The following is a 72,089-nucleotide window of genomic DNA, read 5'->3' on the forward strand; positions in this document are numbered from 1 at the left end:
GTAAGGACTTTCACAAGTGAATAAAAGCTGACACTATTACACATATCATATGTACATTGCATCAGAGATGTACAGAAGATGTAAGAGATTTATGTGACTGGCTTATCTGACTGTTATGCTTGACAAATGCTCACTGACTTCTCCATCACCAGCACAGCTCGTCCTTCTCTAAAATATTGGCGTGTTTTTGCTGAGTGTACCCAGTATAGAATAGATAAAAACAGGTGTCATATGTGAACCATGAAACCAGATGTGAGCAACTTGTTAACTTTTCCACAGTGTGTATGGTAGTTCAGTTATGCTTGGATTATGTCAAGAGCGCAAATACGGTTGGAGAGATACCTGTATCACAGCATCTGATCGATCTGTGCTAACCTAGAGAAAATGTCTCTATGTACATCAAACTGATGCCACCCTGACTTTATACACGAAGCATTAAAGCAATTTTGTGTTAAGTTTCTGTGTGGCAAAACTTTGTTGCTACCAAAACAAAATGGGTAAAGGGAATATTTTCTTAAATTGCATTAGATAGATTGTGAATTGTACCTGCTCTGATTGTCTTTCTAGCATGCGCTTAGCTGCAATATCGTCCTGTGTTTCAAAAACACTGAACATGAAAGTGACCCTGCGAGTAGCCTATTCACCAATAACCAGTCTCTGGCCAATTCTGTCTTCCACAATGAAGGGAGTTGTGTTGATTAAAGCACTTGCAAATACCCGCGTGCTCCTTTGTAACCCAAATCCTGATGGATACTGGAGCTAAAGTTGAGGTTTTAGAAAATGAGAGGTGCTTAATGATGATCCCCCTTCCTCAACAACTCACCCTTGCTCCACCTGTCTCTCCACCCACCACCCTATTTGCAAGCTCCCTTTCACCTCTAAGGCCATGAATGTGTTGTCACCTCCCAGCTCCATACAAATCTCACATGAAACTCTCTGTTCGAATCCTTCGAGTCTGGCTTCTGCCCTTCTCACAGACATAGTCCATGTCATGAATGACATCCTCTCTGATTGTAACAGTGGTGCATTTTCCTTCCACCACCTTTCTGTGATCATTAGATATGGTTGCCTGTCCCATCTTCCTTCAACACCTCTCCTGTGGTACCCAGGGACAAGGGACTACCCTCGCATGAATCAATTCCTACCTATCTGAATGCAACAAGTGCATCTCCAAGAATGGCTTTTCTTCTCTACCCCACATATCTGGGGTCCCCCAAAAATCTATCCTCAACCCCCCCCCCCTCTTCCGTATCTATATGCTGCCCCTCGGTGACATCATCCACAGGACTAGGGGTCAGCAGTCACATATACACTGATGATACCCAGCTCCACCTATTTACCAGTTCTTTTGATCCCTCGATTGCCTTTGTGCTGTCAGACTGCTTGTCTGGTATCAGGTTCTGAAGAAGCCACAACTTTCTCCATCTCACTATTGGGAAACATCAAAACCGTCAGCTTCGATCCCCAACAAAATCTGCACTCCCTTGCTCTACTGATTCCACCTCCCTCCTCAACCAGTCTCTCCTGTTTGACACTGAACTGAGCATTTTCAAATCCATCACCAAGACTACTTATCTCTGCAATATTGTCCGTCTCTGCCCCTACATTAGCTCCGCTGCTGCTGAAACACTAATATATGCCTTTGTCAAACTTGACTACTCTCACGCTTTCCTTGCTGGCCTCCCACCTTAAACCCTACATAAACTCCAATTTGTCCAATGCTCTGTTACACGTATCCTGTACCATTCTAGGAACATAGGAACAGGAGTGGGCCATTCATCCCCTTGGGCCCGCTTCGCTATTCAATTAGATCATGGCTGATCTGTGCCTCAACTCCATTTATCCGTCTCAGCTCCATATCCCTTGATATCCATACCGAACAAAAATCTATCGATCTCAGACTTGAAAGCTCCACTTGTGCTTGAAAGCTACTAAATCTCATGCATCTATCAGCACAATTCTCGATGACCTTCCCGTCCCCCAATGCAGTAAATTCAAATTCTTTATCCTCATTTACAAATCCTTCCATGGCCTTGCCCCACCCTATGTCTGCAATCTCCTCCAGTCCTATATCCCTCCCGAATGGCTCTTTTTTTCCTACACCCCCTGCCTTCAACCAATCATTGGTGGTGGAGCTTGCAGTCATGTCAGTCCTATGCTTTGGAATTCCCTCCCTTAACCTCTCTGCCTTTAAAAATATCAGCCACTCCTCCTAACTTCTCCCTTCCTGAACTGGCATCTGTTTTCCTTATGCTTATTTGTGAAGTGCCTTGGTACATTTCTGGGTTAAAAGCACTATGTAAGTTGTTGTTGATGATGATGATGATTAGATGCAATACAATCAACCTCAATGTTTCTGGGTTAGTCAACGTAAAACTGGCCAAAGTTGCCATCACTGATTGCTATCCAGCAGCCCCTGCTGGCAGTGCAACTGTGTGGAGGTGAGAACAGGGTCATGCTCGCTTACAATGTCTTCTGCAGTCAAATAGCCTGCTGATTCTCACTGCCAAGGCTCAAATATGAATAATAGTCATTTGGAAGAGGCACTGGGGGTCCCTTAGTGCTGGTGGAACCAGATTTCAGCAAGAAACTGTACCCCTAGGCTGTACAGAGCAAGTTAATCTTAGCCAGAACAACAGCAGAGATTTTGCTGGAGCACTCCTGGGCTAGAGAGAGCTGAAGATCAGTGATGATTCCCACTAGCGATGCCCTTACATGGCCTAATTGCTTGTCAACACTCACTGTTTGGCAACTTAATCCAGATGCAGTGGGCTGCTAGCACTGATGAAACCGCACCCCAGCATGAGTCAGTGCTTTCAGAAGAAGCCAAAAACGAGAGGGAATATATTTTTTAAATAAAACAAAGCTCTTCAATATTTAAAACGAGTCTCTCCTCCCAGGGAACACATGGAGTGGCTTGCCGATGATTCTTTCCATTCATGTATAAAAAATTCGTAAATCCCAAGCCTCATGAAAGAACAGATGGCCTTGATGCATTGGCTTATTTTTGCACCAACACACCTTTTCATTTTGTGGTTGCCCTGTTTTCTGAGCCAGGGTGAACTCTAATTAACAGCACCGAACTCAAAAGTCAAAATGTTTAAATAACGAACTATAACTAATAATGAGTGAAGGTGGCGTTGGTGCCCAAAGGGTTAAATTTGATTAACTGAAACTTTTATCTAATGGCACACACTAGCCATCAGGCCAATAACCTTGCTCTCACACCCACTCTGTTTACACAGCTTCCAACAGTTCAAAAAGCCAAAGGCGGATCACAAGCGCATCACCGAGCCAAAGAAATCTTTGACACAAGGTTATAATCAGCAACGTCTGAAGAGAAACCTTCCCGTCTGGTTTGAAACATGTTCAAACAAGATCTTTCACTTCTCAGAACGGCAGCAGAGCAGGCTTTCTTTCGAAGGTGGGTAGATGCCATTCTTGTGGGGTAATTAGGATCTAAGCAAGGATCTAACGAGCATGAAGCAGGTTGTGTGCCCAGTGGGCTTAAGCTGGGAGGGCGTGAGATCGAGAGGGACAGTGTGAGGCAGCTGTTCGCCGTCCTCTAGCTCATGGCTATGAGTTACAACCCTGCTGGAAAATTACCACCAAATAACAGATCACACAGTGTACCTCAGCCTGGCTCTGTAATTTAGTCCCCGAGAGGAAATTCTGTATTGATCAAATGTAGAAATTTAAAACAATTTACATCCAAATGTGAAGTTTGATCTGAAGGTTAAAAATCAATTGCTTCAGTCGGTATGTATTTTCGGGCCAAGATATTTAAAAGCAGTGGAATGTTGATGAACCTTTGTAAACCCTCAATTTCTCACCATTTGTTACATCATACTTCTGCTGCATCGCAACTTCAAAGGGTGAATTTGGTCCTTGCCTTCTACTTTGAGGTGTTTAAAATCCACTTAGTTAAAGAATACAGTGTTATTACTGCACACAGCCAACTCTGTGAGGTCAACATTCCACTGGTTGGAAAAGAAACAGGAGAAAAGCATCTTTTACAATCAGTTTTAGCAAATGCTGACAAAATGGCAAGAATGCATGGCATTCCGACATGCCCACTGTCAAAAGCATGTTATTCGTGGCAAGAAAAAAAGTAGAAACCAATCGTGATGAACCTGCAACGATGATCTTTTTACATTTCTGAACCAGCGAATGGAGCCACTTTAATTCCGAAAAAAATGTTGAAAAGTCCAGTAGACAATTGCAGCTAACACTTCAATGAATGGCAGCAATCTAAGGCCAGTTTCACGGAGCAGGAAGTGCTGGTGACTTCCGTTATGGTAAAGCCTGGGCGCGTGTTTGACGGGAACACTAGTCTCCAATCTTGCAATGGAAGTATCTACTGCAGCAAAAGTGAAGCCTGTCCCACCAACTTAAAACATCTGGGAAGAGGAGTGAAGTACATAGGAAAACATAACCATTACTGTAGAGAGTGAATATATTGCAGGAAGGTATTTCCAAGGCCCCAATCACCATGTATCAATCCCCATTGCTTTTATATTTAAAGGGAATAGTTGAGCAGTGTGCAACTGGTGGTAGTCCACCAGAACTGAAGGTACATTTTATTATTTGCCTTTGGCACATGGGCAACACTGGCCACATTCATTGCCCATCACCATTGTTTTACAACTGGGTGGCTTGCCAGACCACTTTGAAGGGCATTAAGAGTCAAGCACAGATTGTGTGACTGGAATCACAGATAAACCAGACCAGGTGGGGGTATCAGACTCCCTTCCATGGACGAACCAATTGGGGTTATACCTAGTTTTTTTAGACTATTCATTATTCTGGTGCTAGCTGCAAATGACCAGATTTACTAAATTGGCCAATCTGGATCCGATCCATCTCTCTCTTGAAGGTACACAGTGAATCAGCACTCACTACGTCAGCTATTCACTGGATAAATTTGCTGAGGCGTTGGGGGAAACCTGGTCAATACTTTAATTTTTTAATAAAAGGCTTTTTGTGCTCATCAAGAAGAGGCATATTTGAAATGGAAAATTAAACACTGTTCCATTTTAAACACCTAAATCAGCATTAGTGACTCCCAGGTCAGGTACAACATGGACTGGAGTCAAAGTAAAACTTTAATATGTGCCTTAACTCTGACCTTCGAAAAGCACTCCCGACTGCATTTTCATTTCCCACAACAGCCATCGATGTGATCTCTCTCAATGATATTGCCAAGTAGAGCTAAGTTTTGGGATTCCTCACCTGAGCTCCTCCACCTCCCTTTCGTCCTTTAAAAACCTCCTTAAAGCCCGTTATCTGCATCTCTCTTAATCTCTCTTTTCCTGGCTTGGCATCCATTATCCAGTCACTCATTCTGTGAAGTGCCTTGGGGTAGGCTTTTACATTAAAGGTAGTGTATGACAGGAAGTGTTGCTGTAAGTTAGGGATCATTTAATACTGTGGGGTATGCTCAATAGGAACAGGGATGGGAGAGCCCCAAATTTTTTTCCTATAGGATGGAAATTTTTATCTCATCAATCTAGGTTGGATTTTAATCTGATCCTAAATAGCTGTACCATCATGTCTACGTTAATATTTATGTTTATATTTGTGTATCAAAGATTGGAAACGGCATCAGACCCAAGCAAGATCACTCTCATCCATTGGCTGATTTCGGCCCCAAGCATCAGCCACTCCACCTCACCCCCCACCTCCATCTTCTGGGAAAGGCGAAAGTCTGGACACCTGTAATCAATTCGGAAGTCTCTACAAAAATTCCTGTCCAACCCCTCAGAGGCAATTAGGCAAGTCCCAGGAGCCCCCAGACCCATTCGTTATTAACCAGGAATGATATACATACCATTGCTTTATGAAGTTGTGTTGGGTATCCCTATAACCCCTCGATGTTCTAAATGCTCATTTGTAGCATCTCTTGTGATTAACGCATTTCATTAACATTCGTATTGCAGAAGTTAGACTCACTGGACTACAGTTCTCGGGATTCCACCCATTTCACGCACCCCCCGTCCGAGTTTCTTCTCTTTGTGCTTATCCTCACATGTATTTATTTGTTCTCAGGTTGTGAATGATGCTGATAAGGCATTTATTGCCCAGCCCTAGTTGCCCTGAGGAGGTGGTGGTGGCCGTTTTCCTTGAACCACTGCAGTCCGTGTGGTGATGTGTTCCCTCTACGAGATTAGGTAGGGAATTCCAGGATATTGACCCTGCGATGAGGAACTTATTGAGCTTGTTTTAGTCTTCATTAAAACCCAAGATTAAATGGCAAAGCAATATATTTATTAATGTATGAACATCTTTACATAGATCTACACTTAGCAGTTCCTGCTAGCTTACAAACTCCATCTTGCACGTTGCTTGACTTAGCAGAGTTGATTTCCCTGACCTTTGCCCCCAGGAAACGTTCAGTTGCTCAGGCACAAAGGTCAGGAAAAAGGGTCGGAGACTCGTTGTGCCAGGTTTCTCTGTCCCTTTGATCCAGAATTTCCTGGGCTCTCCCGGGGATGGGGAGCTTCGATTGGCCTGTACCTGTAGAAGTCGCAAGCCCATCAGAGGCATTCAAACGAGGCAGGAGGAGCACCCAGAAAACACGGCGCGGTGGCCTCCCTCTGACCCCCGCAGACTGGAAAATCCAAGTGTGTCCTGGAGGAGGCAGGCTGAAGGCTTTCACCTAGGCCTTCTTTTTGATTTTGAACTCCTGCTCCTCCAGCTGTCGGGATCTAATTGGGACCTTCTGGCCATCGATCTCCATCAGCAGCCAGAAGGTCCTGATCTCTGAGGCCCGACAGACACTTGCAGGTCTGAAAAGTGCCACACTGCACAGTGCATTTGCCTATTCAGCCATCGAGGCAGAGTTCTGCAGATGTTGGTCAGGAGGCCCACGTAATACACAACTGCTGTAAAGTACTGTTTTTACTGAACAAATTAAAGGCTTGGTGTTGCTATGGTGAAGTATTTGGAAGACATATGCCCATGTACATAAACAGAGACACCTGCAATGATGTGATCAGCATTGCTATGGTACCACTTCACTGGGAACAGCATATTGCATTACAAATTTTTTGTAATGAAAATACAAAAATGACATTTCAAAGATTTAGGTTATAGCAGCTAAAACACCTGCTGTGCTGTACATTGCCATTCACCCCGACAGACACTCTGCATTTGAGTTTTTACAGCAAGCTGTTCCTGGGTTGGACTTGTACTAAAAGCCCGCTACCCCTTTGAAATACTTAGTTAGCACCTCAATTAACTTTAATTTGGTCCCTTTTCCCAATTCCGCGGTACAGCCCATACCGCTTATGGCGGGTGTGTTGGTGCCAACGTGATTTGCCCGCGATAAATTTAATGAAGAGCTCTTTACAGAGGTGAGGCTTGACAAGCCAGCGAGAAGAGCTCGCAGGAGTTCTAGAGGCCAGGGTGGCGCGGGGAATGACTCAAGGCGGCAGGGCTGCACCTTCCGACTGCCTCCCATAGTTGTTAACAGTGCCAACAGCTGACTGAAGCTGCCTGAAGTCTCTATCAACTGCTTGCACTGGTAAATGTTAAGAACCACGGTGTTGGGGGCAGGGGAGACTTCAGACAGCTTCAATCAGCTGATACTTTTAACGTAAGATCAGGTCAACCTCCGCTACAGTGTCTTCTATTTATGTCTCTGTGGTTTTTGTTTATCATAATATCATAATAGGAACAGCACAGGAGGAGGCCATTCAGCCCATCGTGCCTGTGCCGCCTCTTTGAAAGAGCTGTCCAATCAGTCCCATTCATGGCTCGGTTTGTGTTGCAAAGTGAGATAGGAACAGGAGTAGGCCATTCAGCCCCTCGAGTCTGTTCTGCCATTCAATTAGATCACGGCTGATCTGAGATGTTGATTGGCTGCAGCCATAAAATAAGAAATCGGCTTTTAAAAAGTCGGTAAGCGCTGAACTGAACGAAACAGCCGGTGCACTTAATACGGTTTAAGGGGCACCTTTTGTAATAGACGCCTGTGGTGATGGCAAATGCTTAGTGCCATTTGCCCGATATAGGCGGCTGTCCAGGATAAGCAAGGACGGTGTAAGTGGTGGGACTGCATAGGCTTTGCCTTCGTGTACTACAACCACAGCACCAGTTCCAAGCATTGCCTCTGTGCTGCAATTGTCACGTATCAATCAGTATTTTTCACCGTTCAGTTCATTTGAAGAGAGAGCATTTGGATCGGAAATGTTTTTCAGATCACACTAGTTGCTTTTTTTTGTGTTTATAATTTTAGTCCAAGCTTACAATTTAATCATATATTGCACTACACATCCCTACAGCTCTCGGCCATTCAGCAGGTTTACATATGCTGTACATATTCTTTTTATATGTATGCACTGTCTGCACATCAAAGCATACTGTCATTACCCTGTCAAATTAGCCAGATGTTATTGTCCCAATATCCACTCTGTTATTAAATTGACCTGAAATTGACAAGAAGATCATTGGTAATGAGTTTGTACAACTTTAATGTCAAGATCTCAGGTTTGGTTTCTGGGATCACATTCCCCTTATATGCCACTGACCTCACTCAGGCAGTTGCTCACTGACTCACTGCCTGAGAGGAATTAAAACTATGTGTGCAAAGAGGCTTTCAATAGCTGTTGCTTGCACATGTGATCACAAAGCATAACTGTCCCATTCACCCATCAGCCCTGTGCTCGCTGACCTACATTGGCTCCCAGTCCACCAATATCTCCGATTTTAAAATTCACATCCTCGTGTTCAAATCCCTCCATGGCCTCACCCCTTCCCTATCTCTGTAACCTCCTCCAGCCCGACAACCCTCCGAGAACTCCGCATTCCTCCAACTCTGGCCTCTTGCACATCCCACAATCCCTTCGCCCCGCCATTGGCGGCCATGTCTTCATCCGCCTAGGCCCTAAGCTCTAGAATTCCCTCTGTAAACCTCCCCACCTCTCTCTCTTCCCCTTTTAAGAAGCTCCTTCAAACCTACCTCTTTGACTAAGCTTTTGGTCGCCTGTCCTAAGGGGCCAGAATTCCCACAGAGTGGTGAGGCAGCGCTCACCGCAACTCCTGCGAATTAAATCAACCAAAATACTTACTGCAGGCTCTGTGGCGTCGAATTACTTGATTTTGAACTTTTAAAAAAATTGTGCGCTATCAACCCAGCCTCTGAGCAGCGTGAGTTGATGCAAGAATAGAAGACACACCCACAAAATCTGTCAGGAAGAGAAGTCACGCCCACAGGTTCAAGCTGCATTGCTCAAGAGGCGAGCAGACTTCATTCATTTAAAGCTAGTATTCTGGATGTCATTGTAAATAAAAATTTAAATTTTTTTTATAGAGAGCCAAAGAAATAATTGAATTAAATTAAAGGGGCAGAAGGGAAATTTTTTTTAAAATTAATTAATTAAAAATTAATTTTTAATTTTTTTTAATGACCAAAAACTATTGAAATAAGGAGTAATATGAGACTCTGCATTTTTAAAAGTTAATTTTTAGTTGTTTGGCAGTCATTAAGACTAACCGCGCTGTTAAAACTCAGTTTAGACCTGGTATTTTTAAGCGTGCCTGTTTGGTGGCGTAATTAGTTATTTTCCAGCTGGGCAGATAAGCAAGTTGGCGCTTTTTCAGTGATTTTTCTGATTGCAGTGTGCGATGGCCCTTTAATTCGAAGCTGTCATATCACCGGCGAACCACTGGGAGCAAGTTCCAGATTTCTGCGTTTCGCTGCGCATGTGCAAACGTGGGAACTTGCTTCTTCAATTCGCCACTAAAAACAGAGAACATTGAATACAGGAGTTGGGATGTCTTGTTGAAGTTGTACAAGACATTAGTAAGGCCACACTTGGAATATTGTGTACAGTTCTGGTCACCCTATTATAGAAAGGATATTATTAAACTAGAAAGAGTGCAGAAAAGATTTACTAGGATGCTACCGGGACTTGATGGTTTGACTTTTTCGGGAGAGGTTGGATAGACTGAGACTTTTTTCCCTGGAGAGTAGGAGGTTTAGGGGTGATCTTATAGAAGTCTATAAAATAATGAGGGGCATAGATAAGGTAGATAGTCAAAATCTTTTCCCAAAGGTAGGGGAGTGTATAACGAGGGGGCATAGATTTAAGGTGAGAGGGGAGAGATACAAAAGGGTCCAGAGGGGCAATTTTTTCACTCAATGGGTGGTGAGTGTCTGGAACGAGCTGCCAGAGGCAGTAGTAGAGGCGGGCACAATTTTGTCTTTTAAAAAGCATTTGGACAGTTACATGGGTAAGATGGGTATAGAGGGATATGGGCCAAGTGCAGGCAATTGGGACTAGCTTAGTGGTATAAACTGGGCGACATGGACATGTTGGGCCGAAGGGCCTGTTTCCATGTTGTAACTTCTATGATTCTATGATTCTATGATTCTATTGAGCTCCTCCGTTATTTCGGGAGTGATTTCTGGTCCAATGTGTCCTTCTTTAACTCGGTGTCAATTTATGTTTGATAACGTTCCTGTGAAGCATCGTGGGACATTTTACTACGTTAAGGGCGTTATATAACTGCAAGTTGTGGTTGTTTTCCCCTATCCAGCTAAGACCGTGCAATACATACAGACGATCAGTAACAGCAAAGAACTCCTCATTGTGATAGGGTAGAAATTCCACTGTGCACTATTTTTAATAAAATTGCTTAAAGCATTTGCTTTTTCTGTGACTCTTGTTAACTAATTTCTCTTATTTGTTTACTTTGAACAAGGTCAGCAGTTGTGTTCAAATAGCGACCAGTGGAATTCATCGAAATGTTTCATCCAATTTTTTTTAAAAGAAGAGAGCACAAAGGAATTTTTACCTTATGGTGATGAATAGTTAAATGCTGTTACTGAATGTTTCTACACACTGTGTAGGCAGAGCCAGACAGTGTAAAGTATGTTCTGTGATAACCTGAGGAATGTCTAACTCTGTGAGTCACCACAACATCCAAAACGTGCACGGTTTATTATGTATAGGCATTAAATCCAAATACAATACCCTAAATAACCCTTTAAATTGGGTATGTGCACTTTTTCCACAAGTATATAAATTTAGGCCAATTTGGATCACTTCCACTTGACGTGTGCCTGCCCTTTAAAAACATTAGTAAGACTCGTGTCCCTCTGTTCTAGGAGGATAGTATATAAAAACAGGGAGGTATTGCTGCAGTTATATAAGGTATTGGTGAGACCGCACCTGGAATACTGCATACAGTTTTGGTCTCCATACTTAAGAAAAGACATACTTGCTCTCGAGGCAGTACAGAGAAGGTTCACTCGGTTAATCCCAGGGATGAGGGGGCGGACATATGAGGAGAGGTTGAGTAGATTGGGACTCTACTCATTGGAGTTCAGAAGAATGAGAGGCGATCTTATTGAAACATATAAGATTGTGAAGGGGCTTGATCGGGTGGATGCGGTAAGGATGTTCCCAAGGATGGGTGAAACTAGAACTAAACTAGGCATAATCTTAGAATAAGGGGCTGCTCTTTCAAAACTGAGATGAGGAGAAACTTCTTCACTCAGAGGGTAGTAGGTCTGTGGAATTTGCTGCCCCAGGAAGCTGTGGAAGCTACATCATTGAATAAATTTAAAACAGAAATCAACAGTTTCCTAGAAGTAAAGGGAATTAGGGGTTACGGGGAGCGGGCAGGAAATTGGACATGAATTTAGATTTGAGGTTAGGATCAGATCAGCCATGATCTTATTGAATGGCGGAGCAGGCTCGAGGGGCCAATTGGCCTACTCCTGCTCCTATTTCTTATGTTCTTATGTTCTGATATATTGACTGGCCTGCCATGACGGTGGGCAGCCTATGCCATCTGTGATTGTAACCATGGCACTAGATGTCAGTGTGTTGACTATACATCACTAGCATGTAGAAACTCCTTTGTGCTCCCGTCTTTTAAAGAATCGGATGAAACATTTGGAAGAATTCCTCTGGTCGCTATTTGAAGGTAATTGTTGACCTTGTTTAAAGTAAATAAATAAGACTGGTTAAGAAGATTCACGGAAAAAGCTAATGCTTTAACCGGTCTTATTAAAAATAGGGTGCAGAGGAATTTCTTCCCTATAACAATGAGGAGTTCTCTGATATCACTGAATGTCAGTGTGCTTTAAACAGAAATGTGTGAATATAACATTTGGTGGTCCAGCAGCGTACTTGTGACTCCTGGTCATCTCGAGACGAATGTGCAGTCTGTTCTTTGTGGTTTGTTGGAGGTTGAACATGTCCTGATTCTCTGGAAGTCTTGCAGTGAGCATATTAAATTTCTACTGATCAATGCAGGAGTAGCCACCTCGTCCTTCATTGTCCCGTTCACCCATCACCCTTGTGCTCGCTGACCTACATTGGCAACCTGCCCAGCAACCCCTCGATTTTTAAAAAATTCTCATCCTTTGTTTGCAAATCTCTCCATGGCCTCGCCCCCTCCCTGTCTCTGTAACCTCTGCCAGCCTTACAACCCTCCGAGAACTCTGCGATCCTCCAATCCTGGCCTCTTTCGCATCCCTGACTTTCATCACTCCACTTTTGGCAGCTGTGCCTTCAGCTGCCTAGGCTCTAAGCTCTGAAATTTTCTCCCCTAAACCTCTCCGCCTCTCTACCTCTCTTTCCACCTTTAAGACACTCCTTAAAACCTACCTCTTTACCTGTCCTACTATGTAGCTCAGTGACAAATAGTTGTTTGGTAACTCTCCTGTGAAGTGCCTTGGGACATTTTACGACGTTAAAGGCGCTATATAAATGCAAGTTGTTGTTGAGCACAGAGCTTTGTGGACAATATGGATCTGATCACTGATGTAAACCTGTGTGATTTAGTAAGGATTCCTAAATAAGCAGTTAGAAAAGTGACTTTTAGTTAATTTCTTTAAATGATATACATATTAGATATAAGGATAGATCTATGTGTGTCGATGTTCCCAAGGGCTGTGATGATGATTTAGCAGCAGAGTATGTTTTTTGCGTTTACATAGCACTCTATTGAAAAATGAAGGCATTCCAATTCCTTGCTGCTTAGTGATCAATATCAACCCAGAGTTGGAGGGAAATCTGATCTTATTCCCTGTGTATTGAATCTCCTGCAGTAGTGTCTAGTCTTGTTCTTCAGTAAATGTCCTATCTGTGGTGATCTTATAGTGAACTGACTTTCATTTCTGTTTTGAACTTCATGAAGTCTGAAGCCAAGTAAACCTGAGCAATGATCTCCAATTTTTAAATTATTTGCACTGAAATCAACTTTCTTTTACTTCACAGTTAGAATAGGGATCTTACCAAATGATGTATATTATTTAAAGAAATGACTTAAAAGTCCCTCTTCTCTCTGCTTTTTCTTTTGGGCAACCTCATTAAATCGCATAGGTTTATGTCAGTGGGCAGATCAGTTTTGTCCACGAGGCTCTGTGGTTACAGGAACATAGGAATTGCTCAACAAAAAGGACCAAGGTACATCTAGTTCGCCTTCTGCCATCCTGGTAGTCGAATGACACAATGATAATGGAGTTGTTGACCAATCTTAACAATCAATCTCTCAACTAGTCTACAACAGACCCAGACATGACACAAGGAAAATCCCAGTGGTGGAGAGCTTTGGGTATCAAAGGTACCTGTTCCTCCAAGCCTGAATCATTTACCACATGGCGTGCCTCAAATTACTCCTATGCTGTATCCCAAAATGTTATTCCTATGCTGTATCCCAAAATGTTATTTTCTGAAAGAAATCTATCTAATCTATCAACTGATTGGATTTGCCAGTCCAATGTATACAGGTACAAATGTACATATGATCTATGCGGCGTCTGTGCTGCTTACATGTGCTAGAGTTGTTGCTGTACGTTCTGTATTCTGTGTCAGCGCAGGGCATTAAAATCAGAACAGAGAGATGGAATCTTCAGTATTTTTCCATGCAGCAGAAGATAAACTGATGTGAGGAACGCATTCATTTATTTTGGTGAGGTATTCTTGTCAAAAAATGATGATTCTTGCCAATTCGACTGGAAAGTATCCCTGAGCTTCTCCATTGAAGGAATTCTTAGAAGATAGCTGCATTTATCTTCTTCAAGCAAGTCACAGCAAGTCAATTGACGTGGAAGCAAGTTGATCATGATCAGGAGAACTTTAATTACATGACAAGGCAATGCAGAGCAAGAAAGGGTCGTTCAGTCCATCAAAGATTGTTCCGTCTACAGACAAGCCCATCCCACACAATCCCCTAAAGGAGATCACCAACCATAAGTAGAGCTCCACATAGATAAAGCTGGGAAACTTCTCCCTGAACCCCGAAAGTTACTCAAGCAAAACTTTAGAATATTTACCTAGGTTTACAATCCACGTTTAGAATCCTGACCAATTGCATTCCACAGGAGATCACCCAGGCTCCTTGGAGCACAGCTGCCATCTTGTTCCATAGAATAAGTAGCTGTTCATCAGCCCCTGTTCTTATAACCTTCAACTCCGTTCTAGCCCTTCTGATCTCTGGTTTTACTTAAGATGTGCTGATTATGTGCTTATACTTTCTAGTTTTGAAATTACACTCCAAGTTAAATAACCTGCTTGCAAGTATTTTATCTATGCTTCTCATTGTTTTAAAAACTTCATTCACATCCCATCTCAATCTCCTTTTCTCCAGTGAAAGCAAGTTCCTTTTTTTAAATTTCAAAATATACTTTATTTCATAAAATTTAAGGATACACACAGTTCAATGTAAATATTACAATTCAAAACACTACAATACAGATCGCGTACAAACTACGATTCCATTTTTACAATTCAAAACACAGTACATATCTTATAACACATGGTGAACAGTACAAGGTGGGATGGCCTTACACGGTGGCCTTTCCCCATAGAGCCTTTGCGTAGGCCGCACCTTGCTTCAGTGCGTCCCACAGCACGTACTCCTGAACCTTGGAGTGTGCCAGTCGGCAACACTCGATCGTGGACAGTGAAAGCAAGTTCAGATTTTGAGTTTCTCTTCATAAGTTAGAGCCTGAAGTCTTGAGATCACCCTCGGCATCATCTATAGTGCAGCAATGCCCTTTTGGTACGGTGCCCAAAACTGCGGACATTTGTTACATTACCAAAGTGTTGTGCAGGCTTGAAATAACCTGACTTAAAATCAGATGCTTCTGAGATGCATCCCAGTACTCAGTTAAGACTTATGTCTAGGTCCAACAATGAATCCCTAATTAGCATAAAGCATGCTATTGGAATACCATTATTATGACTAATTACCTGTAAAGCAAAACATTTATTTCTAATAATTGTTTTTTAATGTTGGTGGTTATCATGCCACAACCTCAGTGTGTGCTTTCTCCCTATGCTAATCTATTAAATTTATTTATGTTATGCTTTAGTTATTTTTTAATTGTAATAATAATAAAATTTGTGCTATTGATTTACATTTAAGATAATTACCGATGTACATTCATAATTATAATTGAGATCAAGAGTTGTAAATAGTATGAATCATATTCTTGTTATCTATCCCTATAATTGTACAGTTAACTGACTAAAAGAGGGATTAAACAAAAATCTAAAGTGTGAATATCAAAGAAGAAGATTTTCATAACATAATCTGATATTATACAGTCTCACATATTAGCAACTTATCTAGAGTCAAATACAAGGTAAACCTTTGACTATATGAAGTTATTGTGCACTGCTGTTCTTATGCAAAGTATCGAAGAACAACTAATACCCTGAACTCTCTCTGTCTCACTCACAACAAGGTGGCACGAGGCAAACCTCTTAACTAATACAGAAGTTGAACTGTTTAAAATTGATATCAGACTGACTCAGTAAATTATATATGCGGCAGCCACGTAGCTACCTGTGACATCTTGCACAGAATCTAGCAGCATACTGCTTTTAAACACAAGTCAGAGCCAAACACAACTGTGTATGTTACTCTTCCACCTGACACCACATCAAGCAAGATAAATGACTAAATCCCCACTGTCACTGCCAGGCAGTACAGATAGCAGTGACTTGATTTGTTAAGACATGTTCCTACAAATTCTCTCTTTTTTTGTACTGTATTTACTTGCTAACCAGGTTGTACTAACTAGGGGCAGGGGATTGATTGTCAGCCTGCCTCTTGCTAAAAATTGAGAATTTTTGTTTTCTTAATTATTTTTGTGTAAATTTTTCATGTTCTTTTAAGTATAGAGGATATAAGGGAATGAAACTTGTCTTTTTTTCCTGTTATTTGCATTTCATGAGAGCTGGACAATTCTAGTCCAAGTTTTGAAATGACAAAAAGAAATAAGGACAATAGTAGATTCTCCTTAAATGTGAGAACAATCTATTAGGTTTAAAGAAAATAAAAAAATTGTAATATAAAGAAAAATGTTTTAAAAACCTCTAAAATAGCAGAGTGATGAGTCACTTATATTACATTTTGAATAAAGGTTTTTAAAATCTTATTTTTACGATCCGTTACTGATTATTCAAGTCGCCTGGTGTTGTATCTCTAAGAGAGATCACAGTGATGTGAAGAAAAAAAAATGGGGGCAAGATAAAGGGGTTTTTCAAAATGAGTTGGGAGAATCGGAAAATTAAACAAAATTCCCATCGTGACAGCAGGAAAAATAAAAACAAATATAAGAGTGCAGGAATGAGAAAAGAGTGATTCATATCACCTAGTTTGCTCTTTCTCTTAGCATTGGTATGGACCTACTGAGAATAGTTTCATCTCCCTCCTTCTTTGGCACTCAACCAGTGACCTAGCTGAATCAGGGATCCAGAGATTTCCTTGCTGAAATGCTTCAAGACGACCCACCCCTTCAGTGAGACTGTCCATGCCATATAAATTAGCAGTTCGAAGGATATTGTAATTACTCTTTAAGTTCTCCATTATCATCAGTATCCCTCCCTCCTGGTAAGAGAATTGAAGACTGCAATTCACATTTAATGAATCTTTTCTTTCCAAAAGACATTCTAGTATTATGTTTGACAATTTTTCTGCAGGACCAAAGTATTCCAGCTTTGCCAACACCCCTCTGGCTGTAAGCTCTCTTTCCATCTCAGCCTTTCATATTGCATGAAACCAACCACTTTTTCAACACCTTTAAAGCTAAGGATGGTTTGGACATTGACTTGCAGAAGCTGGTCCATCTTATCTCGATATACCTATTTCATTCTAATATCTCTAAAAACACTATTAGTCCTTCTTTGTAAAATGATTATCTTGGTCTTGCCATATTTAAAGGCACATCCTTGCTATCATGCCACATGTTTTTCTGTGGATCGCTGTGAGCAGCTGATGGGCTATCTGAATGCTTTTAATCAGATTTCACCAAGGTATCCAACAATAATGATTTCACAATGGTATCCAAATACCACTGATCTGATTTCACTATGGTATCCAACATTATTGAACTGATTTCACCATAGTATCTGATGCTGGGAACTGATTCCACCATGGTGTCTGAGTGCTGGAGGACTGATTTCACAAGAGGCTTTCTTATCGTGTCTATAGGTATCCTTATGGTGCTTGGTGTACAAGGTGCCGCTGCATCCTAAGTATCCGACATGGCATATTCCTCACTGAGAAATGTATTTAGCAACTTTTTTACTTTATGTACCTAAGAAGTCTTGCTTCTGTCAGAGTGCAGTCCTGAAGGTCCATTTACAATGGATCCAGAGTACTGTAATGAATAAATATAATGTACTATTATTGCCTACAACTTAATATGGAGAGGGGAATGAGGTCATTCATTTCCAGAGGTAAAAAGTTTTGGAATAATCTAAAGGACACCTTAAACCTAAGATATTTCCATGACATCCAATGATTGAATTGCAATGTCTTTGGCTGATACATACAGACCAGGAAAGTTCCAGATTTGGTTGCCAGTCTGTGCTGAATGAACATATCTCAGCCAAGGCAGAAATATGAGCTCTCCAATTGGCTGTAATACCAACAACAACAACAACTACTACTACTACTACTACTACCACTACTTTCTGTGAGGGGGGGTGGTGAAGACAGCAGATTTGAAAGGGAGGGTGACAGTACCTGAGCAGAGGCAACCATTTACAATATCAGATAGCATGGGGGCCAGGAAGGCAAGTTAGGTGGTCAGCAGTTTAGTGGGGGAAGGGTTGACAGAGCAGGAGGTGGGTCTCTGGACACGATGAGCTCAGAGAGGACATCAGGGGAGATAGGTGAGAAATTAGAGAAAAGACATGAGTTCAGGGTTAGGGCAGGGAGGGAACCCATTGGGGAAGCTTGGCTTGGTGGGCAAGAGGAAGGGAGAGATGTGGCAGAGGCAGCTGAAAGGATGATCTCAAATTGATTTCTGTTTTAAGGATGGGACCATTGTCACTCCATATCACTATATATTGCTGCTGACTGGAAGTCAGGTCTATTATTGGTGGGTGAGGATAGGATTAGGCTTGAAACTGCAGTCCTCCATAGTCTGATCGTCTGCTGTCACTGATTGTCAGGACCCAACATGAACGATGGGCACTTGGGTGAGCTACCAGACACCAACCACCATAGAATCATAGAAATTTACAGGACCGAAGGACGCCATTCGACTGATCGTGTCAGTGCTGGCTGAAAAAGAGCTACCCAGCTTAATCCCACTTTCCAGCTCTTGGTCCGTAGCCTTGTAGGTTACGGCACTTCAAGTGCACATCCAAGTACTTTTTAAATGAGTTGAGGGTTTCTGCCTCTACCATCCATTCAGACAGTGAGTTCCAACCCCCCACCACCCTCTGGCTGAAAATATTTAACCTCAACTCCCCTTTAACCCTTCTACCAATTACTTTAAATCTATGCCCCCTGGTTTTTGACCTCTCTGCTAAGGGAAATAGGTCCTTCCTATCAACTCTATCTAGGCCCCTCATCATTTTATACACCTCAATTAAATCACCCCTCAGCCTCCTCCATTCCAAAGAAAACAACCCCAGCCTATCCAATCTTTCATCATAGCTAAAATTCTCCAGTCCTGGTAACATCCTCGTAAATCTCCTCTGTACCCTTTCTAGTGCAATCACATCTTTCCTGTAATTTGTTGACCAGAACTGTACGCAGTACTCTAGCTGTGACCTAACTAGTGTTTTATACAGTTCTGGTATAATCTCCTTCCTCTTATATTTTATGCCTCGGCTAATAAAAGAAAGAATCCCGTACGCCTTTTTAACCACTTTATCTACCTGTCCTGCTACCTTCAGGGATCTGTGGACATGCACTCCAAGGTCCCTCTGTTCCTCTCAGTATCCTACCATTTATTATGTATTCCCTTGCCTTGTTTGCCTATTCAAATACATTACCTCACACTTCTCTGGATTGAATTCCATTTGCCACTTTTCTGCCCACCTGACCAGTCCATTGCTACCTTCCTGCAGTCTACGGCTTTCCTTCTCACTATCAACCACAAGGCCAACTTTTGTATCATCTGCAAACTTCTTAATCATACCCCCTACATTTAAGTCTAAATCATTGTTATATACTACAAAAAGCAATAGACCTCGTACTGAGCCCTGAAGAACCCCACTCGAAGCAGCCTTCCAGTCACAAAAACATCCATGGACCATTATCCTTTGCTACCTGCCACTGAGCCAATTCTGGATCCAACTTGCCACTTTCCCTTGGATCCTATGGGCTTTTACTTTTCTGACCAGTCTGCCATGTGGGACCTTGTCAAAAGCCTTGCTAAAATCCATGTAGACTACATCAAATGTGCTACCCTCATCAACCCTCCTTGTTACTTCCTCAAAAAATTCAATCAGGTTAGTCAGACACAACCTGCCCTTAATAAATCCATGCTGACTGTCCTTGATTAATCCGTGCCTTTCTAAATGACAATCAATACTGTCTCTCAGAACTTTTTCCAATAATTTTCCCACCACCGAGGTTAGGCTGACTGGCTTGTAATTACTCGGTCTATCTCTTTCTTTTTAAACAACCGGTACAATGTTAGCAGTCCTCCAGTCCTCCAGCACCATACCTGTAGCAAGAGAGGATCGGAAAATGATGGTCAGAGACTCTGCTATTTCCTCCCTTGCTTCTCTTAACAACCTGGGATACATTTTATCCAGGCCTGGCGATTTATCTACTTTCAAAGATGCTAAACCCCTTAATACTTCCTCTCTCACTATGTTTATCCCATCCAATATTTCACACTCCTCCTCAACTACAATCTCTGCATCGTCCTCTTTTGTGAAGACGGACGCAAAGTATTCATTAAGAACCATACCCACATCTTCCACCTCCACGCACAGGTTACCGTTTTGGTTTCTCATCGGCCCTACTCTTTCCTTCATTATCCTCTTGCTCTTTATGTATTTATGAAACATCTTTGGGTTTTCCATGATTTTACTTGCCAATATTTTTTCATGCCCTCTCTTTGCTTTCCTAATTTCCTTTTTAATTTCACCCCTGCACTTTCTATACTCCTCTAGGCTTTCTGCAGTATTGAGCTCTCGGTATCTGACATAAGCTTCCCTTTTTTGTCTTATCCTACCTTGTATGTTCCTTGACACCAGGGGGCTCTAGATTTGGGAGACCCACCCTTTTTCTTTATGGGAACATATTTGCTCTGAACCCTCACTGTCTCCTTCTTGAATGCCCCCTACTGCTCTGACACTGATTTACCTTCAAGTAGCTGTTTCCAGTCCACTTTTGCTAAATCACATCTCAGCTTAGTAAAATTGGCCTTTCCCCAATTGAGAACTTTTATTCCTGGTCTATTTTTGTCCTTTTCCATAACTACACTAAATCTGACTGAATTATGATCACTACCACCAAAATGTTCTCCCACTGATACCCTTTCCACCTGCCCAGCTTCATTCCCTAAAATTAAGTCCAGGACTTCCCCCTTTCTTGTTGGGCTTGCTACGTACTGGCTAAAAAAGTTCTCCTGAATGCAATTTAAGAATTCTGCACCCTCTATTCCTTTTACACTGATTTTATCCCAGTTAATATTAGGGTAGTTGAAATCCCCTACTATTACTGCCCTATTGTTCTTGCACTTCTCAGAAATTTGCCTACATATTTGCTGTTCTCTCTCCCCCTGACTGTTTGGGGGTCTATAGTACACTCCCAGTAGTGTGATTGCCCCTTTTTTGTTCTTCAGTTCAACCCATATGGCCTCATTTGATGATCTTTCTAAAATATCATCCCTCCTCACAACTGTAATTGTTTCTTCACCTGAGGAACCAAACCCAGTAAGAGAGACAGTGCCTTCGGGACAAGGCAGGGAGGGGAGAAGGTTGGAGCAAAATATCAGTATTTCCAGAGGTTGCTCACACATTGTGCAGTGAAATAGATTGCTTGTCCACACTAACTGAACAGTAAAAACACTTATGATGTTTTACGAACTGTTACAGCAAGTTAAACTGACTGGACCTTCACTCGTTCTTTTTCTTCTAAATGTGAACACCCACGTTTTTTTCTAAATAGCATTTGCTTCTTTTAATTTTAAATTGAATTAAATAAATGTTTGTTATGAGTTCAGATGCAGGAGCCTGGCAGAATTTATTTGAGAGACCAAGGGCTCGATTTTCGCACCCCCGAGAGGGTGCGTTCGTGGCGGGGGAGGCTGCGAAAATCGGGGATTCCCGGGGCGGGTCCGGAGCCCGGCTCCAACCCGCCCACTTCCGGGTTCCCCAGTGACGCGCTGACATGCGCGCGCAGCCCCCGCATATGGGACTCCGGCCGGCAATTAAAGCCGGCGGAGTGCCACTTAAAGTACTCATTAAGGTTTTTCAAGTCGTTTACAGACCTGATTAACATAACATTTTAGGAGGGGTGGGATTTTGAAAACAACTGAGGACTGTTTCCCGTACTGGGGGAAACACTCCCAGTTGAAATGGACGTGTTGCAGCCATCAGCCTGTGGCAGCTGCAAAGGTCCATTTGACAGGTGTGTGGGGGAGACCCTCACTCATTGCAGGAGGCCACTCTGTCACTTGGGACAAAGTTTGGCCTCCACCACCCTCCTCCTGACAAGAAAATTCACCAACTTGCACACTTACCCCGAGGTCCAGACACAGGTACCCACCTTGCGGACCCCCTCAAATGTACATCTTCCGGATGGGGGCCGCCGTAGCTGCAGTCATGACCTCCTCGGAGGACAAACAGCATCACCAGCCTCGCCGGCCAAGCCGTCCATCTCTGACACGTGGAGCTCCACAACACAGTGCTGTGACACATCCACCTGCACAGCAGGAGGGAGGGCAACAGCAGAGAGAGATGCTTCGCAGGGGGCACTACCCTCGCCATAGGTTCCACAGACCGAGGCTCAGTTTCCTGGACCTCTCTGAGCAGCAGTGTACACGGAGGCTCAGAGTCACTCGACATGTAGTCGTGGACATCTGCAGCCTCCTTCATGCCGAGCTGCTCCCGGCTGGCCCGAGCACCATCTTCTTACCTGTTGCTGTCAAAGTCACCACTGCCCTCAACAACTTCTCTTCCGCATCCTTCCAGGGTGCCACCGGGGACATCGCCGACGTCTCTCAGTCGTCTGCACAAAAGAGCCCTGCAAATACTCCTACACCCACTCTGCAGTGACACAATGGGTGGCATCATTTGTGGGTCTTCATTGTGATCCTCAGGAAAGGGCATTATTGCACAAACCAGACAAGATTCGCAAAGACGTGGCAGTAGTGGTGACAATATAATATGTTATGTGAGTTGATCAGAAATTAAATATAGGTAAACACCATGACAAACCCTCAAACACCCTTGTGCATCCCCTTCATGCTCATGACACATTTGCCTTACTCTGCCTACTGCACATATGTGATGCATGCCCTGTGGCTGCAGCACAGGTAGTGGCAGGTTGAGTGAGGCTGACCATTAAAGAGATGCATGAGAGGGTGAGTATGAGATAGATCCATGAGATTGTATGAGGATTGGGTTGAGTGGTAGTGGCGGGATGAGTGCTGGTGAGGTGAGTAAGTGCAGGTAAGATGAGGATGAGCTTTGAGTGGGTGTGAGGAGTGATGTGATAGAGTAGTGTTGGCAGTGCAGAAGGAGATGTGGGGTGGGGGCAGTGATGTGGCAGACGGAGTGTCGGGGAATGAGTAAGTGTACTCACTTCGGCTGACCTTCTGAGGTCATTGGAGCTCCTCCTGCACTGTATGCAGGTGGGCGATATGTTGGTGGTGCAGGTGACCTCCTCTGCTACCTCGAGCCAGGCCTTCGTGGTGGCAGAGGCAGGTCGCTTCCTCCCGCCCGCCGGGGAGAAGATCTCTGTCCTCCCCCTCCTCCTCACCCCATCCAATAAGACCTGGAGTGAGGCATCATTAAACCTGGGAGCAGCCTTCCCCTGGGCTGCTCCATGCTGTAATTTTTCCTATTTCCTGCAGCATCGGTCAGTGGAGGACTGCCCCTTTAAATAGGGCTCCTCCAGCTGACAGCCCACGCGCCCAGTCGACCTCCCGCTGCGAACCAGTTGCCCTCCTAATATCGGGCCCCAAGTCTTGTTATTGTGTGACTATTAACTGTCGGTTGTGCTAACCTGCTTAAATACATTTGACTTGACTTAACTTGATTAAGATCATAGATAACTCCTTAAATTATATAACCTTGAGCAATATCAGGTTAGATGTAGTCCACAGATGTATTTCTAATCAGTGACTCACACTCTTCAAAATGCATGAAGTAGTTGTGGTAGCGCAGGTGTTCTGTCCAGCTGTCCACTCCTCCCCTTTCCCAGACAACTTCCAAATCTAAAAACAATAATCTATTACAAGAAACCCAGCAATCACTCGTCACACTTTATGCAATCTCTTTTAGAGTGCTAATTTGTTCTGTATTACAGTAAATGGGTGTCTTAGATGTACATAAAAGTGTCGTAATTTTGTTTGTTGGCGTTCACGGAATATGCGCTAACTTTTGCTGCCGCTCCTAAAATTGCACTTGGGAGTCGAGAGGGTGCAATACGTTCCTGTATTAACAGTGTTCTTCCTCATTAAGGAGCAAATCTAGGGGCTCTCCCTAAATTGCGAGGGATAAACTTTTAACTGAACAGATGTCATTATGACAGCAGAAGGAATGGGAGGTGTGTAAAGTGACCTGAAGCAGAGAAACATTGCATGTGGCATAACAGGGAAGCTAAGACAGATTCGAAGAGTGGCACATAAAATGCAGAAGATGCCAAGCTGCCCTGATGGAACAATGCTTCACATGCCACTAAAAACCCACTCGTGGGTACCTGTGGTATGCGTTCCTATCGATGCCATGAGTTGTGTAGCCGTGAGAGAGCCTCCATGCACTTGAGAAGGCAGACCTGAATAGTAGGCCAAAATTCCATTGAAATGTCACCCTTGCAATATGAATGATTATGTACTCAGGCTCAGCATATTACTAACGGGACTACAGACTTTTACCGCATCTGTTGATATTCGAGCTGCTATAGACATGAAATACTTACACTTGACGTTTCCATGTAACACAGGCATTCCAATTGGGGATCCAAAACAGTTGCCTGAGCGGCAGATGGATTTACAGGTTTTGATGGGCTCTTTTTGAACTGAACCTTGGACTTGATTGCTACTATTACTGGTTCAGGAAGACTTGCAAGTGTTGTCAATTTTACTGACAGTGTAAAATGTTAACAAGTTTACAAGTATCATGAATATGTATTTAAGTTGTAAGAACATGTCTGACCTAACAAGGCATCACTTGCATTGGAAATAAAAGCTGGAAATACACAGCAGAGTTATCAACATCAGGAAAGAGAAAATACAGGTTATTACTTCAAATTGTCAGAACCCACAACGGGCTTCTAACTGAAACATTAACCTGTCTTTTCTCTTTTAAGCTACTAATGGACATGCTGTATATTTCTGCCATTTTTATGCTTTTGCTTTAGATTTCCAGCAGTTTCATTTTTTTACTTTTATAAACATTTAATTGTTTTTCATATGGATGACAGGATAAATCGTTTCACTACTGTCGAGCCATGTTATATGATCTCATCCTCTCAGTTTTAAAAAAAATGCTGCCCTATTCCATGAGTCAATGCGTATATATTTTATCTCGCGATAAGCCATATGAAGAGGACAACAATGAGCACTCACACTTCTTCACCGGCACCTCCCAAACCGGTGACCTCTACCACCTAGAAGGACAAGATGCATGGGAACACCACCACCTCCAGGTTCCCCTCCAAGTCACACACCATCCCGACTTGGACATATAATGTTGTTCTCTTCAATTTCGCTGGGTCAAAATCTTGGCGCTCCCTACCTAACAGCAATGTGGGAGAACCTTCACCACACGGACTGCAGCGGTTCAAGAAGAAGGCCCACCATCACCTTCTCAAGGGCAACTAGGGATGGGCAATAAATGCCAGCCTTGCCAGCGATGCCCACATCCCAAGGATGAGAAAAAAACATAGAACAATTTCAACACAGGCCTCTATTTTTATGTTAAAAAAAGCAGAATAGTTACAGGCATGAGCTAACGCAGGGCTGATTGAGTACTTTGGGTTTTCCACACTTTTCTGGAGCCAATCCCAATACAAAAAGCACTGGAAGAATGGGCAATTAGGCCACCATTGCGGGTTTAACCTCCTTAAGCAATTCAACAAGTGGCTCAGCAGCATTACTCCAGGTGCATTCTAAGAAGTTTCTCAGTTGCACATTAATTGTAACGCATCCAACCTCGCAGAAAACATACAGGGTAAAGTTGCATAGAACTGACGATGTGTTAAAAACAAGAGAGTAAAAATGAACGCTCATTTACTATACCAAGAAGAAATTAATCCTCTTTATGTAATTGTTTTAAAATAATACTCTGTGATATGCACATAAACTACTGAAGTCAAAACCATAGTTCGCCCATATTGCAGTAGATAATTACAATATTAATAGGTTCTCAACGAGATAATAAAACTTGGATAAATACTTAGCTTGGAGCATTTCACAACATCTCAGGATTCAGGCAACATGGTAAACCAGGAGAGTAAGGATCAAGGGGGTAATTCTGACTTTGTGCAATAGTGTAAAATGGGCGATAATAGACCAGCCGCCCATTATACATCTTTGCTGATTATCATTTCCCAAATGGAAATTGGGAGAGATATATAACGGGCGACTGATCCGATGCTGCCCGTTTTGCACTATCGCCCAAAGTCAAAATAACCCCCAAGCAATTTAATAGTGTGTCACCTGAACTCCAAGTAGTATTACATCTTTGAAACACAACCCAACCAGTGATTTATTCAATTTTTGGCATGTCTTTTTGTAATGGCTGCGGATGACAAGGCAGATAGCGACTGGCAACAAGCTCTGGCAATCAGAGCACACAAGTTGAACGAAAATGCAGTTGTGCCACGTGATCTGCACTGAAGTATGTTCTATTTAATTGCTACAGTGGAGTATCATGTATACCACCTCATACAGGACCATTAATCAAGGCCAAAGTGGTCTCCTAGACAAGTTTCGATCACTTAAGGGGGTCGGAGAGGAATTTTCCAGATTTCCCCACCCCCGCTAATTGGCCCGGGTTTATATCTGTTTTGACACCTCTCCCAGGAGATCACAGTCGGGTGGAGACTGTATGTATTGTGATGAATAAGGCATGACAATTGAATGGAACAGGCTGGATGGGCCAGTAGGTCTTTTGCTGTCCGTCATTTTTCTTGTGTTCGTCTATACAACTTCCATCTAGTGTGTGTCTGTGTCTGTCACAACTTAGGCGTCACACTTCAGGCATCACACCTCGTGCAATATGCTTCAGGTGTCACACTTTGTCAGACGTGCGAATTTCTGTGTTCACATTTGCACTTGATTGAGTCAAATTTCATATTCATGAAAACAGCAACAAGTCATAACTGAACAGGGCAAAAACCCACGAATGACGAGGTAATAACTGGGAATAAAAACTACCAATCAAGAACTTCCAGAAAAGGTGTGAAAACTATCAACGCAGCATCATAAATCAGTAAGCGATAAAACAGCTAGAAATTAGCAAAAGGAGAACCAATGAATTTGTCAGAATATTTTTTGAAAATCCTTCTGGCCGACTTCTTCTTTTGTCACTACCCTGAAGAAAATAGTACCATAAACAAGTGGGGGGGGGGCAACATTCTGGGAGCACCACTTTACCTGGAGGAGTGCGACAGAGCAGGATTCCCATCTGCCTGCAGCCCAAGCCATAGATCCTGTCCCAGATCACGAGGATGGGGTCATTTCCATAGCCAGGGCAGGCAGCCCATGCCTGGAGGAGCGCAATAGAAGCATCTGTCCCGACAGACAGATAGAAAAGTGCAGCTGCACAGTGCTGATGAGGAGGAAAAATATTTTCTTCATATCCCAGTAGGCAAAAATGGTTGTTAACATAATCCCCTCTGGAATCAATAACCTCTGCTGGCAAATCGTTTTTGGAGCCTTTGTAAGGCCCAGTCTGTTTTCTAAGTCTGCTCTTAGTTGGTATACGTCTCGCTGGGCCTGTTGGTGGCCTACTGGAAAGAATTCTCAGGGTGGAGAGAGCAGGTGAAGGACTTCTATGGGTCAGAAACCCAGAGGATCCAGGTTCTACCCCAAATTCCAGCTTCCCCCTTCCCATGGATGATCTACCCGCATTGCACCCGCCCCAGTGAGTATTTTGGCTCCAAGGTTTTTAACATAATAAATATAATAATAATATTTTCAATATAATAAATTATTGTGTGCTCAAGTTTCTGGAGGCCACAGATTTAAGATAATTGGCAAAGGAACCAGAGGTGAGATGAGGAGAATTTTTTTTACGCAGTGAATTGTTGCGATCTGGAATGCACTGTCCGAAAGGGTGGTGGAAGCAGATTCAATGATAACTTTCAAAAGGGAATGGAATATATACTTGAAAAATAAAAATTTGCAGGGCTATGGGGAAAGAGCAAGGGAATGGGACTAATTGGATCGCTCTTTTAAAGAGTCGGCACAGGCTCGATGGCCTGAATGGCCTCCTTCTGTGCTGTATGGTTCTATGATTTTATGGTTCTAACTTCTGGAATGGGACTTCAAACCACAACCTTCTAACTCAATAGTGGGAGCGATACTGCTGAGCTAAACTGACAGATTGCCAGTTTAGCTTAGTGGTAGCATTCTTGACTGAGGCAAAGATTGTGGGTCCAAGCCCTATTCCAATTCTTGAGTATAAATTCTAGGCTGGCACTTCAGTGCAGCACTGAGGGAGTGCCGCATTGCCAGAGGTGCTATTTTGCAGCTGAGACATTAAACTGAGATATGGTGATGAGATATCTGCCTGTTCAGGTGGCTATTAAAGATCCCATGGAACTATTTGAAGAAGAGCAGAGAATTCTTCCAGTGTGCGAGCCAACATTCATTTCTCAACCAACACCCCCAAAACAGATTATCTGGTCATTTATCTCATTGCTGTTTGTGGGGCTTTGCTGTGCACAAATTGGTTGTCATATTGGCCTTCAAAACAACAGTGTCTGCACTTCAAAAGTAATTCATTGGCTGTGGAATTCTTAAGGAGAAGAAAAGAGCTTTCAAAATGCAAGTTCTTTTTGAAATTTCTTGACGCAGTTCATAGCAAAATCACTAAACTTAGCAAAATGATTTCCTTTCCTTGCTTTCCCCTGTTGCCTGCCCTCGTACAAGTGGCTGGAACTTGATTTCATGAGGCTTCTCACAGTTATTACTCAGTCAGCTGAATGAAAAGGCTCAACCAGGTAACAAATTACTACTTCATCGGACTAAGGGTTAATTAATACATACGAGAGTGGCCTGAGCATTTCACACTGGTATAAAAACAGAAAATGCTGGAAAACACTCAGTAGGTCAGTCAATATCTGTGGAGAGAGAAACAAGAGTTAACGTTTCAGGTCGATGACCTTTCACCAGAAGGGCAGTGTTTTGTTGGTGTTTTGAGAGCGGGGAATTTAACTGTGGAGCTAACCTGTGAGCAGGAAGTTATTTTGGAGGAGGGGAGAGTGAAGGTCAGCTCCGATGTTTCAGCATAGAATCTGGTTGCCTATTACTGTGTTATAACAGTCTATCTGAATTGTACTTCAGAACAGCATAAAATCTGCTTTCTGTTACAAAACAGGGCTTGTCATGTTTCTGCTCCACACGACACAGTCTGCAGCTTCAGATACAAAGATGTTTCTCTGTCCTTCCCTTTCCTTTCACTTCTCTGACATTGCACGGACCGTTTACTGATGTCACTTTATTTTCATCCTTTCAAACTGCCAGCATTACATAGAATTACATAGAATTTACAGCACAGAAACAGGCCATTCGGCCCAACTGGTCCGTGCCGGTGTTGATGCTGCACACGAGCCTCCTCCCACCCCTCGTCATCTCACTCTATCAGCATATCCTTCTATTCCTTTCGCCCTCCTGGGTTTATCTAGCTTTCCCTTAATTGCATCTGCAGGATGTTTTGCTCCAGTTCCAACTTTTTTTTGTTGCTATCGTTCAGTTCTTTGGTGAAATGTGTGTCGCATTACCTTTGATTTGGCGATATCAATAAAACAAATTAAGAGGAGAAGGGTCTTAATTAGGCCTAGCCACAAGTTGTACTTCTCAAATTCAGCTGTATGTCCTGGAGTACAGGAAGTTACTTTGTGTTAACAGCTCCAGTACATTAAATAAAAAAGAAATATGGCCTGAACAGTTATTGCAGCAGACGTCATTTAATGCCAAGTAACTTCCTGAACTCTGAGTAGATCATGTTTATAAATTTATGATGATGTTGTTTAAGTATCTAAAAGGGCACTGTCACAGTAAAAAGTTGACAACAAACATTTTTGTGTTTGGAGCAGTGGAGAAGCCTAGCTTTTTCTGTCACGCTGATGGGCAATTAGGGATGGGCAATAAATGCCGGCCTCGCCAGCGACGCCCACATCCCATGAACGAATATTAAAAAAATATCACATGCGTGTTTTGATGCAATTTGTGTCTTTACAATTAGCAGGAAAAATGTTTTCGAAGCACTCGATCATGAGGGGGCAACCCTTTTAAATATTAACGACATAATTGAAGTTTCCTGGCCTGTTGTTGCCATGTCAGAAGGGGGTGTGATGATAATGTTCCTGTGGTGATCATCTCCATGAGAGTTAGTTAGTTGATGCAGAGCAATCCTTCAGTCTCCAACCTCTAGGGGGTGGGGGCAATTCAGAAGCACCCACACACTGAGAGCGAATATCACTAAAGTGTCCAACTCAAAACCAACCATTTTTAATCCATTTGGATGGACAATCGTGGTTTAGGAGTGACAATTTTGCAATGTGTACTCCCAGCACGTGCTAAGAGCAGGTGCATCAGAACTTTTACCTCTTTATTATTTTAGTTGATCATATTGTTTGGAACACTGGAGTATATTGTCCAATTGATGAAGTTTACATATGAGCACATAACGGGGGTGATTTTAAACCTCAAGAAGGGAGGGTTGGGAGCCCGTGGGAGTTGAAAATAGTTGTTTTTTTGGGTCACAACCGCAAAATTTTCGGACTTTGCATTCCCAGTGGGAAGCCTGTACTTTTACCCGCCAACATTAAACCCGGAAATAAAGCCGGGTTGCTTTGCAACCCAAAAAACCCACAGATATGAGACTTTCTATGCCTTCATCTAAGTCATTAATAAATATTGTGAATAATTGAGGCCCCAGGACAGATCCCTGCGGGACTCCACTAGTCACATCCTGTCAATGTGACTACCTACCCATTATCCCTACTCTCTGTCGCCTTTCACTCAGCCAACTTCCTAACCAAGTCCGTACTTTTCCCTCGATTCCATGGGCTTCTATCTTAGCTAACAGTCTCTTATGTGGGACCTTATCAAATGCCTTCTGGAAGTCCATATAAATAGCATCCATTGACATTCCCCTGTCCACTACTTTAGTCACCTCTTTGAAAAATTCAATCAGGTTTTTCAGGCACGACCTGCCTTTCACAAATCCATGCTGGCTCTCTCTGATTAACTGAAAATTTTCAAGGTGTTCAGTCACCCTATCCTTAATTATAGACTCCAGCATTTTCCCCACAACAGATGTTAGGCTAACTGGTCTATAATTCTCTGGTTTCCCTCTCTCTCCTTTCTTAAAAAGCGGAGTGACATGTGCAATTTTCCAATCTAGAGGGACGTTTCCTGAATCTAGAGAACTTTGAAAGATTATAGTTAGGGCATCTGCAATGTGCTCACCTACTTCCTTTAAAACCCTGGGATGGAAACCATCTGGTCCTGGGGATTTGCCACTCTTTAGTGCTATTATTTTCTTCATTACTGTTGTTTTACTGATGTTAATTTTATTGAGTCCCTGTCCCCGATTCAATATTAGTTTTCTTGGGATTTCCGGCATGCTACCCTCTTTTTCTACTGTAAATACTGACGCAAAGTAATTATTCAACATGTGCGCCATTTCCCCATTGTCAATGACAATATCCCCACTTTGGGATTAAAGAAGTGTACATTAAAGAAGCCTCCAGGCCTACTTTGGAATCAAGTCAGCAGTTTCTTTAGAAATTGCATCAGAGCCACATTTGACTTTTGTGAAAAAAGAGCAGAAGTCACAATTTTTTTGTTAGAATTTCTAACCCACTAATGAAATGAGAAGAACACATGGTTTTAAAACATATGTTTCCTGAGAACACAATTTTTGTTTGCAATAAAAGAAGCCAGTTAGTGAGCACGTGCAATAATGATGCCTTAATGCTTTTTAAAACACTTTATAAATGTTGTTAAAAAAGCTGTGGAAGACACTAATTTTGTCAACTTTACAACTGTTCAGTAGATCTGGCAGCAGATCCTGAAGAAGTTGCAGGACCTATAGAACAAAGGTAAGGCATGAATATTGCTGTAAAGTAGAAGCACAAGACATGTACGGAAATGAAGGAAAGTAAGAGTGGGTGGAGTACTATACAAATTCACTACTGACTGAGAGGAAACGATAGTAAGAATATAAGCAAGGTATTAAAATTGAAAATAGGGTTATGCAAATTACTCATGAGGGGAAAGAGAATGTACTGCCAGAAGAAATCTCTGCGAGCCAAACCAACTCGTCCCAATCGCCACTGATTTTATGTTTGCAGGCAAAGTTGATGTGCAACAGGAGGGCAGAGCATGCAAGAGCTGGTGTACTCTATGACCAGAAACAACTCACTACATATAAGGAAACAATAGCTGAGTTATTTGCAAGGGAAATCTGGGTGGCATTATAATGACAGAGAATGGAGAAGTGAGTAGAAATACTAGTATGGGCTATATGGAGAATAGAGGAGTGATTCAGCGGCCGGGTGCTTGCGCCTCAGGAAATTTCTGGTACGTAGCACCTAATTTCCCAAAGTGCTCTCCCTCCGAGTACCACTCCCCACTGGGAGTGACCAATGGCAGAATCACCCCTTTGTGATTTGCACGATATGTTAAATCTATACACAACCATTGTTTAGAAGTGTATTAACAGTACATACAACAATAATACTAGGACTAATTTTTAACACACTAGCAGCTTATATCATGAAACCGCCTCCTTAACTGGTGACTTTCCAATCACAATAAGCGATCCTGGTGCGTTAGACCTCTGTTACTCCCCACCCCGCATCATTAATGCAGAGATGGAAAGTTTACCTGACGGTACCCGAATGGATAAATGTGCTTATGTGCTCATGAGGGGTAATTTTCCATGACTGGAAGGGAGCTTTGCCCACCGAGAAATTTGGGCACATACTGCAGATGATTTGCAGTCGTTAATTAAAATGATTGGAAAATCATGCACAGCACAAGCCCAAACTTGCGATGTGTTCCTACAGGAGGTGAGTCTCCCCACCGGCAGCACAAGGTCAGAAACCCCTGGCGTATGCCACCTGCTGTCTTCACAGAGCAAGGAGAACTCAGCAGTGAACCAGGTATACCTGAAGAGCACCACATACCACAGCACCAACCATCACCACCCCCAACTGAAGCAGACACAAGCCCAGCAGGAGAAGATTGTAGTGATGTTAAGGAGAAAGTACAGGGGAGGCATCAGGAAACTAGTGATGGAGAGATACCAGTGGTGGGGTTTGATAAGGGGTCAGTTAGTGCAGTGACACAAGCTTTGGGATGCAAGCTGCAAGATACAGTCAAGGCTGACTTCAATTCACTTGCAGAATGGTTACAGGCTGTCCTGAGGGAGGATTCTGAGACTTTATAGGTGCTGATTTTTCTCTGCTCAGACAATCCTGGAGATTTCCTTTAGAAGGGGCAATAGAACCTGGCAGTTGCTCCATATGCTGGTGGCAGTTCTGTGCCTCTGTATGATAGGAGGCTTCTAGAATCAACTAGCCTACAGTAACTCCAGCAAAGCAATCCCCTGGCATTTGCAAATTGCAACCATCCACCAATGCTCATTGTTCACCTGGGGGACACATAATAGTAGATCACATCAACACACAAGGACAAATATAAGAGCAAAACATAAACACCACAAGCACGGTAAAATGTAATAATATTAATTCACCGTTAATGTATCTTGAAGCCTTCAGTCTTTCATTGTGCAGAAAAGAAAGCAATAGGTGTCCAAAAGCCACACAAACTAGGAGGTTTATTCCTGAGATGTCTCCCGTGAGTGCCTGGAAGTTGATGAGTGTGGCAGCCTTCACAATTACTGATATTGCATTGCAGATTGTGGACTGTGCCTGCAGGTATTCATGAACCAGGTGTCACCACTCAGTCCGAGCCTTCTCATGCACTGCTCCTCCATCATGCACATGTAGCAAACCCGGTTGCAATAAGGTGCCCCTATTGCTGGAGTAGTACCTGCATCTTGCGTCTCTATTTTCCCAGACATCCTTCTCCTAATGCAAGAGGCCTGACAAAGCTCACGTGCTCTTGGGCAGAAAACTCCTCTGTACTATTCCCTTCTTTTAGAATCATAGAAGTTACAACATGGAAACAGGCCCTTCGGCCCAACATGTCCATGTCGCCCAGTTTATACCACTAAGCTATCTCATTAGGGTCAGGTGTGACGCGGAGTAAAATACTCACTTTGAAGTTAGACCGCGCAACTGCGGAACGATGCATAGATTCACCATCAATGACTTTAACAAAGCCACACAGAAACAGGAGTAGGCCATTCAGCCCCTCGAGCCTGTTCCGCCATTCAATTAGATCATGGCTGATCTGTATCTTAACACCATCTACCCACCTTGGTTCCGTAACCCTTAATACCTTTGTGTATCAAAAATCTATCAATCTCAGTTTTGCAACAAGCAAAAATTGTTTTATTTATCTTGTCTAATGTTCATCAATCTATTTTTGAAAGGGTAGAAATCCGCAGAGCAGCACCAAGCACTGTTAAATAGTCCAATTGCGGTTTCTACGGACATTGCAGTACTTTTGCTGTCTCTACTTTTTCACTAAAAGTAGTGGAGAGGGTAAAACATGGTCTTAAATAATAACCTGAGTCAGTTTGTACTTGCAATCATCAATGTTCATTATTGAATTGTGCCTGCATAAGACAGAAATGATAAGGCAATGCTGCTTTCAGTGTTAAAAGATTTCAAAAGAGTACTGAGTCAGGCCACCAGTCGACTGAGTAAATCAAGCCGCAGGGATTTTTAATAAAAAAACAGTAAATGCCCGAAACACTCAGCAGGGCAGGCAGCATATGTGGAGAGAGAAACAGAGTTAACATTTCAGGTCGATGACCCTTCGTCAGAACCCTGAAACGTTAACCTGAAACTACCTCACTCCACAGATGCTACCTGACCTGCTGAGTGTTTTCTATTTTCAGCGCCTGCAGTATTATGCTATTTGCAGGATTTTTAACCAGTGTTTTGGGGATCGCCTTCTGCAAATTCCATCAGTTTTTCCATGAAAACAGCACGCTGGTGGTTTTGACCACGAGTGAATAGTCAAAGATGCAGAATCTAAATGAATGGCATCTCCTCTCGTTGTCCACAGTTTCTCAATGTTTGCTTTTTCCATGTAAAAACAATTCTAAAAATACATTTTAAAAAAATTGTGTCACAGGTATCCTTTACTGTGGTTTGGAAATTAGTAATAGCTGTTCTCCTTAAAAAAACAAGTTATTTGCTTTAGTTACACAAAGTTCTAATTAATAATAGCTCTGTTTTCCCTTTATTTGCACAATGTTCTAATTAATTATAGCCTTTTTCTTTGTTTTGCACAATGTTCCAATTAATTATACCCGGGTTAAAAAAATATATAAGGACCTCCTGAAAGGCTTTCTTAGTGTAATTATTTGTGATAGAGTCAGGTCAAATAACGACTTCTTGCCTACAAGTGTTTATGTGAAGTTCATGTGAATACACATTATTAGATCAGGGTGTGGATAAAGGATGCCTATTTTTTTTCCTTTCCCAATATGGCAAAAGGTGCATTTCTGTCTGGAAATGTGTGCGCTCTTCCTGCCCGCCATATTGGGGGCTTAGTAGGCCAGTTCGCGTCTGTTTTTCGAGAAGCCGTATTTATGGGCCGATATGTCCTCTCCCTCAAATGGAAGGGTTATTACAGATAGCCGCTGGGGACTGAGAGCTAGCTGACTGAAAAGATTTTTCGGAGCTAATTCAGTTAGCTAGCTGCAACTTACAGCTGAGCAGTGAAGACTGGAGGAAGTCTTAGACTGAACTCTCTAAAAGTATAATTGGTGATTACTGTGAGTACTCATTCTTCTTTCAGCCACAATTTCAAGGACACAGAAGGAGGCCACCTCAGCTCATTATACCTGTGTCACTGCTCGCTCACCACCAGATTCCCATTTTTCTGTTTTTTTCCCCATATCCTTTAATATTTTTCCTATTCATGTGTTTATCCAACTCCTTCTTAAGTGTTGTGACTGAACTGGCCTCAATAGTTACTTGTAATAATATATTCCTTATTCTAATAATCCTTTGCATGACAAAAAAACTAACCTCCCTCTTTATGCTTCTAGTACAAGTCCTAAATTTATGTCCCTTTGGTACCAACCAGTAAAGATAATCTTTCACTATTTACTCTCTCAAACCTTTTCATAACTTTGGACACTTCTAATAGATCTCCCTTTTACTGTATCTGTTTCAGTGAATACCGCCATAGTTTTTTAAGTCTCTAAGTAGGATTATATCCTTTCATCCCTGGTATCATCCTACTGATTCTACGTTGCAACCTTTGCAAAGTTCCAATGTAATGGAATGTCTAAAGTTGCTGTAACTGTGGCCTAACCAGTGCCTTTTACAAAGTCTAGAACACAACCACCAGCAGAGGTAGGTTGTCCTGTTCCTGCACCTGTGACTATTGAATCACCCGGGCACAGTTATTACAGGAAGATCAGGCAGGGAGGTGTGCACTCGCCTAACGCAACCTACCCAACTTTCCATCCATTTAAGACATCACCGTTAGAAGTAGTTGAGGCTGTGAGGATTAACTTCCCTAAAGAGGAAGGGTATAAATATCTGATTGAAAACGGAATTGAAGGTAATAGGGATTGGTATTACATAGAATTACATAGAATGTACAGCACAAAAACAGGCCATTCGGCCCAACTGGTCCATGCCGGTGTTTATGTTCCAAACGAGCCTCCTCCCACCCTACTTCATCTAACCCTATCATACATCCTTCTATTCCTTTCTCCCTCATTTGTTATTCTAGCTTCTAGCTTCCCCTTAAGTGCATTCATGCTATTCGCCTCAGGTACTGCATGTGGGAGCGAGTTCCACATTCTTATCACTCTTTTCATAAAGAACTTTCTCCTGAATTCCCTTTATTAGGGACTATTTTATATTCATGGCCCCTAGTTTTGGACTCCCCCACAAGTGGAAACATCTTCTCTACGTCTACCCTGTCGAACCTTTTCATAATTTTAATGACCTCTATCAGGTCACCCCCTCAGCCTTCTCTTTTCTCGAGAAAAGAACCCCAGCCTGTTCAGCCTTTCCTGAGAAGTATATCCTCTCAGTTCTGGTATCATCCAATATGAGATCATTAAACAGGCCATGTTCCCATGCTGCTGGGGTGAGTGAGAAGAGGAATGTTGTCTCATTGAATAAGTGGAGATGTGGGGATGGATGAATATGCTGGATTTTTGTTTGAAGATCAGGGGATATTTATGCAGAATTATCCCTCCAGGAGATGAAATGAGCAGTGCAGCTTTCGACTTGGAGTGTACTGTAAGCAGTCAGTGGTTTCATGGCCTTTTATTCCATGTTTTCTTATGTTTCCATAAGAACAGACGAAACAAAAGGATCTAGTTTAAAAAATACAATTATCATCATAAAAATGTTAAATCAGATAAATCTAATATTTCAGTAAAATCATTGAATTAAATATTTATTATGGTCGGGGTTGATTTTTTATGTGTGTTAAGTATGGCAAAATTATAAATCTTCCCGATATAAACCTGTTTATAATTTAATTATACTTAATGCACAGGAGGAAATTGTCCCCCTCCATTAAATTATATTTCTTGGTTTGTGGAATTGTGGTACAGCCTACTTTAGCTTTATTCTAACAGAGTTAAGTAGTAGATAAATAAAATCAGAAATTTTAGTGAGCTCAATCTTCGTGAATGCAGAGATAATTACTACAAACAGCTTTAACTTGAAGCAGCATTACCACAAGCGTTGCCGTGCCGAGACTTTATAATCACCACCAACAGACTTCATTGTGAAGCTGGCTCAATCATTCAGGTATATTAAAGGTAAATCTGTAATTCCCTAAAATAAATAAATAGCAATAGCCTCCATTTGTCAGGAGCATCTCACTAATAAATGGCTTCTGCAATTTAATTAGTAAGCCCTCAGCCTGTGGTTTTGGCATATAATCAGTACAGGAGCAGTTACTAATGCCACGCACCCCTGACAGATGGAAGTTGCTGCTTTTCCATCTCCATGATGAGTTGGCATGTAATTATATTGCTTGGTTAATACCACTTACTTCACAAAATATTGCAGTCATTTATATAATAATTAATGAAGCCCTTTTCATTTGGGTGAGTTCAAATTCAACAATATATGTCATTTTTTTTTTTGGCAGGTATTAATGGTGAGTGTGCTGATAGCAATTGTTATTGTCCGAAGCTGTTTGGGCTGGTGATTAACTCCGCGGACTTCATGGCTCATCTAAAGACCGAGCTAGCCCAGCTCCTGCGCTCCTGAGGAAGCGCTTTCAAACTTCTCTCTCTGGCTGACCACTAACGGATGCTGGTTTTCAGTGAGGTGGAAAAGGAAACGTCAGTAACTGGAACGCAGACAGCTGCTCTGGTCTCCGCATCTGGGTGTGTGAGCAAAAGTTCTCTACCAAAGGTGGCCAGCAGGGTTTTGAGAGGCGCATCTCGCTGTTCTTCTGCCTGAGGCTATTGGATAGCCTGGGCACGCAACAGATACAGGAAAGTTGTGTGGGGGAGGAGCTAACACTCCGAATTAATTAAAATAAATGGAAAATCAGGTGGGCTCGGTAAGGGACTTGTCCTCTTCCCTCTCAGAATTACCAGTATTGGCTGCACCCAGATGATCCAATAGCCCCAGGAGCAAGAACAGGAAATTCCACCCTAACTGTCTCAAGTTTAGTCGGCTGAGCAATAAAGGAATGCAATTTCTGTGAAACTGTTTCTTTTTAATGGGGAGGAGTGGAGCTGGGTTTGGCTGCAGATATTTATAAAGATGAAAAGAAATCCTAATCAGTGTAGAAAACAGCTTGAAATAATCACAGTTTGAGTTACCACAGGCAAGTTCCGCCCATCAACAAACACACACAATGCCACCAGGTGCATAGTCACTCCACGACAGGCATGGATCTCACTAGATTAGTCCCTCATATTACCTCAAAAAGTCGGAAATGGAATTACTCTGTGCATTAGAGATAATGAACACACTTTAATGTAATGTAATTTAGTATGTTAGCATCAACCAACATCACTAAAACAGATTATCTGGTCATTATCACCTTGCTGTTTGTGGGATCTTGCTGTGCACAAGTTGGCTGCCGCGTTTCCTACATTACAACACCACAACACTTCAAAAGTACTTCATTGGCTGTAAAACGCTTTGGGATGTCCTAAGGTTGTGAAAGGTGCTATATAAATGCAAGTCCTTTCTAAGGGAGTATTAGCGTATTTTTGCCCATAGAATCATAGAAAGGTTACAGCATGGAAGGAGGCCATTCAGCCCATCAAGTCCGCGCTGGCTCTATGCAAGAGCAATCCAGCTAGTCCCACTCCCCTGCCCTATCCCCGTAGCCCTACAAATTTTTTACTTTCAAGTACCTATCCAGTTCCCTTTTGAGGGCCATGAATGAATCTGCCTCCTGAACCCCCACAGGCAATGCATTCCAGATCCTAACCACTCGCTGTGTAAAAAAGTGTTTCCTCATGTCACCTTTGGTTCTTTTGCCAATCACCATAAATCTATGCCCTCTGGTTCTTGACCCTTCCGCCAATGGGAACAGTTTCTCTCTATCTGCTCTGTCTAGACCATTCATGATTTTGAATACCTCTAACAAATCTCCTTGCAACCTTCTCTGTTCCAAGGAGAACAACCCCAGCTTCTCCAGTCTATCTGCATAACTAAAGACCCTCATCTCTGAAATCATTCTACTAAATCTCATCTGCACCCTCTCTAAGGCCTTCACATCTTTCCTAAAGTGCGGTGCCCTGAACTGGACACAATACTCCAGTTGTGGCTGAACCAGTGTTTTATAAAGGTTCATCATGACTTCCTTACTTTTGTACTCAATACGTCTATTTATAAAGCCCAGGATCCCGTATGCTTTTTTAACCGCTTTCTCAACCCACCCTGCCACCTTCAACGATTTGTGCGCATATGCCCCCAGGTCTCTCTGTTTCTGTACCCCTTTTAGAATTGTGCCCTCTAGTTTATATTGCCTCTCCTCGTTCTTCCTACCGAAATGTATCACTTTGCATTTTTCTGCGTTAAATTTCATCTGCTACGTGTCCGCCCATGTCACCAGCCCGTCTACATCCTCTTGAAGTCTATCACTATCCTCCTCACCACCCTTCAAAAATTCCATCCAGTACTGAATTGTTTTTTAACACATGTTAATGCACGGACTTAAGGGATAATTTTCTGATTTTGCACTTCTGACAGGCAGTCTCACCTGCCGGTAGCGTACATCAGAAAATTGTGCGCGGCACAGGCCTGAAACTCGGCAACATGCTGCCGACAGGCAAAGCTCTCTGCCAGGAGCATGAAGTCAGAAAGCTACCCATCTGGAGCTAACCTTTTCTTCCTCTGGTTTGTTGAGGATGTGTTCAGTACCGATTAAAGACGGGTGTGCAAATTTATCCCTACTTGCTTTCCAAACCAAACTGTCTTAATGACACCTGCTATAAAAGTGGTGTTAAAGCACCATTGTCAGAGGTTCACTATGGAGCAGAGCAAGAGCGACTGCCAAGAGCACCTCATCTGTTTCAGTCCACACAATACTATGGATCCCTCAACAAGTCTTACTTGGATGGACATGATTGAATGTTAACAGCACGCAGCAGAGAAAGGCAGGGGGAACCGTGACCACTGGAGGAGGGCCTACAAGAACCAGTAGTGTCCAAAGCAACGTGCCTACTGCCAGTGACTTAATTCCCCTGACCAGCAAGGGGCAAGATTCTACACCTCACCAAGGAAGCCATATCTGAATTGTGCCATTTCCTGGTACCAGAAACAATCATCGAAGGATAAATATCAGCACTGCGCTGCCAGTAGAAGTAAAGGTGGCTATAACATTTAAGTTTTGCAGTTGGCACCGTACATGCTCAGCTCATTGGTAACAGACGTTGAGTGCCCTAATCAGTGGTCCTTAAAGGGACTGCTTTGAGCTGCTCAGAAAACAGCCCAGGTAAGTTTTTTTGAAATGTTTTTTTTGTGGAGCCAGATGGAAAATGAATGCTTCTAGTTCGGCTCCGCAGAGCAGCTGACAGAATTTCCAACCCCCATCGCACTGGCAAGCCACCTGTGAGCACAGGTAGTAGCCAAATGAGGCCCGGCCCTCACAATTGCTCGGGCCTCGCGGCAAGGGCCTTGGGCAGGAAGTACGAGCATTCCTCCCGCCACCTGCCCAAAGTGAAAATGTACCTCTAGATGTTCCCTTGCTGTCCATGAAACAAAGCAGCTTAATGCATTGAATCTGGTCTTGTCTTACCAAGTGTTTCTCAGCCTGACTTTGAAAAGATTGCAGAAGCACATGTGCAGGCACATGCGGAAGACATGATATCCAGTTCAGATCAGAAGTGGGGGGTTCTGCTGTTGCACCCCTGGATTACGCTGTTGTATAGTTAGAGATTGGATAGTACAGGCACACTTAGACACTCAGACTGCTGACGCGAGTGTCCACCACCACGGTACCCGAGATAATATCTAAGGCAAGACCCCAAATTCGTAACAGTGAGATCATTTGAAAATGGTCATGCTAAAGTGGGACTTTGGCCAAGCCAATAGAAACTGGAAAGCCCAAACCTTCTAGAATCTGAGCTAGTGAGTATAATTCATTACTGCTTTCTGATCCAGTGCATTAGGGATACCATGAGAAGCAACTCACATCTTGTCCTAGTTATGGTATATGACCCAGATAACCAACCATGAATGAGCGACAGTAACCAAAGCATGGTTAAATTTGATATGATCTGGGATAAACCAATACCACAAACCAATACTTAGGTATACCAACGTTACTAGGGCGACTTCAAGGTAATAAAGCTTAAACAAATCAACTGGAGGGTAATATTTAGGAAAACTTTAATTAGGACAAATGGAATAGATTTAAAGACATACTAATGAGCATGCATGGTATGGATATACCAAAGACTAGGAAGATCAGATTAAAGGAACATGACCCTAAATCAATACAAACAGAAATAAGCAAGAGAAAAACACTATATAGCCTGTAGAGAGAAAGATGAGGGAAAGTATTGGAACAAACACTGGGACGTCCTAAAAATGTAAGAGAAGCGGAACTAAAAATGGACACTGTAAAATTTAATCGCAACGGTAAGACATACTTCCAGTATTATAAAGCAAGGTTATCAAAAAAAATTGAGATCACTTATGCAAACTGAGGATGAACTAAAAAAAAGTTAACATATTAAATAATTGCATCAGTAACTTGCAAAACAATGGAATCAATCATTAGAATTAAAATTGAGGAATGCCTGCATGAAAATAATGTAGTAAGTGGTTTGCAGAGCAGGCAGTTCCCGCCTGACCATGAAGTGATGTCCAAAGTGGATATTGAAAAACCCTATCATATAGTTTATCTAGACTTCCAGAAAGCTTCCATAAAGTTCCACATGAAAGGCTGCCATAAAGCTAAGGTAGTGGATATCCTAGATAAAACTTGGAAGTGGATGAGGAATTGGAAAAAATTGCTGAGGCAGCAGGTATTAATTTGGAGAGTGATGTTGGTCTGGGGAGATGTACCAAGTGAAGTGTCCCAGGGATCAGCATCTGGACCCTCACTATTTCCTATCTAAATGATCTTGATCCAGAAACACGGGTCAAAAATCCACAGCCCTTCTGACACAGTTAAGCCTTAATCCCAGTGGGAGTACACTGAGTAAGCCGCAAAGTAGGCCGGGACCTGGATATGCTGTGTCGCAATTTAACTTTGAAGTTCTTGCTTAGCCTTGTCGTGGGTGAACCCTCCATCCATCCCAAATAAGGCCACCCACACATGAGCGGGGGGAGGCAAAGGGGCTGGGGGAACTCTCTGCCTAGTTAGTTTACATGTCCCCATGTAATACCAATTAGGAAATCAGCACCAGTACACTCTGATAAATTAGGCCTGGGACACAGCTGGACCCCTGGAGATTTATTAAACAGGTAGGATTATTCCAGCCCCCTTATAATTAAAGGACCTGCCCAGGACCCTGGCAGGGCAAACATCAGTGGGGTCAGTGAAGCGGGTCCCAGGAGGCCCACCCGAGCACTTAACTCTAACCATGTCCAGTCATTGAAGAGCAGCAATTAACAACACAAACAGAATGTTGAGCTATTTGAGACGTTTTTACGAAACCACACTCCCGACGGAGAGCATCATTTACCAGGACCACATATCAGGAATTCAGGCACATGATTCCCCAGAATTTTCCTTTCAGTAATTTCATATTGTTCAATTAGTGGAGTTTAAATTGAGGCTGTCACACTGAGGGTGCTTAGTACAGTACTGCGGTCAGACTGCCCCTGAAAAATAGCATTCAGTCCTGGGCATGGAGGCAAATGGGAAATCCCCGTGGCCTGGAAGCAGTAGAGAGGAACCACAGGGATGGTGATGATAGTGTCAGGGTACTGGGCCATGAGAAAAGGTTAGGAAAATTTGATCTCTTCAGCCTTCAGGGGAAACAAATGCGAGCGGACCTTATAGAGGAATATAAGATACTATAATGAACAGAAAAGGTCATCCTGAGCACTGTTTCAAGTTGAACTACAATTGCTGCACAAGGGGACATGAGTATGAAATTATTAAAGGCGTGATGTCAGGAAGTATGTCTTTGCACAAAGAGTGACCAATACCTGAATAACCTTCTGGGTGGGATAGTGGAGGTGAATGTTCTGGAATCCCTTCAGAGTGGGTGGGGGGAATGAACTGTCGGTGTTTATGGAAGGATGAACTAGATGGGCCAAAAGGCCTCCCCCATTGTGAAGTCATAGCACAGGACGAGGAGGAAAAAACAGAGGATGATGATGAAGAGCAGACAGAAACTCAGCAGCCATTGCAGGAGGCAGCATAGATTCATGAGGGTCTGCGAGGGTTCTTTTTGTTTGGAGCCAGCCTTTCTGTTTGGTTGGACATTCTTTTTTTTATATATATAAATTTACAACAATCCCTCAGTGGTTCTGATTATGTGGAAGCACTCGATTTCAGAAGTCAGCACTGACTGTAAAGTTTAAGGCAATGTGCTGTGTTTCTATTGAGAATAACAGTGAAGGTGGAGTACGTTTAATGTGATATGCTTTACCCCTTGTGGTACATGTTTTAGTACACCATGGTATTTCTGCTCTACTACTTCGAGTTGATGTACTATTGGAAAGAATAAACACAGAGATAGCATGAGGGGTCTGCTTCAGGCCTGCTTGGAGTTGAGCTGGCCGCTTACCTCGATACATGCCAGACCTAGACAGTCCTGCCTGTGTGCTAGGAATAGCCTGTGCTTTTTTTGGCCGCCGGGGGTTGTTTGCTTTGAGGGGCTTCTCTTTTCATTTTCCCTAACAGGAAAAGATAAACGTGCACTGAATGAACAAACATCTTGCACTGCGGGTTTGAGACAGCATCGCAATGTTATGGCCTTAAGCGTAGCTTAGCTGAATGGAAAGCACCTTGACTACAGAAAGTGCCTGAGAATGAGAGATGACTGAGTAGTGCCGGGATGTGTGGAAATTATTGGCTAAGTCTTCAGACTTTCCCAACACGCATCATTCTAGATTCTTCTTTACTGATCTTGGTGGGCTAATTTTCAATCCTGTTCATTACTCCCCTTTTGCGTTGCATTCGCAGCAGGGTTTCTAGATAATTGGGGTTAGATATACTGAAGAACTCAAGCAAACTGATGCCGGGAATTTACTTTGTATGTCATCAGTGGTTATAGCAGCCTCCATATAAGGCATGCTACATTTATTTGCACTCATTATTATTTCTCACCTTGGCAGTGTGACAACTCCTTTTGGATATTCTTGCAGTGCTTCCTGGTACATGAACATAAACTCTAAGAGTGAGGAGAGAAGTTAGGAGAAATGACTTCATGTAGAGAGTTCTTAGAGAGTTGGAATGCTTTGCCACAGGGAACGGTTGAGGCAGAGACCATTGCATCTTATAAGGAAAGATTGGATAAGTATTTCAAGCAAGGAAGATACAGGGCTACGGAGAATGAGAGGGGCAGTGGGATTAGTTTTAGATTGATCTAGCAAAGCTGGCACAGACATGATAGGCCAAATGGCCTCACTCTCTGCGGTAAACTTCCATGGATCTATGCACTTCCTGGTCTCTAACGCATCACCCTCTGCATTGGTGGATTGCCCCTGCACTCCATAGACAGCACTGTGTCCTCACGCTGTCTACCATGATCTGTAGATCTTGATCTGGAAATATTGGTTTATGCCTTCTATGCTTTCCCTCCATTTCTCGCAGATAAAACGTATCATATAATTGGATTGGCCCACAACAACAACTTGCATTTATACAAGTTTGCATTATATAGTGCCTTTAACATTGTAAAATGTCCCAAGGTGCTTCACTGGAGCATAAACAGACACTGAGCCAAAGAAGGAGACATTAGAACAGGTGACTAAAAGCTTGGTCAAAAAAATAGGTTATAGGGAGCATCTTAAAGGAGGAGAGAGAGGCGGAGAGGTCAAGGGAGGGAATTTCAGAGCTTAGGGCCTCGTCTGCTGTAGACACGACCGCTAATGGTGGGGCGAAATATCTGGCGGATGTGCAAGAAGCCAGGGTTGGAGGAACGCAGAGTTCTCAGAGTGTAGTAGGGCTATAGGAGGCTACAGAGATAGGGAGGGGCGAAGCCATGGAGAGATTTGAACATGACAATGAGAATTTTAAAATCGAGGCATTGGTGATCCCGGAGCCAGTGTAGATAAGCGAGCACAGGGGGATGGATGAACAGGACTTGGTGCAATTTAACATTTGGGTAGCAGAGTTTTGGATGAGCTCAAGCTTATGGAAGGTGGAAGATGGGAGGCCGGCCAGGAGAGCATTGGAACAGTGGTTCCTACCAATTCAGTGATTGTTCAACTAACTAAGCCGCATTCCTGCAGTTCTTATCTAATTCACTGCCCAGTTGTACGTTACTTTGAGTGCACCCTAATGCATTCCAGTTTCAAGAAAGCACCCAGAGTAAAGCTGTGCATTCCTATGAGTGCACAAAAACGGCAAGACTTGTAACTCCCATTTGATGCACCATCTGTGCTCTAAGTCATGTCACCCTGTAATTTTGTTTTCAAAAATTAAAAAAATTAGTTCAGAACAAAGAACTCACCATTTCCCTTGTGACTCCACAAACAGCAGCAATTCTATCAACCTCTGCCATAACTGTGGAAAATAAATGTTGGGAAAGGGTAAATGGCAGTCTGCATGTTCCAAGGGACATACTGTCCTTTTGGACGTGCACCATTATTGAACCCAAATTGACCGTACTGGGATAAATTCTTGTTTGAACTTCTGTTTAATGCTGATCCATGATGTCTATCCTTGTACTCGGTCAACAACCCAAACCTCAGTGATGAAGGACGTTCTCAAGAAGATTCATTCACAGGAGTATCGTTTAAGTGATTTTCCAAAAATTGCTATGACGGGCACAATCAAACTCGATGAAAATGATTCACTCAGCGGTCTTTCAGATTTGAGAGTGAAAAGAATGCTTTTGTTGAAGATTATGCAGGGAACTCTGATTCCAAACCAGTGCATTATATATTCCATTAAACTGTACAATGTAAGGAACAGTGGTGTCCTGTGTATTTGTAATTTGTGACTTGTATGAAGTTCTGACACATGCAGTATCATAATGTTCTGTCCAGAATTGCTGGGAGCTTGGGCCAAAAACAGCACTAGTAAGTCCACTGTGAAAGGAACATAATTCTGCCTTATGTCAGATATGGCAACAGGATAAAACATTGCACATTTAAAAACTCCTAAAATTACTTAATATAAATAAGCCTATAAATAACACAATTCAACAAGAGAAAATGTCAAAAGATTAAGAATCATGATTACTGATGAGAGTTTAATAATTCATCTTTCCCCCCCCAAAAATGTCACAGTTACTGGTGTGCTAGCACCAGTCTGTAACCTTATGTTCGAGGTCCTATTAGATTACAATAGGCTCATTGTGTAATCATCACCCTAAACTCAACGTGCAAATTATTTCATTAGTTCCTTAATCTATATTCACGAGAAAGCAGAAGGAAACTGGATAGCATATATATGCCAAAGCAACCAGCATGACTCACATTTAGCCCTGCTTATAATTACATGTCAAGGGTGGGAATCGCAATCATGACTTCATGAAAAAACAGGTCACCACAATTTGTGAGATGCAACAACTCTTGACAACGCCTTTATAAATTATCATAATGGATCATTTAAATTATTAGTACTTGATTGGTTGATAGTCCTGCCGGTGATACAGCCAAAAAAAAAGTTGCTGTCATTCAGTTTTTAAAGTTTAATTTGTTTGATTAGAATCATTTGCGTTTCTTACCCCTTCCCTCTGCCATCACCTCATTGCTGCCTCCTTCCACAACACGTCCCCTCGAAATGGTACTTCAAGATACTTCTCTAATTGGTACCGTTAATACTGTTCACAAGAGGCAGTTAGAATATTTATTGTTAATTCAATGCGGGGAGATCTTGACAATTGTGTAAAATGGGTGAGAGCGAATCGGCAGCCTGTTTTACAATTGTCCCCATTTTTATATCCATTGAAGTCAAATTTGAAATCACCCGTTTTACACTATCGCGCAAAGTGAAGATGGGCCGTCCGAAATTCATTTCCTCTGCCAGTTTTACGTCCAGGCAGCAAGTTGAAAATCTAGCCCAATGTGTTTGTACAACATTCTTCTGTCTGCTTTTTTAATACAGACATCAACCCCGTCATTTTGAACAGATTAACACCTCTGTTAAAATAGTGGGCAGCAACATGTCACACACACAGGCTAAGCATTCAGCCACTAATATCGGCAACAGTATTTTCTAATCTTATTTGTGTGCCCATGTTACAATTAGGACAAGCTGTTTTGAGAACTCTATTCCTTGTGATGAAGAGTAACATTTAAGAGAGCAATTTTGGGTTAAAATTATGCATTCGGCAAATGGGAACAAATAAGAGTCTCCTTTTACTTTGTCGACTTTTAATTCCTAAACAGTAACAGAGGTATGGATAAGGTGGAATCCTTGTAAACAAAAATATCTGGCTTTACTTGCAGTTACATGTAGTAATTATAAACAAAAAGGCACCGACATTTCAAATGTAAAGTTTGTGTGTCACGCAATAGTCTAAAAATATCCAAAAGTTGTTTAGTCGTGACTAAGTGGAGTTATTACACAAGGGTGCCAAAATCTCCAGGCAAAATACTGTAAGGAGCTTCAACTTTTGTTACCAGTTTTGTGAACTGAATGTAATGAGATAATCTTCCCTATCACTTTGTTATTATTAATCAATAAAGTGGGTACAAGCAAGTAAAGGCCGCACACTCTTCATAATCAGTATGGCATACGGAAGGGATTAACTGACTAAATCTGTTAGCAAAGTTATTGTCCAGTAGATAATAAAAACCCTCAGGGTAATTAGAAATGGATTATGGAGGCCTAAAAGCTTCTAGGTAATTTGACAAATAGTCTTGCTTCATGAAGCTTCTTTTTTTATCGATTTTAAATTTTCTACCTAACTTGAAGGTGCTGGCTCTTGCAAGGGCGTAGATCCACAGGTGCTGATGGCTCTTTGGAGCCTTGGTCATGTTGCTGTTTTTCAAGTGTGAGCATAGACGGTGAGTTATAGGCAGGCTATTTTACAGCGTGGAGACACCGCAACTGGATTTGACCCGAAACGCCGTCCACACGCACACACTTTCCAGCAGGGATCACTAGATAGTAATCAGGAGCAGGATCCCTGTCTGACTTTTCTTCCCTCCCTAGCCTAGAGGATACTGAGTACAATTGTAGTACTCTAATTGCTACCCTGCTTGAGATCTGATAGCGCAACACAGACCATGAATCAGAACTACTCTGGGTGGCTTGGTACCACTCCGGGTGATGCATTTACCCAAACTGAATCACGTGGGGGCGCTTAACTTGTTTTACAACCAAACAGTCATCATTTCATAAACTATTTGTGCTTCTTTTTATGGTAATAATCACCAATTCTGTGGCTTGTGTGATCAGTGAAGTTTCACCTCTTTTATTTTGCAGTGAGTACTGACAAAAATTACACTTAGCACCAATAGCAAAAAAAAACCTTATACCTTTTTGAATTGGCAAGGAGAGTCATTTGCTGTATGTCTTTTTGTAAAATCTGTAATAATGCCAAACTTTGGGTAATGAATTTATGGGGCAATCAACCCCCCTCCCCCCTTCAGTGACCAACATGGAATGCGAGCGTGTATTCGTTCCAAATCAGCTTCGATGCGTAACGTGATTCCAGGACCCGATGCTCCCAGCGATTTCCAAGATGTGCTCCCTCTGAGTGCTGCTTCCTGCTCAGAACACTAGATTGCAGAAGCCACCCCTGTAATTACAGGGTACGGTAGCATAGTGGTTATGTTATTGGATTAGTAATCCAGAAGCCTGGACCAATAATCTAGAGTCATGAGTTCAAATCCTGCCACGGCAGCTGGGGAATTTAAATTCAATTAATTAAATAACATCTGAAATTAAAATACTAGTATCAGTAATGGTGGTCATGAAACTACCGGATTGTTGTAAAAACCATTTGGTTTGCTAATGTCCTTTCAGAAAGGAAACCTCCTGTCCTGACCTGGTCTGGCCTATATGTGACTCCAGACCCACAGCAATGTGGTTGATTCTTAAATTGCCCTCTGAAATGGCCGAGCAAGCCACTCAGTTGTACAATCTTGCTAAAAAACGTCATAAAAAGAATAAAACCGGACGGACCACTAGGCACCGGACACGACAGAGGCAAACCAAGCCCAGTCGACCCTGCAAAGTCCTTCTCACGACCATCTGGGGAATTGTGCCAAAATTGGGAGAGCTGTCCCACAGACAAGTCAAGCAACAACCTGACAGAGCCATACTCACAGAATCATACCTTTCAGCCAACATCCCAGACTCTTCCATCACCATCCCTGGGTATGTCCTGTCCCACCAGCAGGACAGACCCACCAGAGGTGGCGGTACAGTGATATACAGTCAGGAGGGAGTGGCCCTGGGAGTCCTCAACATTGACTCTGGACCCCATGAAGCCTCAGGCCAAACATGGGCAAGAAAACCTGCTGATTACCACCTACTGCCCTCCCTCAGCTGATGAATCAGTCCTCCTCCATGTTGAACACCACTTGGAGGAAGCACTGAGGGTAGCTAAGGGCACAGAATGTACTCTGGGTGGGGGACTATCAATGTCCATCACCAAGAATGGCTCGGTAGCACCATTACTGGCCGAGCCCTGAAGGACATAGCTGCCAGACTGGGCCTGCGGCAGGTGGTGAGCGAACCAACACGAGGGAAAAACTTACTTGACCTCATCCTCACCAATCTACCTGTCGCAAATGCATCTGTCCATGACAGTATTGGTAGGAGTGACCACTGCACAGTCCTCGTGGAGACGAAGCCCCGTCTTCGCACTGAGGACACCATCCAACGTGTTGTGTGGCACTACCACCGTGCTAAATGGGATAGATTCAGAACACATCTAGCAGCTCAAAAGTGGGCATTCATGAGGTGCAGTGGGCCATCAGCAGCAGCAGAATTGTAACCTCATGGCCCGGCATATTCCCCACTCTACCATTACCAACAAGCCAGGGGAACAACCCTGTTCAATGAGGAGTGTAGAAGAGCATGCCAGGAGCAGCACCAGGCATACCTAAAAATGAGGTGCCAACCTGGTGAAGCAACAACTCAGGACTACATGCATGCTAAACAGCGGAAGCAACATGCTGTAGACAGAGCTATGCGATTCCACAACTAACGGATCGGATCAAAGCTCTGCAGTCCTGCCACATCCAGTCATGATTGGTGGTGGACAATTAAACAACTAATGGGAGGAGGAGGCTCGGTAAACATCCCCAGCCCCAATGATGGCGGAGTCCAGCACGTGAGTGCGAAAGACAAGACTGAAGTGTTTGCAGCCAGGAGTGCCGAGTGGATAATCCATCTCGGCCTCCTCCCGATATCCCCACCATCACAGAAGCCAGTCTTCAGCCAATTCGATTCACTCTACGTGATATCAAGAAACGGCTGAGTGCACTGGATACAGCAAAGGCTATGGGCCCCAACAACATCCTGGCTGTAGTGCTGAAGACTTGTGCTCCAGAACTAGCTGCGCCTCTAGCCAAGCTGTTCCAGTACAGCTACAACACTGGCATCCACCCGACAATGTGGAAAATTGCCCAGGTATGTCCTGTCCACAAAAAGCAGGACAAATCCAATCCGGCCAATTACCGCCCCATCAGCAAAGTGATGGAAGGTGTCGTCGACAGTGCTATCAAGCGGCACTTACTCACCAATAACCTGCTCACCGATCCTTAGTTTGGGTTCCGCCAGGACCACTCGGCTCCAGACCTCATTACAGCCTTGGTCCAAACATGAACAAAAGAGCTGAATTCCAGAGGTGAGGTGAGAGTGACTGCCCTTGACACCAAGGCAGCATTTGACCGAGTGTGGCACCAAGGAGCCCTAGTAAAATTGAAGTCAATGGGAATCAGGGGGAAAACTCTCCAGTGGCTGGAGTCATACCTAGCACAAAGGAAGATGGTAGTGGTTGTTGGAGGCCAATCACCTCAGCCCCAGGACATTGCTGCAGAAGTTCCTCAGGGCAGTGTCCTAGGCCCAACCATCTTCAGCTGCTTCATCAATGACCTCCCCTCCATCATAAGGTCAGAAATGGGGATGTTCGCTGATGATTGCACAGTGTTCAGTTCTATTCGCAACCCCTCAGATAATGAAGCAGTCCGTGCCCGCATGCAACAAGACCTGGACAACATCCAGGCTTGGGCTCATAAGTGGCAAGTAACATTCGCGCCAGAAAAGTGCCAGGCAATGATTATCTCCAACAAGAGAGTGTCTAACCACCTCCCCTTGATATTCAACAGCATTACCATCGCCAAATCCCCCACCATCAACATCCTGGGGGTCACCATTGACCAGAAACTAAACTGGACCAGCCATATAAATACTCTGGCTACAAGAGCAGGTCAGAGGCTGGGTATTCTGTGGCGAGTGACTCACCTCCTGACTCCCCAAAGCCTTTCCACCATCTACAAGGCACAAGTGTGATGGAATACTCTCCACTTGCCTGGATGAGTGCAGCTCCAACAACATTCAAGAAGCTCAACACCATCCAAGATAAAGCAGCCCGCTTGATTGGCACCCCATCCAACACCCTAAACATTCACTCCCTTCACCACCGGCACACTGTGGCTGCAGTGTGTATCATCCACAGGATGCACTGCAGCAACTCGCCAAGGCTTCTTCGACAGCACCTCCCAAACCCGCGACCTCCACCACCTAGAAGGACAAGAGCAGCAGGCACATGGGAACAACAGCATCTGCACATTCCCCTCCAAGTCACACACCATCCCGACTTGGAAATATATCGCCGTTCCTTCATCGTCGCTGGGTCAAAATCCTGGAACTCCCTTCCTAACAGCACTGTGGGAGAACCTTCACCACACGGACTGCAGCGGTTCAAGAAGGTGGCTCACCACCACCTTCTCAAGGGCAATTAGGGATGGGCAATAAATGCCGGCCTCGCCAGTGATGCCCACATCCCATGTACGAATAAAAAAAAATTACAATTTGTAGACTATCTCGTTACATTCTGCAATTAACTGTCATCTAAAATAAGAGGTGGAATGTGTCACAGAGCTCTTCTATGACAATAGTAGCCAACAATGGCAGAGAATTTGGGCATTTCTTGATTATTATTGATCTTACCGGTTGAATGGCTGATTCTGTAATTGTTCTCATCTGTACAATGGCTTATGGGGCCCCTAAACCCATCTGCCACATAAGGACAATCACCCGCCTGGAATAAATGGTTGTGGATACTACCAGTAGAAAACATAGAATCACAGAAATTTTACGGCACAGAAGGAGGCCATTCGGCCCATCGTGTTCGTGCCAGCTGAAAATGAGCCACCCGGCCTAATCCCACTTTCTAGCACTTGGTCCATGGTCTTGTAGGTTACGGTACTTCAAGTGTATATCCAAGTACTTTTTAAATGTGATGAGGGTTTCTGCCTCTACTACCCTTTCAGGCAGTGAGGTCCAGACCCCCACCACCCTCTGGGTGAAAAATCTTTTCCTCCGGACGGATTACTACGGATGTACAACCCTGTGGGCTGGATCTACGAATCACAAAGTCAGATACGGATAGGCACATGGAATAAACAGACGCTCTGCCATTGTGGGTTACAGCGTTCCTTCTGTCACGGGAACTGGCACATCTCTAAGTCAGTATAGCAGGCCTTACTGAGGTTAGATGGACTGGGCAGGGCGCCACACAAGCAAGCATTATGGAGAACATCTTCAAGGCATCGCTCTTGCCACCAGTGAATCAAAGCCATCCACAGTTGGAAACGAATAAATGAACACTTTCTTGCAGCTCGTTTGGTTCATGATTATCAGTAACAGTAGCATGTGACCTGATAAATGTAGCACACTTCGATGATAAAGACAAGTTCTACAGATGACATGAGAGACCCCATGACTTTACCATTTGCTGTGATTAGAATATCACAGATAGAATTCACCTTTTCTGTAAAGTGTACCTCATTTCTTTCCAACAACTTATCAATTAATTTCATATTCGTCAATATGATGGGTCTGAATTACATCTAATCTTTATTTTGTCATTTACTTTAACATGCTTTTTCCTGTTTTTACATTTATTTTTTTCCAATACTGGGTGCTGATGGCATAATTGGGGAGGAGTTATTGAATCTCATAGAAATGTAAACTTAATGATATTTCCGGGTAAGTGTTTTTTTTAGAAAGGAACAATACTGACAGTAAGGAGCAGTAAGGAACAGGTAACAGCGTTTTAGCCTTAGTTAAACTGGTGAAAGAGCAGATCAGTTACTTGCCATCCCATTCAGCTCTGTCTTACTGTGGAAAGCTGCTGGCATTGGGAATGGCACATGCAAACCACTGATGTAATTGTGGACAATAACTTCCTGTTCTAAGTACTTCCTACGGGCAGAAATTTCCCATTCCAAATATTAGCTCCACGGTTTTTGTTGGCTAGGCATACAGTAAAGCAAGAGCTTGCAAAAGGAAATTCCTTCTCACACATATGTGAAGAAACCAAACTGACTGTACCACAGTCTTTAAAGATAGCTTGAGTGTCAATGGATTCCTGGCACCGATAGTGCAAGTCTGGTAGTGCAATACCAGCTCTGAATGTGACTTATCCCAAAAATCAATCACTTACTAATTAAAATTGCTGACTTCAGACTCAGACAATATTTTGCTCTTAGATTAGCATGAAATACTTCTTTGATGTGGCGTCAGCCTTGGCTCAGTTGGTAGCACTTTTGCCTCTGAGTTAGAAGGTTAGAATGGTTCAAGCCCCACTCCAGAGATTTGAGCACATCGTCTAAGCTGGCATTTGAGTGCAATACTGAGGAAGTGCTGCATTGCTGGGGGTGCCGTCTTTCAGATGAGACATTAAACCAAAGCCCCGTCTGCCCTCTCAGGTGGACGTAAATGAACTCATGGCACTATTCAAAGAAGAGCAGGGCAGGTCTCCTAGTGTCCTGGCCACCATTTATCCCTCAACCAACACCTAAAACAGATGGTCAGGTTATTCAGTTCATTGGTGCTTCCGGGACCTTGCTGCCACGTTTCCCACAATACAACAGTGACTCCACTTCAAAAGTACTTCATTGGCTGTAAAGCAACTTGGGACGTCCTGAGGTTGTGAAAAACGTGATGGAAATGCCCTCTTTCTTTCTTTGATTGATGTATGGAGAATTAGCTACTCTTTACTTTGACAAACGTTTGATTACTTACTTCCAGTCAGACAGGTAGATTCCGTGTTGAATAAAAATTGTTTGGACCTTGGGGTAGAATAGAAACATCAAATATCAATTAAATCAGTATCAATTTTTATATACTATTTTTGACATGAGCATTTGAACAGGCAATGTATCAAGAGTTCTCGCATTACATTAGGAAATATTGCAGACAACAAATATTATGAAATTTATTTTTTTGTGCCTGCCAAGTCCAACATGGTAGCGTACTGTGCCATAGCCTGGAAGACCTGGTTTTGAATCTTAGTCTTGCCTGATGGATGTTTGCTCTGGGCTTCCCCCAGATGTCAGATTTGCTGATCTTGGCTGGATCATCAATAGCAGTGCCAAATAACTTCCTTTCTGAAGGGAGGGCATTCGGGAGAGAACATTAGTGGACCTCCAGCTTAAAAGTGCACTGCGTAGCAAAATATGGAATTGATGAAGGACGTAAAGATAACTGCGGTTATCTGCCCATGCCTCACAGTCAGAGTCCAGGATGTACAGCGCAATTGCTGATAAAATAAGGGGAAGAAAGTAAAGTTAAATAAATTGCATTTGCTCATTGCTTTAATTGTACAAAAAAAGGATGGATAGTTGCCAATGCACGCAATCACATCTTGAGAGTTTTCCCAGCAAATTAAAATCCGACCCCAAAAGGTTTACAGCAGGAGTGCCATTTTGGAATATCTTGTATATTTTTATCATAGAAACATTCAAAATACATAAACACACTGGGGTAGATCTTGACTCGAAGCCCATCTGCAACGCCAATTTTACACCAGAGTGTATATTGACAACACAGTGCCTGCCAATGAGCTGGAGGCGGGCCGGGACTTATGGTAGGACTCGCAGCAAACAGTCTATATCGCAGCAAAGAAAGTCTATTTACTCAGCAAACACAGTCTATTTAAACAGTGCACTACAGCGCACTACAGTCTACAGAGTCTATTTAAAAAGAGTCTCTGCGAACGACAGGAAACAGAACTCATGGCCGAAGCAGGGTGATTACATCTCCCGATAAAAGTAAGGTGGTTTCTCTGGCAAAATGCAATAAGTGGAGGTTAATTACATCGAAATTATGTGCGTAAAATCAATCCCAGTCACTTACAACATTGTGGTCTCCAGGTGTGATTGAAGGGGGAATTATACAATTATCTCCATTCTGAACGGGGTAGTGATGACACTATACGCAGCCGTTTCACACCCAGGCGATAAGTTGCATATTATCCCCATTTTGAGTGTCCACTTGCTAATATCAGCAATAGTAATATCTAATCCATAATCAGATCAATACTGATTTAATTCGCTGGAGCACAACTTTAGTATACTGCTGCCCATATCCTAACTCGCACCGAGTCCCGTTCACCCATCACCCCTATGCTCGTTGACCTACATTGGCTCCCGGTCCAGCTCTGCCTCGATTTTAAAATTCTCATGCTTATTTTCAAATCCCTCCATGGCCTCGTCCCTGAGTGTGGAAACTTGGACCACAGTCTTCTGGTAGCTTATGTAGCCCTGAAGTTGAAGAAAAATTCCGATCTCCCCAGAGGCTCGGCCTTCACACAGTTTGATGTCGAGAAGCTCAAGTCACCATCAGTAAAATTTCATTTCAAACTTGAATTGTCCGACCGCTTTCAGGTGCTGGCAGTGCCCACTGGTGCTGCGGAGACTCACTGGGCCACTTCTACAGATCAGCGCAGTGGCACTGCAGAAGACGTCCTATGAGGTAGACGCTCCAGACGCTCCAAATGGATCACCGATGAGATGCTCGATCCGGCAGAACGCCGTTGGAAGGCAAAACTCAACCAGGCTCAGGAGTTCAGGGAGCTAAGACGACCAGATAATCAGCCATCAAGAGAGACAAGGAGGCCTACTTGAAGCGACTATCAGAAGAGGCAGAAACAGCAGCCCAGCACAACGACACTCAAAAAAACATATGCAATGATGAAGAGACTGTGGACAAAAGAAGACCAGCCCTCGATTGGCCCCATAGCAGCCGCCAATGGAGACCCGCTGACCGATTGTGATGACCAACTAGAGCAATGGCGAGAGTGCAACGCAAGAGCTGCCCACATCCACACCCAGAGTTCCACCTCAGGAGCTCATCAATAGAGCCAATAATGCAAGAATTGGCATGTTGATTCCTAGGGAGCCCCCCACCCATGAGGAGATGAAAGAAGCTTTAGCCAAATGGAAGAATGGAAAAGCAGCCGGCATATGTGGCACCACTCCAGAACCTCTGAAAAACGCTATTAAAGGCACTATCAATTATCTGTACCAGCTATTTACACCAGTATGGACTGATGAAACGATTTCTCACTAGTGGCGCCAAGACATCTCGGGCATGATTTTATTGTGGAGTTGAGAAGGGGGCGGAGGGTGGAATTCCTGACGGGAAACCCGGAAGTAAAGGTTTCCCTGACGTCCTTACGGTTTTGACATAAGGACGTCCTTTATTTTTCTTATGTACGCTTCCCGCCCAACAGGCCGGCCTAATTGACAGGCTAGTTTCAGTCGGACGGGAGAAGAGCACGGGAGAGGGCGTTAAAAAGGTAAGCGTTAGATGGGGTTGGGGGGGTGGTCATTGGGGGTCATTGGGTGGGAGGCTCAGTCATCAGGGGGGTCGGAGTCAGGTGTCATTGCGGGGGCGGAGATCGTAGGGGGATCGGAGGTCGTGAGGGAGGGGGTTAGAGGTCATGGGGGAGGGGGTCGGAGATCGTGGGGGAGAGGGTCGAAGATCGTTGGGGGGGGGGTGGGGGTCAGTCAATAGCGTTTGTAGGGTCGTTGCAGGTGGGTTTGTTAGGCCTGGGGAAGCATTCCTGCTCCTCCGGGCCCACAACCTATGCCAGAAAGGCATTTACCTGCAGTTTTGGGCCTTCTCGCCTCCTCTCACGTGGTGTGAAGTAGAAGGCTTGGGAATCCCGGCCCCCAGGGGTTAAAAACAAAAAATCTGTAAAAATGGAAGCCCGCATGTTCCTTGAATACTTTTTCTGACCGACCCGCCTCCTGAGAGTGGATTGGTCGCCCACCCTTCATCCCGCCTCCATTAAAACTGAAAGTGGGCGGGTCGGGGGCGGGTTTTAGATTTTTAAACTTTTTACTGCCCCACTACCCCCAACCCACCCTGTTTTTCCCATTGAAAATCATATTGTTACAAAGGCAAGGGATTCAAAACAGACTGGAGCAACTATAGGGATATTACCCTACCATCAACAGTGGCTAAAGTACTCACTTGGGTGATACTCGCTCGCATCAAGAACTCCCTCAGAGACAAATGCCACAAACAAGAGGCTGGCTTCACCGAGAATAGGTCCAACACTGAGCAGATATTTACACCACAGCAAGTGGCAGCCAAACAACGCAAATACAACGAGCCACTATATGTTGCCTACACGTTTTGAAAAAAGCTTTTGACTATTTATTTTTTGTTCTCAGGGTGTGGGCAGTGCTGGGAAGACTGCATTTTATTGTCCATCCCTAGTTGCCCTGAGAGGGAGATGAAGCACTGCCTTCTTGAACAGTTGAGGTCTTTTTGCTGATGGCGCACCCACAATGTTATCAGGTAGGGAATTCCAAGATTTTGACCCAGAAACGATGAAAGGATGGTAAGATATATCCAATTCAGGACGGTGTGTGACTTAGGAGAGGAACTTGGAGGTGATGGTGTTCATATGGCATTGCTGCTGATGTCGTCCACGGGGGTAGAGGTCGCAGAGCTGCAGGATGCCGTTGAAGTAATCTCGGTGAGTTGCTGCATTGCATCCTGTGGAGAGCAGATATTGCAGCCACACTACACCGGTGATAGAGGGGGTGGATATTGAGTGTAATGGCAGTGGCACTGGTCCAGTGAACTGCTGTGTCCTGGATGCACAATGAGGATGGATATCAGGCGACCAATGGCAGGAGTGTGGGGGCGGGACGGTTGGAGGCTGGAGGTCATGTGACAAGACCTCCAGGAATATGTCCAACCAGAGTTGGCAACCCTAGGTCAGAAGAATTGCATGGCTTAAAGAATGCCAAGGTATGGTGACAATATTATTACACAGGCCGTATATGGACACAAAGGACAGTAATGGATGTTCAAGTTCTGGAAAAAAATGGGAACTGTCAGCAAAGAAGCAGCGTGTATTGTGTTAGAAGTAAAAATAGTCGGTATATACAAATTGCATTACACATGCCATGATAGGAAAGAGGATATTTTATGGGAAGGCATTTTCAGAGGTCCAACCACCTAGTCTCAATCCCCAATGCTCCCATGTTTAAAAGAAAAGCACATACAGGGCTACACAGTATGGAACAGGTGTTGAGTGAGGCATGTGATATGAATTAGCTTATTCCATTACCAGAATTTGCATCTTCAACTGGGGCGTAAATAAGTGATATCAGACGAGCTGCCTGTTACGCCCCCTGCGTCATTGATGTCAATGGAAAGGATAATCGATTGGGTGTATCAAGTTCTGCCCCATATGAGGAAGCAGTTGTTGCTTTATTCTGGAAGGGGTTTGAGCTGTGGGAATCAGAGGGGGCCCGCAGAATTACTAGTACATGCCATATTAATCTTGTATTCGACAATTCATACAATATTTCGCATCAATGTGTCCAGTGCTCACTGATTGTGCACAAGCACATAACAGTAGAGTTGTACTCTCCCCAGCAGACAAAGCAACATACTAGAAACGTAAATTTGTAAAATTATTTCCTCACGTGGAATATAGATGTCTGGGTGGGAAACTAGGAAAGAAGCTTAAACACCCGCAAAGACCAGTTGGGCCGGATGGTATGTTTCTGTGCTGTAGTTTCGATGTAACACAACAACAACAATTTGCATTTATATAGCGCCTTTAAAGTAGTAAATCGTCCGAAGGCGTTTCACAGGAGCATTATCAACAAAATTTCACATCAAGCCACATAAGGAGGTAGTAAGACAGGTGACCAAAAGCTTGGTCAAAGAGGTAGGTTTTATGGAGCGTCTTAAAGGAGGAAAGAGAGGTAGAGAGGAGGAGAGGTTTAGGGAGGGAATTCCAGAGCTTAGGGCCCAGGCAGCTGAAGGCACGGCCGCCAATGGTGGAGTGATTAAAATGGAGGATGTGCAAGAGGCAAGAATTGGAGGAGCGCTGAAAACTCGGAGGGTTGTAGTGCTGGAGGAGGTTACAGAGACAGGGAGGGGCGAGACCATGGAGGGATTTGAAAACACGATACCATCGCACTATTTTTTTACCCTGAACAGCTTCAGCTTTTTCTCTTCCCCTCTCAGGACCGTACACTCGACACTCTGTGTTATCCCACTGGGTCTCAGGACCGTACACTCGACACTCTGCGCTATCCCACTCGGCCTCAGGACCGCACACTCGGCACTCTGCGCTATCCCACTGGGGCTCAGGACCGTACACTCGACACTCTGCGCTATCCCACTGGGGCTCAGGACCGTACACTCGACACTCTGCGCTATCCCACTGGGGCTCAGGACCGTACACTCGACACTCTGCGCTATCCCACTGGGGCTCAGGACCGTACACTCGAAACTCTGCGCTATCCCACTGGAGCTCAGGACCGTACACTCGGCACTCTGCGCTATCCCACTGGGGCTCAGGACCGTACACTCGGCACTCTGCGCTATCCCACTGGGTCTCAGGACCGTACACTCGACACTCTGCGCTATCCCAATCGGACTCAGGACCGCACACTCGGCACTCTGCGCTATCCCACTCGGCCTCAGGACCGTACACTCGGCACTCTGCGCTATCCCACTCGGCCTCAGGACCGTACACTCGGCACTCTGCGCTATCCCACTCGGACTCAGACCGTACACTCGGCACTCTGCAATATCCCACTTGGGCTCAGGACCGTACACTCAGCACTCTGCAATATCCCACTGGGGCTCAGGACCGTACACTCGACACTCTGCGCTATCCCACTGGGGCTCAGGACCGTACACTCGACACTCTGCAATATCCCACTGGAGCTCAGGACCGTACACTCGACACTCTGTGTTATCCCACTGGGGCTCAGGACCATACACTCGGCACTCTGCGCTATCCCACTCGGCCTCAGGACCGTACACTCGACACTCTGCGCTATCCCACTCGGCCTCAGGACCGTACACTCGACACTCTGTGTTATCCCACTGGGGCTCAGGACCGTACACTCGACACTCTGTGTTATCCCACTGGGGCTCAGGACCGTACACTCGACACTCTGCGCTATCCCACTCGGCCTCAGGACCGTACACTCGACACTCTGCGCTATCCCACTCGGCCTCAGGACCGTACACTCGACACTCTGCGCTATCCCACTCGGCCTCAGGACCGTACTCTCGGCACTCTGCAATATCCCACTGGGTCTCAGGACCGTACACTCGGCACTCTGCGCTATCCCACTCGGCCTCAGGACCGTACACTCGACACTCTGCGCTATCCCACTCGGCCTCAGGACCGTACACTCGACACTCTGCGCTATCCCACTCGGCCTCAGGACCGTACACTCGACACTCTGCAATATCCCACTGGGGCTCAGGACCGTACACTCGACACTCTGCGCTATCCCACTGGGTCTCAGGACCGTACACTCGACACTCTGCGCTATCCCACTGGGTCTCAGGACCGTACACTCGGCACTCTGCGCTATCGCACTGGGGCTCAGGACCGTACACTCGACACTCTGCGCTATCCCACTGGGGCTCAGGACCGTACACTCGACACTCTGCGCTATCCCACTGGGTCTCAGGACCGTACACTCGACACTCTGCGCTATCCCACTGGGTCTCAGGACCGTACACTCGGCACTCTGCGCTATCCCACTCGGCCTCAGGACCGTACACTCGACACTCTGCGCTATCCCACTCGGCCTCAGGACCGTACACTCGACACTCTGCGCTATCCTACTCGGCCTCAGGACCGTACTCTCGGCACTCTGCAATATCCCACTGGGTCTCAGGACCGTACACTCGGCACTCTGCGCTATCCCACTGGGGCTCAGGACCGTACACTCGGCACTCTGCGAAATCTCACTGGGGCTCAGGACCGTACACTCGGCACTCTGCGCTATCCCACTGGGGCTCAGGACCGTACACTCGACACTCTGCGAAATCTCACTGGGGCTCAGGACCGTACACTCGGCACTCTGCGAAATCTCACTGGGGCTCAGGACCGTACACTCGACACTCTGCGAAATCTCACTGGGGCTCAGGACCGTACACTCGGCACTCTGCGCTATCCCACTCGGGCTGCCTTTCGAATTTCATCCATTTTTTATTCGGTTCTCCCTCTCTTATTTGCCACGATGACTACATTTTAATCAGACTGCAAGATGTGACTTCTGCAACCCAAGTTGCTCATGGTGCATATATCCAGTGTCTGTGTCCAACCACTTCACATCGCCTGAGTTCCAACTGGATGCCAAATAAGAAAAGGGCAAACATTTATTTTATAAAGACATGATATGTCACAGGCAGTTTTGTAGTCAGAACATTGGTTGAACGTTGGACTGAAGTTTTCGTTCACATTATTATTAATGCACAGGTAATTTATGTTGGGCGAACATCAGGCAGTCATTTCATTCTGTGGAGCGATGACCTTGTATTGAAGTGAAATGGTTAAAGCTATGTCACAGGCAGTTTTGTAGTCAGAACTCGTGATTTGCGTGACATTGGTTTAATGATTTTATGAAAACTCTAGTCAGAAGATATTATTATTTTGGGTCCCTGGGGGAAGTGTTTTTCTTCCACAGGGTCACAAGATAAACAGCTTGAAAAGCAGTGACTTAGCAGATGATGGTTTGTGACTGATTGTATCAACATGATACTTAAACCAGTCAGGATGTTTTTTGTTTTAGGTCCCGTGGCATAGAAGTTGAGAGCAGTGATGACCTTCACTGCCATAGGCAGATAGTTGAGAATTGATAGGTTTTCATAGATGTGGGGTAAAACTCAGTCACAACCACCCTCGTGAGCCCAAGTCTCCCAATGCACTGGGTAACCAACTCTGTTGTGGTACACCTGTTGCTTGGGGTAGTACCCGCTGCTAGTTGTGGCTTCTTTGCCCTCAGTGCTGTTAGGCCGCCATTTTCCACTAGATACACCAACCACGGGCTACTAAATCCAGGCACTTGGACAGAAGAATATTCTCTACTATTCATTTCTTTCACTGCTGTGTGATACTTCCAAATCTTTCCCTTCATTAAACTCACCGGGACCAATTTTGGTCTGAATTACACCCCGCAAAATGGGAATGTACAGAAGCAGGAAATTCAGTAATCAGTCCTGACTGATTTTCACCTTTACGTTGCTCAGTTCATGCATCCAATTGGAGGGTGGGGCAGGCGTCAGAAGATCCTATCTGAAACAGGTGAGAGCTTCATTAATCAATGCAAAAAGGGATGGGAATGACCTGCCTGCAATTCCGTGACATGCACAATGTCGGCTGCAAAACATATCCAGGAAACCAGAGTTGCTAGGCAGTAAAGTAAAGACGACACTTCATTTGAAAGGCAGAGTGATGCACAAGTAAATCACTTTAGACCATTTCTGGCCTAATGTTCTCTTTTTTTCTTTGCCAGTATTTAGGCTCTCATGAGCTCAGCTGTTCTAAATAATTTATTTTTTGGCCCCAGCACCAAGACTGGCACCAATGCAAATCCTCAATGCTAGCATGTTTGGAAGAGGGGAGGCCTATGGAGGGTGCCAGAGTACACGAGAGGCATCTGTGCCCTCTTGCCAGGACTCGCACACCCACATCTGCAGAGAGGGGTGAAATCACCTTGCCTTGGCAGACATAGTGGTGCTGAAGGCTTCTATTCCAAATGTAAACACACTCCAATGGCATCACTAAGATAGTGAAGGCCTGACTAATTGTTATGCTGGATGGTTCTTTGCAAACACTCCAAACACAGTGGTACTACATAGTATCATAGTAGGTACAGCACAGCAGGCGACCATTCGGCCCATTGTGCCTGTGCCAGCTCTTTTAAAGAGCTATCCAATTAGTCCCATTCCCCTCCCCTTTCCCCATAGCCCTGAAATTTTTTTCCCTTCAAGTATTTATTCAATTCCCTTTTGAAAGTTACTATTGAATCTGCTTCCACCGCCCTTTCAGGCAGTGCATTCCAGATCATTACAGCTCGCTGCATAAAAAATGTTCCCTCATGTCGCCTCTGGCTCTTTTGCCAATCGCCTTAAATCTGTGTCCTCTGGTTACCGACCCTTCTGCCACTGGAAACAGTTTCTCCTTATTTACTCTTATCAAAACCGTTCATGATTTTGAACACCTCTATCAAATCTCCCCTTAACCTTCTCTGTCCTAAGGAGAACAATCCCGGCTTCTCCAGTCTCTCCACGTAACTGAACTCCCTCATGCCAGGTACCATTCTAGTAAATCTCTTCTGCACCCTCTCTAGGGCCTTGACATCCTTCCTGAAGTGTGGTTCCCAGATTGAACACAATACTCCAGCTGAGGCCTAACCAGTGTTTTATAAAGGTTTAGTATAACTTCCTTGCTTTTGTACTCCATGCCTTCATTAATAAAGCCCAGCGTCCCATATGCTTTTTTAACAGCCGGGTCAACTTGTCCTGCCACCTTCAAAGATTTGTGTACGTGCACCCCCAGGACTCTCTGTTCCTGCACCCCCTTTAACATTGTACCATTTAGTTCATATTGCCTCTCTTCATTCTTCCTATCAAAATGCATGACATCATACTTCTCAGCATTAAATTTCACCTGCCACGTGTCCGCCCATTTCACCAGTCTGTCTAGACTGAAACGAGGCATGCCAGAGTGGTCAACAGCCAGTAAAGCCTGATTGGACGCAGATGCCTAGATGCCACCAAGCGAATGTTCATGCCACGCTGCACATGCAGCAGAGGGCTGGCACAGCATCAAGCCTGCCTCTGCCTCCTATACTGGCGTGCTGCAATGCTGAATTGCTGGATGGTACTGTGGAGCGACACGTCCTCACAACCAATTCCTGCAGCACCAACTGCACTTCAGCAGCCATCTTTATTTCAAAATATACTTTATTCCATAAAATTTAAAGATACACACGGTTTACACACAGTTCAAATAAAGGGCACAAAATGCAGCACAGCAGTTCAAAGCAATGCAGTACAGATCGTATACACTATGATCTGATTATTACAATTTTAAAACACAGTACATATTTTCTAATACATTCTGTACAATACAAGGTGGAGTGGCTTTATACAATGGCCTTTCCCCATAGGGCTTCTGTGTAGGTCGCACCTCGCTTCAGTGCGTCCTGCAGCACGTACTCCTGGACCTTGGAGTGTGCCAGTCGGCAACACTCGGTGGTGGACAGCTCCTTCAACTGGAAGACCAGCAGTTTTCGGGCGGACCAAAGGGCCTCCTTCACTGAGTTGATGGTTTTCCCGCCGCAGATGATATCTGTCTCTGTGTGTGCGACCAGGGGAACAGCCTGTAGAGCACAGCTTCCTGTGTTACTGAACTGTTGGGGATTAACCGGGACAGATACCAACGCATCTCTCTCCACACCCTCTGCGCGAAGGGGAGGTGGACAATAGCCTCGAGGGCAGCTTGCGGTGGCGCTGAGATTCCACGCGTGTTGGAAGGACCACACTGGGAGGTCCTTTCTCACCACCATCCAGGCTACTCCTGGTGTCTGTTTGTCAGTTCTTGGGGATGAGACGTTCTGCCAAATGGCATCGACCATCTGGTCGGGGAAAAGCCCGATCGAGTCCACCCTTCTTTCCTTGCAAGACTTGCGGAACGTTACGTGTCGACCACTGTCTGATGGCCTTGTGGTCAAAGAGGTTCCTCCTCAGGAACTTCTCCACCTGGGACAGGTGGGAGGGGGGAGGGGTAATGGACCAGTTGGACGGGACGTCCTGCACCTGCTCGGCCAGCATGGCCAGACCCAGCCTTCTCAGTGTGTTGGCGGCCATCAAATGGGAGGCTGCCCCGTTACTTGCAGACTCATGCCTGCACCTACGGTTCCCTTTCCCTTCATTTTTGCCTCTCACTTCTTAGTCCTTCTTGGCAAAGGCAGCTAATGGGTTTAGATGTCTTTCGAGGCTCTCCAAAGACATTAAGAGTTCTTGTTCCCCTGTTATGGTATCCCTTCCCTTTAATTGCCTTTCAGCCTTTAAATTTCACTTCCACCACCTGTGTAGTCCCTAGATCTGTCCAAATCTGTACGTGGACCTGTAAATAATTATGCGAATGAGTTGATGGCAGAAAATTGAGCGCTATAAGCATTATTCTATTCTGGAGGGACCTGCGTCAGTTTTTAACCAATTAAACCGACTTATGCCCGTCGATAAAGATTAGCCCCAGTCTGAGCCGGAGTAAAATACTTGCGTGTTGATTTCACTGTGTAGCCTGCAGCATTCTGTATGAGTCATCATTAATGACCTTAAGAAGGTCTTAACAAGTGAAAAACCGAGCCTAGAAATTCCTGGGAAGCCGCAATGGCGGGGTGAAACTTCTTCCCGCCCCTGACCTCGACCCATTTACTGGGGTCAGGGGCGTTTAAATACTTTAAGCGGATGCTACCGCCCCCCTCGTGTAGGAGGGAGGGAAGTCATTTAGCCCGTGGTCCTGGACAAAGTTTTTAACAATATTGAAAAACTTTGCCAGGATGCAAATATGACAGGAAAGAGACCATTTAAAAATTTAACCCTGTCATCACAGCCTCAATAAACACTGGATTCCTCCAATTCAAAGACATCCCTAGCACCCAGCATTGTAGGAGACAAGCAAGGAAAATATATGGTATGATGTAATCCTGTCTTTTACCTCATAATAACACGCCTACTAGATTATGACAGGAAATTCAGAGTTCTGTCTTTTTCTCTCACTTTTCACTAGTGTCTGCTAATCCACTTGTGGAAAAGCGATGCTAAACAAAGACAGCTGGTCCCTTCACATTCTCTACCGACATTACACCACTTTTTAGCTCATGTCGGCTTTATGCTAAAATCAGTGAAGTCGGTCGGCCCCCAGTTCTGAAGAAGGGCCTCCACCTGAAATCTGACAGATGGACCTGCTGTGAATTTCTAATGTTTTCTGTTTCTCCACTCTGTGTGTTTTGGGTTCTGTATTTCCAGTTTTCCATCGATTGATTTTATTCTATTAGCTGTCTTCCCTCTGTTCGCAAACTGCAGCATGCAGAGAAACGGTGGGGGAGGGGGAGCAGATCCTACTTTTGCTCCAATACATTATTTCCTCCTTATCGTTAGCTGTGATCCACAACGCATACTTGAGCTAATTGGTTTTGTTATATTAGTGCAACTGGTAGCTCTTTCGTTTTAATTGGTGGGTCAATCGTCAGAAATTTAGAATTACATAGTTAAATCAAAATCCAAAGTTTCCCCACTCAATGATGTTTAGTACTGAGTCAAATGTAAGGAGTCTTACAACACCAGGTTATAGTCCAACAGCTTTATTTAAAATCACAAGCTTTCGGAGGCTTCCTCCTTCTAACCTGGTGTTGTAAGACTCCTTACATTTGTCCACCCCAGTCCATCACCGGCATCTCCACATCATGGTACTGAGTCATTCCAAGGAATCTGAGTCCCCCTGTTCAGTACCCGCAGTAGCTCAGATAGACAGTACCATTTTGCCCATTACTAAGGACTTTGCCTAAGGGCGAGGAACATTCAAGTTACACTAAAGAGCCCCAAGCCCTAAATTCTGTTTAAATTGTGACTATGTGTGAATTTATTGTTAAAGTATATATAATAGTAATGAATGTTTTTTTTTGTGCCATATAATAAGGAGTGTTACTCCAGTAGTTTTGTCCAGTGTATTCCCAGTAATGGTTCTCTAGACTATAATCAGAGCTGTACTAAATTGTTTTAATGTACACTCACTTTGATATAATGTTTCTTATAATTGTTTGGGAAATAAATGAAGTTTTAAGGATGTAAGTTATTTTTCCCCAGGATTATACAAACAAGCTGGACTGACAATGAAACCATTTTGCTGCTTCAGTATAATTAACTACAAGATAAAAACACTCTAATCTTAATGGGACCAAACAGTACTATCTCCTTGTAAACTCCTTTTACAGTTTGTGCTTTCTCCCATCACTTTTGTCTTGTCAATTTTTTTTTTCTCCAATTACGCTCCTGTGAAGGGCTTTGGGATGTTTTATTACGTTAAAGGCACTATATAAATTGTTGTAGTTTGTTGGCTGTTGTTTTGGGGTTTTCTTCATGGCAAAAAGGCAGTTTCTATAAGCCGAATGAATCCCCCACAAACGGAAACCGGTGTCCTTATACATACTGTAAATGGAGCAGCGTGCCATGGGACTAATAATCTAATAGTTACTCCTTAATTAGGATCGCATGGGATGCCTGCCATGTTTTTCTGTCTTCTCCATAAGGCATTAAACGCCACTCCATCAAAGACCAACGTGTTTGAGTTAAAACTAATAGATTAGTTCACAAGTAGAAGAACGCAAAAGCAGGAAGACATAGCAAGATATTAAAAATAAAATAATGAAAACAGTAAAGATAGAATCAGTTCATGGGGGTATTTCTTATACCATTTGATAAATGTCAGGAGTCTTAAATGAACCAGCCTTTCATAATCCTTCACGGTGCAAAATTGTATTTGGATAATGCGGATGGCCAATCCGTGGAGTTTGCAGGGCTGATTTCACTCACCCTGCTCCTACCCAGCCCCAGAGCAACTTGGATGTAGGGCAGAGGAAATCTACCCGTAGATCTATAGAGAGAAAAACTATATTCAGATAAGTCCGCAGTATATATCTCAAACCAAGAACAGAGCTATCAATCAACCAAGATAAAGGACACAATGGAACATGTTGAGCAGGCCTTTACATATCATCTGTTTACTAAAACTTGTAAATTCTTTGAGCAACGACAACTTAATTAACACCGAACACAAAACCTCCGTCAGTGATGGATATACCCAATTTTGTCAGATCAAAAATCCTGATGCTTTGGGGCAAGATGATCTGATCTTTATATTTTGCAAGTAACCATTTGTGCTTGATGTCGTAAACATATGTATCTTTGACCAAAAATGTACATGCTCTCTGGCGACAAATAGTCAGAATCGGCCAGCAGTTTCGCGCCTGTGACCCACTGACCATTCATTTCAGAGTTTCTTGGCAGCAAGGCAGCCAGAGTGACGGAGAATAGAGTTCGCAGATTTTGAAACCCCTGCCAGTCTTGTGGTCTTACTGCCTTGAGATTTCCCCAGCCAGGGGCCAATGAAATGAGACAAAATGTTCAAATTCAATTTTATTTCAATACAAGTTAACAAACGATGTACATTTGCAACAGGAAGCCCATCACTGCTCTGCCGAATTCATTGATAAAACAGCCTAATCCGGCCCCATAGCCAATTCATTTCCATTTTGATATTAGGTTAAAGGAGACAGCTTCCAAATTAACTCTATTAATTTCAAAATTGCATAAAATAAGATACAGAAATCTCTCTATGAGTCACAGGTCCTTCATTTGCTGTACCACTGACAGATATTCATTCTATCCTGCATGGCTTTTGTTTAGAACCACATGCCCTTCCATTTTTTCTCACCTGACTGACTGCTTTGCCCTGTCAACTTGTGCTCAATATTAGGAATAAATCTTAAAGATGATCACATGTTTCCAAGTTGCAGGTGATGATTTCTAGCACATGTACACATGCAACAGGAAATCTGTGCAACACTTTATTACACCTCTTGTCAATATTTAAAGAGAAGAAAGTAAGAACAAACTTGCATTTCTATAGCGCCTTTCACAACCTCAACATTCCCTAAAGCAACCAATATTGTAATATAGGGAAAGAAACACAGCAGCTAACTTACACACAGCCGGGTCTCACAATCAGCAATGAGATGGACGACATCGGGAAAACTGCCTTGCTCTTCTTCGAATACTGCTGTGGGATCTTTCATATCTACCTGAGAGGACAGATGCGGCCTTGGTTTTACATCACATCTGAAAGACAACACCTCCATCAGTCAGCATTCCCTCAGTACTACATTGAAGAATCAACATCCTGGGGATCGCCATTGACCAGAAACTTAACTGGACCAGCCATATAAATACTGTGGCTACAAGAGCAGGTCAGAGGCTGGGTATTCTGTGGCGAGTGACTCACCTCCTGACTCCCAAAACCTTTCCACCATCTACAAGGCACAAGTCAGGAGTGTGATGGAACACTCTCCACTTGCCTGGATGAATGCATCTCCAACAACACTCAAGAAGCTCGACACCATCCAGGACAAAGCAGCCCATTTGATTGGCACCCCATCCACCACCCAAAACATTCACTCCCTTCACCATCGGCGCACCGTGGCTGCAGTGTGAACCATCCACACGATGCACTGCAGCAACTTACCAAGGCTTCTTCGACAGCACCTCCCAAACCCATGACCTCTACCACCTAGAAGGACAAGGGCAGCAGGCACATGGGAACAACACCACCTGCATGTTCCCCTCCAAGTCACACACCATCCCGACTTGGAAATATATCGCCGTTCCTTCATCGTCGCTGGGTCAAAATCCTGGAACTCCCTTCCTAACAGCACTGTGGGAGAACCTTCACCACACGGACCACAGCGGTTCAAGAAGGCGGCTCACCACCACCTTCTCAAGGGCAATTAGGGATGGGCAACAAATGCTGGTCTCGCCAGCGACGCCCACATCCCATGAATGAATAAAAAAAAAATCGACATTAAGTCTCAGAAGTGGGGCTTGAACCCAGAAACTTCGGACTCAGAGGTGAGAGTGCTACCACTGCACCACGGTTGACGCCTATAAGTCCAAAATTGAAAGACAAAGCCTTAAGGGTGATAAATGCTGGCCTGTTTCCAGTGCCATGTGTTGAATCTTTATCATGGACAATTCAGTTCCCCCTCCCCCCACCACTTCTGAATTCTAATCTCCCTCTCCTCATGTACTACTGGTGTGCATAAGTATTGACAAATAATCATTGTTTTTGAGAATGTGTCTGTCCTAGGAAGGGTGATCGCTGTAAATATCAGCAGTTATCACCGAGTATACCCACTTTTTACCTCCACGAGCCTTCAGCAAACAAAGCATGCGAACAAAGCTGGGAGACTGCTTTCCTCTTGTGATGTTTTTCTCAATGTTGGCAGGTGGGAGGCGCATACATGAGTGCTGAGATTGGTAACTTGCACTTTCATTTCTATTCACTCGATGTTTAGCAGCGTTTCTTCCTGCAGCTCATCGGAAAGGAATGAAATCCAGTCCTGGATAGTCCTGGGGGAATGGACTTGCAGTCAAAGTTCCAGGTTAAACTATAAAAAGATTTACATAATCTAACCACATTCTTGTAAGTTACTTTGTAACCTAAGGCTACCTAGGCAATTAAAAATAAAATGTAAGATCACAATTATACCATCATTCAACTTTGTCTAGTGAGGCTAACACAAAGCTATTGTAATAAAACATTGAAGTATAAATAGAGATTAGTGGTAAATGCATCATATGGTGTGGTACTGAGGTAACAAATCAGGAAGAGTCCCAGATTCAATTCATGGCATGTGTTGCGTTAGCTTGTCTTAGGCAGGTGGCAGAGAACCTTAGGCCTTAGCATCCTCGGGGTAGGGAAGTGAAGAATTAGTCAGGGATCATGCTCCTGATTCAGGATCCACTGCCAGAAGAGCACTGAGGTGTGGTAAGAACACGATCAGGTTCAGCTCTGATGGCTCCCTAGCCTAAATAGTCGCCCAATATTCACCTTCCAGGATCAGACGTTAAGAGGTATCGGTGGCCATGGAAACCCCAGCGTAAGTCATCACATTCGTAGGGGGCAGGGGCAAAGGAGAACGAAGAGGAGAAAATCAGAGGTAAAAACTGAAAGGCAAAGTAAAAATACAAATGTTTGTGTGTGTAGAGTAGAGGCAGACACTTAGTTTGCCTTGTGCACATTATAGTGGAACAGTTCCTTTAAGGGCTAAGTGGTGCAGTACCAGCACTAGGCTTGGTTAGCGCCTCTCAGTCCCTGCTTTCAAATCATTCTCAGCATACAGGAAACGAGTGGATTGTTGTTAAAAAAAAAATAAAGCTCAGCTCCCTGCACCTGGGTTTTATTTTACTGTCTTGCACCTGTTCTCCCACTAATGGGTGGAATATTACATCCTTTTCCTTCTCCTTCTTTCCTCTCCTCACTGACAACTGCCACATTCTTTCTATAATTACAAATAATACAGCTATTTTTTTGTCCTACTCCATCACTGCCTGGTGATTTTATTCCTATTGTTTTTTGTTCTCTGCACCCACAGATGTTTTGAATAAGCTCTTGTAAAAGCTCAAACACTAGACTGGAGACCTTGACCCCATACACTCATCCAAATTATAGAACTTTTACCCAAGAGGGTCTCCCCTTGGGTCTGAGCCAACAAATCGGGCAGGCTATTGTAACCAATCCTTTATTTTTCAAACGTAAAATTTAAAGAGGTTTTTAACAAGAGAAATGAATTCCAAACCAAACTGGTTACGTACACCTCACACTTAACGGCATAATGTCGGAACCAATAATGGCCATGCAATT

The 72,089-nt window shown here is 43.8% G+C and overlaps 1 long non-coding RNA gene across 1 annotated transcript; it reads left to right on the forward strand.

The window, feature by feature from the left end:
• The first annotated feature begins 3,327 nt into the window (after nucleotides 1-3,327).
• On the forward strand, nucleotides 3,328-38,429 carry LOC137324259 (uncharacterized). The gene is made up of 3 exons (XR_010963575.1): nucleotides 3,328-3,424; nucleotides 6,049-6,170; nucleotides 37,898-38,429. It is a non-coding gene; the product is annotated as an uncharacterized lncRNA (long non-coding RNA).
• Nucleotides 38,430-72,089: the final 33,660 nt, after the last annotated feature.

The sequence above is a fragment of the Heptranchias perlo genome, chromosome 8 (assembly GCF_035084215.1).
Source record: "Heptranchias perlo isolate sHepPer1 chromosome 8, sHepPer1.hap1, whole genome shotgun sequence".
NCBI lineage: Eukaryota > Metazoa > Chordata > Chondrichthyes > Hexanchiformes > Hexanchidae > Heptranchias > Heptranchias perlo.